This window comes from Microcebus murinus, chromosome X (assembly GCF_040939455.1).
Source record: "Microcebus murinus isolate Inina chromosome X, M.murinus_Inina_mat1.0, whole genome shotgun sequence".
In the NCBI taxonomy this organism is placed as follows: Eukaryota; Metazoa; Chordata; class Mammalia; order Primates; family Cheirogaleidae; genus Microcebus; species Microcebus murinus.
In genome coordinates, this window is record NC_134136.1 from 57,236,697 (window position 1) to 57,308,589 (window position 71,893).

Below are 71,893 nucleotides of genomic sequence, written 5' to 3' on the forward strand. Positions count from 1 at the left end.
GCTTATATGAACTGTTTGCAATGTAGCAGCAAGAAAGAATTACCAAAAAAGGTGGAAATGCTGACATATATATGTGCATTTTTGATTTCTAGTGCTTGGCACTGCATCATGATAGATAGAGGGCTTATTTTGGCTAGAGGAGGATTTTGATGCTCTTCACACTACAACAGGAGCCTGTTTATCATTATACCTGTGACCATGGCTTAGTAATGGAGGACTATATTAGCTTCCTAGGGCTGTTGTAACAAATGACTGCAAACTTTGTGGCTTAACACAATATAAATTTATTACCTCACAGTCTGGAGGCTAGAAGTCCAATATCAGTTTCACTGGGCCAAAATCAAGGTGCTGGCAGGGCTGAGCTCCCTCCAGAAGCTCTAGGGTAGAATATGTTCTTTGCCTCTTCCAGCTTCTGGTGGCTGCTGGGCTGCTGGCATTCCTTGGCTGGTGGCCACATCACTCCAATCTCTGCCTCTGTGGTCACATGGCCTTCCTCTCTTCTTTTCTTTTTCCCTCTGACTCACTTATAAGGACACTTATCGAATTTAGGTCCCAGCTGGATAATCCAAGATAATCTTTCTATATCAAGATTCTTAATTTAATCACATCTGTAAAGTCTCATAGCCGGTAATATTCACAGGTTCTGGGAATTAGAGCGTGGATATTTTTGGGGGACATTATTAAGCCTATCACAGGGACTAATATCAAATATCTAATGCCTTCCCCTGCCATGCTCTGCTCAGCCCCTTGGTTTAAGTATGAAGATACCTGAAATAGAGAAAAAGCTAAGTCCTGGAGAAGATGCCTGTGCTCTCCTCTTCTGGCCCTAGGAGATGGATATGTCTAGTTGCAAATTTGTTCATGTACCTGCTCAGGTTCTGACCTGCTGGGAAATAGTACATTATAATCCACTCCTGAAATTCACCTTTGCCAGTTTTCACTCATTTGGGTGGATTTCGACCTCCATAACATAATTGCTGATGCACGTTGAAACTTTAACAGGGGGAAAGATTGATTGGCTCACCAATAACATTTGTCTCTTGGGCTGGCAGTGAGCACAGAGCAGCCATTTATGCAATCTAATTATTACGTCAATTGGGGGATGGAGTAATGTTTCCCAGATGCCATTTGGCACCTGGAGAGCTGCAAATCAGCACTATCATATAAGAAACATTAATATAGACCATTGATTGGATTCATTGATCCTCACCTCTCCCTTCCCCCCTTTGGCTTGTTATTTTTGTTTGGAGTGAAATGTAAAAGCTTTCCTTTGCCTCCTTTAGCTGCCACGTTCAGACAGGGGATCGGATTGATTAGGTGTCTTCTATAATGAAGTATACTTAAGGAATGATGTGCATTTTTGAATCATTGTCCCTTTTCCTGACCTTGCATCATTCAAAATATTCATGGCCAGTAGGACCCAGATCCAGGCTCCAAAAGAACCCAAAATGGGCAGGAGGGAAGAGCAATGAACAAAGATGCTATTAAAATCCCTGTATCCTGAGCCTGTGTGATATGTGCTCAGAACTTTTCATGCTCATTGTTGCAACAGTTTCTTGGTGTTAGAGCATTGTAATCCTCCAAAAGGGCTTATTTTTTAATGATTCGTTTTTATCAGGAACTAAGTAATCTGTAAGGATTAGCCTCAATGGAATGCAGGGTCCTATAGCCCGAGAAAAGAGGATGTTAGGATATTGGAGAGGTTTATTATAACTCCTTTCCTAGTCATTTCCCTTCCACAAATGCTTCTCCCCCTTGTAGGCAGATCCCTGCAATTTCTTACTAAATGACAAAGTCTTTCATTCTACAATTGGACACAAAGCTTAAAATGTAGCTAAATCCAGAAACAACATAGCTATTTAAATTTATACTAAGGAGTAAATGACTGCTACTACAGATTCATAGATGGTCTATTAGATTTGGAAAGGAATTCACAGCCCTGAGTGCAGAGCCTTTATTTTAAGGAGAAGGGAACTAAGAATTGACTTGCCCAAGGTCCTACAGCAATTTTGTAAAAAAATTCTATTCTGAAAGAAAGTTTTAACAGTGGAGCACCTTAAAGGCATCGAAGACAGATGTTTGTGACTAGTTTTGCAAGGGCCAGTTATGGAGCATTGCAAAGCCAACTATAACAGCAAGACAACCATTAAAGGAATTAAGGTAGTCTATTACCAATTCTCAAAACACCCCTTTGCTCTGCTCTGGTGGTATCCACCAAAACTTATGTGTCTTATTCCTTTTTGTCCCCTTAGCATCTAGCAGAGTGCCTGCCTCATAAAAGGTACTCAGTAGGTATTTGATGGAAGATGTTTGAATATCTACAAAAGTAGAGATGGGCTTTTTGTGGAACCCTTCATACTCACTCTCTCATTCTTCCTCCTGTGTACACGTTGCTTAAAAAGCTGCTCAGGTTAGGGGTTTTGTCTTTTGGTGGGACTAATAATTGTGTCAGTGGTCAGAGAACAAAGTGAAGTCTGCCCAGTTTATGCAGGTTTGAATCCACAATCCTAGACTTCCTTGAAGCATATGAAGAACTGGTTAGGCTATAATCTGATACGTTAGAAGAAAAAAATTGTGGAATCCACGTGTCTTTGGAGTGCAGAGTCTATCTCTGGGTATTGTGGGCATCCTAAGACAGGTAATGCAGCTCCCAATTGGGAGCTACCACACTTTATCCAACAACCTTCTCTCACTCTCTGGGAGGAACCTTTCTTTGGCTGTGGTTGGGGCTATAGGGTAAGAGCAGAGAGGGAACCATAAGGTTTTGAACAAGCCACTTAGATATTCTTTTCTTTCTTTTTTTTTTTCTCCAAGTCAGAAAATTTTGAGAGAGCCACTTAGATACTCATGGCTTGTGGGAAGGAAGTAATAAGAGTTTGACCTGTCAGGATATGCCCTTAGCTTCAATCTCAAAGTCCCCACTCCCACCAGTTCTATCTCCTTGTTCTCTCCCTTTGCTGATTCACTTGCAGTCACCTGCAGGGGCCAGGCCCAGGCATGGCCCCTGGCCCCCAGCATGCCTACCTCTCTTTGGGCAGCATTCATTAGGTCCTGCTGCTCATGCCCTCTGTCTTCATGTCAAAATTTTTCAGTCAAGGATGATGACGGAGAGACAGGGAAGCCCTTGAGGCAGGGCTACCCATCAGCCCCAGAGGAAAACAAGATCCAGGAGCCAAGCCCACTCCTGTTGGCTGATGGCTCAGCATTGGCTGAGAGTCGAGAAAGCCTTCAGTTGGTCTGAACCAATGAAAAGGAGCCAAAGATACAGTCTCTCTGGCCATTAAAGAAACATTTCCACCTATGATTGGCCCCAGGGTACTTCACCTCAGGGTTCTCCTATTGGCCTGGAATAGCATGCTGGCAGCCAGGGCACTCTGTGGTGAGCAGGCACCTACGCAGGCATGCAGTCAGGCACAGCCTGCTGCTGGGCAGTCAGGGGACAGGCAGATAGAGAAGGAGGTATCAAGATCCTCCCTCTGCTTAACTGGTGACATCTTTGGGGCCCACCCACTTCTTTCTGTGCCTCTCCCCTCAGGCTGGGCCTGCTCGCTTTCCTGGTCCCATTCCCCAAAGGACTTCGATTCCCAGGTATGGTGGTGACTGGCAACACAGGGTAAGATGTAGCCTTTTCTCAGGGTTATTTGCATTGTTGTAGGGGATTCCTGAAATCTGAAAGGATGTGGTGGTCCAAAGAAATCGTAGGTTCATAGAATTTTGGTGCCAAAGGGAACTTTGAAATAGTTCCCATTTTACAGATGAGGAAGAAAACTGAGGTGAAATTCAAGAGGTAATGGAATTTGGTCAAAAGCATACAGCTAGTTAATGGCAAGTCTCCTGACCATAAGCAAGGCATTTCTGATGCATCATAAACGAATCTTGAACAGTTGTATTTCATGTGCCTTTCTATTGTTCTTCAAACCACAGGTTCTCTGTCCTTGGGAAACTCCTAGTCCCACTGGGGAGATCTTCAGACCACAGATATAGCTTAATTAACTTTTCCAACAAGTTTTTAGTTATGTCTTCAGTGAATGAAGAAAAAGGCTTGCACCATGGGCTTTCTCTCGTTGTTTACTTTCTTCTTGTGATTACCAATCCCACAGTAGTGAATTGACTGTCACAAGGGCTCTGGAGTCATATAACCAGCTATCTACCTAGGAAGTTGTCCAATTGGGGACTCTGGTCACTAGCACCATGACAGTTGAGCCATCAATGTTCAAGATGCAGCAAAGAAACAAGTCAATTACTAAATGGAAAAAGATCTGAGCCCAAGCTACTGCAACATTACTATGAGTGCTTCATTTGTCATGCATTTATCCTCCAAATCCCCTTTAGGTTAGAGACCTGGGTTTATTTGTTCATAGGTAAGATGAGCCCCTGAAGAGTACTGAAATCCTGGCCATAAGTAGCTCTGTATCATCAACAACAACAATAAGGATAAAGGGATTTTGATTGCTCAATCCAGCTTTCCCCCATTGCTTCTGTATCCTTGAGGCTTTTGCTTTCCTAATTCTCCTCTTCTTATCCTTTAAAGGCCAATTTAAGTCCTGCCTTCCTCATGAGTCTTCCCTCATCTAGTGCTGCCCACATTAATTTCTCCTTCCTTTGGATTCTTACAGTCCTTCCAGACTAAACCCCCAAATGATATTCAATTATATTCCATTTTGTATTTCTCACTATTGGTTTCATGTATATTACTCTCATCTTCTTAACCTGATTTGTAAATTCCATAGGGCAGAGTACACATTTTATACTTGTTAAGTGTGCCCCACAATGTCTGGAGGATGTTCAAATTAAGCTAGCATCAGCTTTTGAAATGACATGGAAAATGCTCACGATGTACTTAAGTGTCTAACCAAAAATACAAGACTCCATAACCACAGTTTTATAAAGAGACAGAAAACAATCACAAGTGAGCAAAAAGGAAATACAATCAAATGTGCAAGAAGTGAGATGATAGGTGAGCTTAAGCTTTCATTTATTTACCTGATTTTCCAAATTTTCCACAAGGAGCATGCACTACCCTTGTGAGAAACAATTATTTAAAAGGGAATCACAGATTCAAAGGTTCCGAAAGGTAGAACAGTAAGAGACTGTAGAATTTGTAAGTCTTGTCCTATTGCTTTGAGGTTGAAAAGGCTGGAACCCTGCTGTGGGAGATACAGAGCTGGAACCTCACAGTCTCCACTCTCTAGCAGCAAACAGCCAAGTGTTCTGGAGCTCGGAGGCTGAGGCCCCTACCCTCTCCTCAAATCCACCTTTCCCTCTTGGGTTCCCCTCCAGACATTGGTCCTGGAAGTGACTGTGTGGTTTTTTCCTGCCGAGTTTTCCCATGATTCCTTGATGTCTCCTGGGTGGGGAAGCCTGAAGGTTTGCCTTTGACTCACTCTCTAGTCCTTTGCCAGCTTCTCCTGTATGTAACTCCCTGCTCTGCCTCTGGAGCATTCCAGCACAATGGGATATAGTATCCCCACCCCCAGGTGGTTGGAAGTGGAAAACACCTAGCACACCCTTTACTAGCAACATAAATCCACTGCAGTCTGAGTCCTTGCTGGAAAGGGTGATCTTGAACTCATTGCCACTGGACATCTTTGCAAAGCCTGGCTAAGAGAAATACTATTTAAGGAGGGCCACCTCAAAGGGATATATGCAGCCCATCCATTTCTTTCACACTGGACCCAATAAACTAGACCTAGGTATCTGCCAAGCCCATAACTTTCCCTTCTCTAGTTAGGCCCACTTCATCCCCAGCCAAGAAAAAGGCTGGCTGTTCTATGCACAGGAGTGGCCATTGATGGGTCCAGGTGTGGCCACCTGATGCAAGGCAAGCCATGTATAATCTGGTAGCAGATCTAGGTGGTGGAGTTTTCTAATAGTGTTCCTTTTGCCAGCAGTGGAATATAATGTGACTACAATTGGGCACTCTTGGGGTTAAGGCTAAGAAGACTCTTGTTAAATCTACATTTGCCACTTATTTTGGAGGATAAACACATATAATGCATTGTATCCATCCATGCTTCCATGGTTCCATCCATCTACCAAAAAAGCATTGGGTTCCTACTACAGATCATTTATTCTTATTTGCATTTCCCAATCCACAAAACTCTGAAAACCAGAAAATTTCACATAAGTTTGAGGCTCAAACTCATTTTAACTTATATTAAGATATTGATAGTCATTCTTTATGCCACTTAGTATGAATATTCACATATTTCATGACAAAAATATTAATGCATTTAATTATGGGGGCCTATGCTACCTGCTAGCATAATACCTGCTAGAGGTATTATGTGATATGGGCAAATGCACACGAGTACCTTGATAAAATTCCCCAAATTCTGAAACATATCTGGCCCCAAGGATTTTGGACAAAGCACTTTAGCCCTGTAAGATCTGGGGGGAGGGATAGCAGTGGATACCCTACCTGAGTTGGCCAGGAGCAGAGGAAATCACACAGCGAAGGTAGTAGGCATCCAAGTTTTTAGAGAGGGAGGGCTTACCGAAGTTCCAACCAAGGAAACTCAGTTGGGTCACTCAGCCATTGTTCAAAGGGTCAAGGCTGCAAAGGGAAGACAGAATAAAGACTCAGGAGAAAGACAGAACTCAAATGGAACAAGAATAGTTGAAGGATAACAGAAAGGATAAGGGGTCTAGATTACAGCAGGGACTCCAGCCAATTGGCTGACAGATGTAAGGAAGAAGTTTGGGTCAGGCTGGCTTTAAAGATGGAGAATTGTGGCAGACAGATACAGAGAGGGATGAGACACAATCTCTGCCTTCTCTTAGTCTAAAGTGTAAAATTCCATTACCTGGGAGCAGGGTCCTGAGAGGATGGATAGAAATTGAGGTCACATTAGTCTGAGACAAAAAATTGTCCTTGGCTGTTTCCTATCCCTGTATTTTTAAAGCTATCTTTTTAAATTGTGAAATATACCACATATAAAGAAAAGTGCACAAATCATAAATGTACAGCTTGTTCAATGAAACACCTGTGTTAATAGTTAACAAAGTTAAGAAATAAAGTATCAGTAGCACCCCAGTGCCCAATTTGTGCCCTTTCCCTAATCACAGCTCCTTTCTCCCTCCTAAAAGGGAAAAGTCCCATTCTGATTTTTCATAATTCACTTTCTTGCTTTTATTTATACTTCTATATCTTAGCATGCATCCCTAAACATTATAGTTTTGCCAACAAGTGTGTATTCTTTTGTTTCTGGCTTCTTTCATTCAACATTATGTTTACAAGACTTATCCATGTTGTTGCATGAAGTTTCTATTGTTCTTTCTCATGGCTGTATAGTATTCCCTTTTGTGAATATGATACGATTGATTTATCCATTCTACCAATTCTACCATCAATAGGTATCTGGACCATTTCCAGTTTGGGGCTATAATGACTAACACTTACTATGGTTATTTTTGTTTGGCTTTTGGTACATGCGTGCTTGCATTTCTGTTGTAGTGGAGTCACTGAATCATGGAGTCTGCACATGTTCCACTTGGTTAGATGCTGTCGGTTTTCCAAAGTATGCACTAATTTACACTCTCCCATTGTGCCAAATCATTATCAACACTAAGTATTGTCAGATTTTTAAATTTTAATCATTCTGGTGGGTGTGCAGTGGTATGTCACTGTGGTTTAATTTGCAGTTCTCTGGTGACTAATGAGGTTGAATATCTTTTCATATGTTCATTGGCCTTTTGGATATACTCTTGTACAATTCCTATTTAAGTCTTTTGTCCATTTTTTTCCTATTAGATTGCCCTTTTCATATTCATTATAGGAATTCTTTATACATTCAAGATGCAAGTTCTTTGTTACATGTGTTATAAATAAATTCTCCAGTACTGTAGCTTCCCATTTAATACTTTCTCAGTCTAATTTTCTTCCCCTAATTTCCATCATGCTTCCCAGACTCAAATGAGCCCAATTTTGCCAAGGTCTTAACAAGCTCACCTGGACCCTGAGGGACACCTCACTAAAGTTGCAAGGCTGTTCCCTCCACCTTCCCTTCCTTTTTCCCTCTCTTCTCTCAAACCTTGCCCATTCTTGGGGAATTGCTTATTATTCACAGGATGGATAGAAACAACCCTCTTTCAGCCATGGTGCCAAGACTGTCAGATTTGCCATGTGCTACTAATGAATCAGAAAGCTTTCACTCTGGAAAGCACTTGGAGATCATGCAGTTCTCTCTTTAATGGTGAGCAATTTGAAGCTCAGAGATACCAAGTGACTTGCCCAAGGTCATACTTCAAGTCAGTGGCCAAGCTAAGACTAGAACACAGGTCTCTTGCATGCACATCCAGCTTTTTCTACTTCATTATGCTAAGAAAGATCAGGGCACACAGCTGCACATTGACTGGAACATTTTTTTTTCTTCTGAAAATAAGTGCTGTCTGTGTCTGTGTAACAACGTAATCGGTAGAGACTATGGCTCATGTCTGTCTGGACCCAGGTTGAGAGATCACATCACCTCTGCTACTTTCCCATCTCCCGACTGTCAAAGCCTGAAGGACAACAAATGGCTTGAGTAATGAGATGAGTTAAGATAGTGTCTCCCACGCTGAATTATGTGCCAGTTCCAGGACTACAGGATTCTGCTACAATCCATTTACACAAGAAATTAAATTGAGGATCGCAATGTAATATTCATATATTAAATCCTGGCGGACAATCAAAGTAATTAAGGCCAAATGCTCTGAATCATCCTGTGGCATCACGAACATTCTATTGCTGGGTTTTTAGAAGGACTTATTTCTACAACCAATTATCTTAGAAATCATTAAAGCTCCTTTGGAATGTGAATAATTTGAAAGCTACCATCATACCCAGTACTACTCAAACCGTTTTTCCCCCATGAAAAAAGAATTCTGCTAGATAGGGGTGCTAGGTGGGCAAGAAAAGTCTGGTTTCAAGAAGCTGGGTCAGGGGATAGAAACCAGACTCTGAGTACCCCTCTCTTCCCATTATGTTCTCGTAAAGAGTGGCTATATTTCATCCTATATCAAAGCAGTTAAACTGATGCAGGCTACTGGGCTAATCCTAGCCACAGACAGACCTGCTTGTTGTGTACCTTTGTGGCTCTTACAAATACATTCTACTAATTAAAAGAAAAAGAGTTTGGGGAATGAGGATGGCTTTGTATAGCCCCACAGTGATGAGTAGGACCAACCTTCAGACCTCCTCCACCATGCCCCATCATGGATCACCTATTCTTTTAAAGCTTTCCTACCTACCCTCACATCTCTTAGTCCCTGTTCTTTTTGGCTTCCCTTTGTTCATACCTCTGTTACAGCACTCATCATAAGATCCTCGAGTTATTTGTTGGTTCCCCTTATGGAGCATAAGCTTTCAAGGGCAGGGGCTATGTCTCAATATGTCCAGTGTCCCCGTACCTGGCTCAGTGCATTCGTCAGACAAGGTACTTAGTGTATGGTTGGTGGATGTATGAAAGACTAAATAAGCATAAGAATGAATGATCAAGAGAACAAACTCACAAACTTATACAAGTGTGTCTGTTTGGGAGTTACAGGATTAGTGTCACAGCAGCATCAAAGAGAGGAATTAATCTTCTCTTCTCTTCCAGTAATGCCTTAATTCTCTCCAAAAAAACAATGCTCTCAAACCATCACCAACAAATGAAACCCTGTCACCAAGAATGTGTAACTAGAAGATAAATAAAACAAGGATGTGTCACTAAAAGATAAACAAAAAGTATTAAGTTAACTTGTACTTTTTAGAATTGTACTTAGGAATCAATCAAGTTATTTTACCTGAACTAATTACAAGACTTATATGGATCTTGAATATTGCATACAAAAAAGCTCTCTGATTCATCAGTTTTGCCAGTGGTAATAATTAAAAGTGTGCATATACAGTAATAATCCTACCAAATTATTTTTCTCATAAATATTTATCCATAGCCTAAGTTTGTTAATGCTGAGCAGCATCAATATTTCTTGGATTTGGCTCATATATTGCCCCCCTGACTGTATCACATTCTGATTCTTAGATGAGATACTTCAGAGATATTGACTGTATCTTGTTTGGGTCTGTTTCCCTAGCTCTAGCACAGAGCTTGGCACAGAAAAAGCACTCGCTGTAGAATGAATTAATGAATGACTATTAAGTGAGGCAGATGCTCTTAGGAATGTTTCTTATCATCAAAGTTTAGTTGCACAAGGCAAGCCCTGTTCACTGAGGTTCTCTTTGTGATCAGTTGGCTACAGCATCCCTGAGCTTTTAGGCCAAATGGATCCACCTACCCAAACAGTATGCCCCTTTCAAAGGCAGTTGTCTCACCCCTCCATGTGCCCAGCACTAGCCAGAGGGGGTGGTGCAGTCTGTGTGTCAGCCCAAGCCAGATGGACACACCAACAACCATCTGTGGCTTTCCTCAGAGGGCATTTTGAGCCTGCATGTTTCATATCATCATGGGTATACCAGTTAGTGTTGGAAACTAAGCCAAGAAATATTGATTCTGCAAAAATCAATAAACTGGGGCCAAAGCTAAATATTTATTGGGGCAGACAGTGATGCCATGTTTGCTTGGAAAATTCAATCAAGTTCTGTCCAATTATTGTGGGTTTAGGTTTGAACGAATTAGCTCTTAGTCATAGAATCCCAGAATGTCAGAGCTGGAAGGACCCTTAGAACTTGTCTGGCCCTGTATAACCCTGAGGTTTTCAAACTTTTCTTTTGCAATAAACACTTTGTAGCCAGGGGATTCTTACGACAGTCCTCTCATTCAGCAGAAGAGTAAAAGAAAGTCCAGTGAAGTTAAGAAAGATCATGGCAGACTGGGGAAATAGAGTCCTAGTCTTGGAGTAAGAGTCAAGACAGACTCCAACTCTGTACTAGCCACAGGGCCTGATATTATACCATTTAACTCATGCCTGAAGGGGCCTTTTGGATATGATCATTTAAACTGGTAAGGGACATCAGTTCCTTGGGGAGGGTGACATAGTAACTAACAGATTCATTAGCAGGAGTGAGTTTATTTAAATAAAACATATTGCTACCAGTTGTCACAAAGCCCAGAGGAAAATCCTGAGGGCAGGAGACCGAGGGAGGTAAATGTCCTTTATTAGGGTACTTCATGAAGGCAAAGAGAAGAGAGAAGGAACAGAGCTAGGCCAAACATCCTCTTCCCACCCTGGCTGTTATCTGCTTATGTGCCTATCTTTTCATAGGTGCATCTTTTGCAGTGCCTCTGTGTCATCCTCTGCAGCAGTGTACCTATCCTTGTCAGTGTCTGCTCGTGTGCATCCTTGTGTGCAGGTTGGCTCTGTTGATATCTCTCTGCTGTGGCTCCGTCTCTGCCTGTCTCAAGTCTTTCCAGGTGTGCCCGTTTGCCTCAGAATGTGTGTCTGTGTCTGGCTGACTTTGCTGGGTTGTGTATGTGCACATGCCTGTGTGTGCATGTGTTCTTCTATGTGCTCAGAACTCTATCTGTGGCCTTTATTTCTTGTAAGTGATTGTTTCTACCTTTCTGTTTTTGCCTTCAGTACTTTACCCCACGAGAATGACCAATAGTGAAAGTGGGAGAGAGGGAGGGAAGGGAAAAATATTTCTGGTCCCCCTATAGACCTGTCTCTTCCATATTTCTCAACTTTCTTCATCTATATACTTCCAGTCATCCTCCATCCCCCATCCCTTTTTTTTCACTGTATCTCTTTGTCTCTGGTTGTCATATTTTTCCCCAAAAAATCTTTTATTTCTTATTTAAAGAGTCAATTATAGCATACAACTTGAACTGCTTAAATTTTATTTTTTTCATTAAAAAGCATTTCAAGAGCAAAAAACTCATTTCTTCAAGCTCACTGTTTATGCTGTGGCATTTTCTAGTAAAAGTTTTCAAAAATTTCTGTATATCCTTTTCTTATTTTTCTATTTTATTTATTTCTCCCCCTTTCTCTTCCTCTGTTTCTGTTTGTTTTCTCTCTAGATTTGTCTTTTCCCATATATTTTCATTTTTTCTTATTTTTCTTTCTTTCTCTATGTATCTTTTTCCTTTTTGGAGGGATACTTTCTGAACCTATTTTTCTTTTTCTTTCTCCTTTTGTTCTTAGCTCCTCTTTCTGGGTTTTTCTTTTTATTCTTTTCCTCTTATTCTATGTGTCTCTTTTCTCTCATACTTTATTTATTCATTTTCTCTCCTTCTTTCCCTGTCTGTATTTTTATCCCTTTCTTTCTCCATTTCTTTCTTTCCATTTCTCTTTCTGTGGCCCATTCTTCTCATCTCTCTGTCAGTAGCTGCTTGTGTATCAATCTGTCAGCTTCTTTTGTGCTTTGTTCTCTGCAAAGATGCTTCAAGCATCAGAAAGGAGCAGGGGTTACTTTCTGCCCTGAGCTGGGCTGTGCGTGGACGGGGTTCATCATCTGTTTTCTCAGTCAACATTGGGTGGGATTGTTGCTGCTCCCTGGAACCTAACCAGCACATCCTTGTTCCCTGCCCCCAGGACCCCGTCTGCAGAGTCACACTGTGACTCCAGCTGCTGTGCTGCTTGCATTCCCTGCACGTCCCGTGCAGAGTGATGAGCCCCCAGGTGCAGTGGGAGAATTCATCAGCCACCCGACAGGGCTAACGATTTACTCCTGAGAAATAATCCATATCCAGATAATGGATCACCCCTGACTCCCTGAGACCATTTGTCTTGGCGGTTAAATGGCACCAGAATCTGGGGGCAGAGCTGGGACTCTATCCCAAGTTCATTGGTAGATGAATAGGCTGGAATAATAATGTTAAGGATTATGGTAAGAACACTTTGCATTTGCATGGTGTTTTTAAACTCTATAGATTTGGAGGAGATTAACCTTCCTTGGCTCGCTCACCTCTTTTGAATCTCACACACTGTGGACCCTGTTTACCGATTCAGAAAAAGGGGATTTTAAGTGACTCACCCAGAGTCATCTAGCCTGTTACTGGCAGAAATGGGAGGACACCTATTTTCTGACTTCCTGATACTCTTTCCTCTGAATGCCATATGGCCTTCCAATCTCTGGGTCTCACCATTTGTATCTGGGAAATGGAAGACAAATATAAGAGGCAGAATACTGAAGGGGCTCATAGGCAGACCTGGATTTGAATCCTGTCTCTGTATTAACTAGCTGTGTGGCCTTGGGAGGGTTGGTTACTCACTCGGAACCTCAACTTAAAATGAGGATCCTAATAAACCTTCCTCATAGAGCTATCGTGAGGATGAAGAGAAATTATACATGTAAAGTGCTTATTATAGTGCCTGGCTCATAGTAAAACTGCATGAATGTTAGCTATGATTATTACTACTGCCTGTCTCTTTGCAGGATGCTAAGATAACTCATACAAATGCATGAGAAAATTGGTCTGGAGGAGGGGAAGAGATAATTGATGAGCTTGCTTCAACAGAAGTGTCCCTGAGGCCACTGATGGAAGAAGGGACAAGGAAGGGTGAATTCTGATTGCTGTGGGAGGAACTAAAGATTCTGCTCGGCCTGGGAGATCCTGCCAGCTCTGAGAACAGGCAAAGAGAATAAAGGAGGTTGGGGATCTGTGTTGAGGCTCCAAACATGTTTCATGGCTCAGCAGGACCCATTGCTGGCCTTTAATTCCAGCCAGTCAAGTAAGGTTCCGCTTCTCAGGGTCTCAGCTGTCTCTGTTTCCCTAGGGTGGCTCCCACTCCCAAAAGCTGGACATAGGACTGTTTCTTTGGGGAATATTGAAGCCCAAAAGATATTTCAGAAGGCCAACACAGACTAAAAATAATGAAATGTTGTGCAGGAACCTTTTGCGTAAGTGAAAGCTCACTGTACAAATGAAAGAACTATTATTAATATTCCCAACAATAACAGTAGCAATCAATCTTTAGACCTGGTTCTATAGAGTGTGGCTGCGAGAGGTTGACACATCATCTCAGATGGTGACGAACATCCAGGGCCCATCTGCATGCAGGAGCACAGCCCGCATTCTTCTTCCCCTTTACAGAGACCTCACCCTCCCAGAGTCACACACATAATTTAGCCTTCGGTGAAATGATTCTGACGCTATTGAGGCTCCCTGGAGAATGGATGCTGTGCGGAGGCGGGCAGTGTGGGCTCCTGACTTCAAGCTGCGGGAACGCGAGTAATTGATACATCTCCTAAGCACCAAGGGCTCAACTCCTTTGGAGATGAGAAGGGCTTTGTCTAAGCCTGATGGTTTATTAATAATTCTCTCCACTGAAGAGAGCCCCATGCTTATCAATTGACAAGTATTTAGTGAGAACCCTCTGTGGGGGATCTAAAGAGGTTTGGCAGAGCTGACAATGTGGTTGAGGAGACAGACCACAGATATATAAGCATTATTGACAATACAAAACAGACCCCTCGACAAAGAGATGCTTGCAGCTGGAGCAAAGTGAAAAAAAATATATAGAGTCAGGAGACTTGACGTCACAATCTCTCTGAGCCTTGATTTCCCAATTGTCTTGGAAAGGCAGTCTAGTATCATTGAAATAATATTAGCTTTGGAGTCAGACCAACCTGACTTCAAATTTCAATTACCTCACAGACTAACTAGGTGTCCTTGAACACGTTACTTAACTCCTATGAGGCACAATTATTTTATGTATAATAACAGCCCCTACCTCCTAGGGTTGTGGTGAGGATTAAATGAAAGCACACACGTAAAAAGTTAAACTTAGTGCCTGGCACATGGTAAGCACACAATAATAAGTTCCTTTTATTAATATTATAATATGCAGGGGGAAAGGTAGAAATGTTTAGAAATAGAAGGGTTTTATTTTCCTCTTCAGCTCTTTATATTCTTGACATTAAATTTAATAGAAACACAAACCAAAAAAAAACTTGTATATAAACAATAATTATAATATCACTCTGTGATACCTTTTGTATGCCTCCCAGTATTGCTCACTAAATTTGGTATGATCAAATTTACAGAACAATGAAATAGCAGAGGAAGTAAATTATATACTCCTTGTGATCTTGGACTCCTCTCTGAGCTTTAGTTTTTCTATCTGTAGAATGTGGCTGGGAACACTTACTTCACAGTGCTGTTGTGAAAATTAAATTAAAATGTGTATAAAGCACTTGGCATAGAATTGGCAGACAACAAATGTTAGCTCCATTCCCTTTCTCTCATCTATAAAAATGGGAATAAGAAAGTATCAACCTCACAGGGTTACTGTGAAGATGAAGTTAGGTAAATATACAAGAAATGTTTGTAAACTGTAAAACCCCAATAATAGTCTTTACAGGACATTTGTTATGTGCCGGGCACTGTGCAATTAACAAATGTTAATCAATTAGGTAAACATTAAGTGTCTATTATATGCAGGACACTGTTTTGGGTGGTGCAAGTGATCCAGAGAGATAAGGGCCATCAGAGTGGATGAACCCCCTGCCCACAAGAATGGGGCATATGGGGCATTAAGGACAGGACCTTGAGGGATATGTCCATTCAGAGCACTAGAACAGAATGCAGAGCCATGGGAAGAAATGAGAGGTAAGTATACTAGTATAGCACAGTGTCCTCAGAGCCAAGGGAGCAGAGAGTTTTGATAAATAGAGAGAGATTCACAATGTGACATTCTGCAGAAAATGCAAATCAGATTAGGACAGAGATGTGCCCTTTGGGTTAGGCCTCCAAAAGTACATTAGTAACTGCATTGAGAAGGGCCAAGGATGTGTGTATGTGCATGTGTGGAGGGGACAGAAGCCATCTAGCTATGGACAGAGGAAAAAGTGGAAGGTGGGAAAAGTGAGGAGAGCACATCTAGAATACTCTTTCAAGGTGTTAAAGACTAAAGCTGAGAAAGGAAGGCCACATGATAGCTAGAAGGGGATTCAGGGTCAGGGGAGGGTTGTTTCCATATAAGAGCGTTTCAATGTCCTTGTGGGCTACGGGGAAGAAGAAGACACGATGAATAAGCAGATGAGAGAGAGAATTTTTGAACAGGCAGAAGAAGAACTCTGAGAGCTAACACCTGGGAGCTTTGGCTAAGAAAAGAGGGACTTGCAATCAATAAGAAGAAGGGATGGCAGGGTGGCAAATGCTGCCAAGTGGCCAAGAGAACTGAGAACCAACAAGGGGCCACTGCATGTAGAATTAGGAAGCTATGAAGGCTTTCCAGAGCAGGAATAGGTAAAATATTGAGTGGATGGCACCTTCCTGCCTTGCCCCTTAGTTTTAGTCTGACAAATTTCTTGGGATCTGGAGGGTGAAACAGCAGGACAGTTATAAACTCTGGGTGCTTGAAATTAGGGGAAGGTGCTGGGCCACACACATTTGAGAAATTTCAAAGACCCAGGAGCAGGTAGAACAGGCTGAAGGAAATATGCTTTATGGGGAAGGCTAAGATGAGCATAGGCAGAGAGAAGGAGTCAATGGAAGTGGAGAGGCTGAAGGTACAAGAGGGTAAGAAATTCCTTGGTGGCTGAGATGGCAGCAGAAGGAGGGGCTGAGCTTCAGAATGCCAGTGAGGGGGGTCCCAGAGAGGGTCCCTTCTTCCTTTGATGTGGAAAGGAAACAAAAAAACCAGAGGGGTCAAGGTTCTGTATTCAGTCCCTGAACCTGGCCTTGAGCACTAATATCACCACTCCTGACCCTATACCTTTCAGGGCATCTCACTATCACTGAGTAAATTTGAAGAACAGCCTCTGATGACAGCAAGATAAGGCAATATATTTGGAGGATATTTTGGAGGCTCTTTCCCTAGGGAGGTGAGAGAGAGCTTTAGCCTCAGTCCCAGGATACAGGCCCCAGACCCTGACCTACTGAGGAGGGCCTACAGTCCATGACCTGTACCCACGCTACACAGTCTCTTGCTTCCCTGTTGCTGACATTGGCACTCCAGAACCTCTCTTGAAAACAAAGTCAGGGTCCAGTCTCTCAGAGACTTGTTTTCCTCTTATTTGCTAAGGCACTGGGGGCCTAGAGTCCTGTGATCTGACCAAATGCTTCCCCCATTGAGGGCAAGGAAAAGGACTTTCTGAATATAACCTGATCTTCAGTTCTTTGACATGTGTACAGAGCCTGCTGAATGCATCAGATGGCCTTCCTGGCACTTGATCTGGCCCCAGCTACAGCCCCTCTTCCCTAGCATGGCTGCTTTCTGGTCCTAGGCAGATGCATCTCTGATGGCGCCTTCCTGCCTTGCCCCTTAGTTTTAGTCTCTGACAAATTTCTTGGGATCTGGAGGGTGAAACAGCATGACAGTTATAAACTCTGGGTGCTTGAAAGTAGGGGAAGGTGCTGGGCCCCAGAAGGCAGGAGAGGGGGGCCTTGGGTGAATGCCAGATCCAAAGCAACCCAGAAGATAGTGAGTCATCAGCATTTTTTGTCCCAGGGCCAGTTCTGGTGTTCACATTGCAGTCTCTATGGTGCCTGGGATGGAGGAACAAAGGGAGGGAAGGGCAAACAACCCCCTAGCTAAGGGAAACTGGGGCTCTGAAGCTAGCCCTGCATCTCTGTTTAAGATTGGGTTGTCCCAGGGTTGAGTTATAGTGGAGGAGAAAGACTTATTTGCATTGACAAATGGCAATTAACGGGAGGGGTTTATTAAAAGTGAGAGAAACTACAGGCTCAAAAATGTCAGCAGTTAGTGCACAAGAAAATTCCTTCACTGCACTTTCCTCTCCCTCTTCTCCTTCTCCTTTTATTCCCTCCCCTTTTTGCTCTTCTCCCTTCTTCTCTGCCCTCCTCCTGCTTGCTCCATCCACCCCCACTCACAGCTACCGATGTGATTTCTCACGTTCTACAGTCAAATGCCATTAATCCCAACAAGCTCACGAGGGTCCAGCTAAGCTGTCCCATGAACCAATCCTGTAAGCAGACAGACCAGGGGAAGTGGCAGGCAGACAGCCCCCCACCCCGCCCCCTCATGGTGATGGCAGCTAAACCAATAAACCAGAGTGGCTGCCCCCAAAATAATCAATAAATCACTTGTGGTCCAAGAGAGGTGGAAAACTTTCCGGCAAGCAGTTCTCAGGACATTTTCCATGACCTTCTCTGCCTTGAATGTCCATGGCGCACCAGCCACAAGAGCCAAGACTGACTCTGCTCTCAAGGTGCCGCTCCCAGATTCCGCCTGGCCTGTCTCAGTTTCAGAGGGAGGTCATTCATTCCAATGGGATGTGACAGGTGCCATCTTCAGGCCCCTGGCTCTGCTCCCAGCAGCTGGGACTGTCGATGACTGCAAATCCCCCAAGTGCCATGCTGGTCTTAAGAGAGCAAGCCCTGGAGTGGGCAGATGACCTTTCGAGAACCCACCAACCCAAGGTGGGATGGCAGTGTGATGTAATGGACCGAGCCCTGGACTAAGATGCTGGACACCTCACTTTTAGTGCCTTTTCAGCCACTAACTTGCTAGGCGGTGTTGGGTAAGTCACTTTCCCTTTCTGGATTTCAGTGTTTCTCCCCCCACACACACACACACCGTGATGTGAGGAGGTTGGACTAGATTATCACTAATGACACTTTCAGTCCTGGTAAGCAAATTTTGAAATTTTCAAGATCAATTATCTTTGGAAAATGTCTAACTCTGATTTAAATATGTTTGGGGATTCCTTCTCTAGGGCTCCAATTTAGCTGTTTTGTCACCAAATCCTTCACTCTAAACTCCCACTCCGTACATGCAGCCATTTCCAAGCACCTAAGCTCCAGCTACAAAATTGAGACCACTCATAGGATGCAGTGAGCTAGGCTGATGCCACGGCACTCACTCTAGCCCAGGCAACAAAGGGAGACTGTGTCTCAAAAAAACAAAAACAAAAAATACTGAGCTAGCCTTCCCCTCTTGCTGAGCTAGTTCTGTACTTGGGGCTGGGACATGATGATGGAGTCCTCAGGTGGAGCCCTGTGGGAGGGGATGCACCACTGACTCCCAGATTTTAGTAGCTTCTGCCTAAGAGGAGATTCCTCTAATTTTGTATTTCAAACTTCTTAATATACAGTAAAGTTGAAAGAATAGCACAATAAATACTTGTACATACTCTTGTAAACAATTTGCCACATTTGTGTGCTTTCTCTTGTTCTCTCCCATTCTCTCTTGTTATCTCTCTCTCTCTCTTTCTCTGGTGATCTCTCTCGCACGTGCGATCTCTCTCTCTCTCTCTCTCTTGATCGCTCTCTCTCTCTCTCTCCATTTGAAAATATGTTGCGGATATTGTGACACTTCGTCTCTAAATACTTCAGAATGCATCTTCTAAGAATAAGGATGTTCTTAGTTGGGATGATTCTCAGACTTTCTAAGGGCTTTGGAATTCTCAGCAAGGGGAAAGTCTATAGTCTCTGGAGTTCAAAGGGGGTCAGGAGATATAAAGGTCTAAAGACCAGATTTTAGTCTGGATGTGGGTAATATAAGAGGGAGCTGAGCACAAGAGAAGGAGGCACAGACAGTGGTTCAAGTACAGGTTACAAACATAAAAAAGCAATGACTTTGGGCAAGTCACTTCCCTTCCTTGAACTTCAGTGGCTTCATCTATAAAATGGAGGTGTGCTAATCTCTGTCCTATCAACCTCCCAAAATATATGACAGTCAAGTGTGAAAATAGATATGAAAGCACACTGGGAGCTGCTACACTTAAACATATGTGGGCAAGTGATATGCGGAGATCACCTTCAGAGCTAGTAAAGCTCAAGAGCAATGCTTCTTTGGCCACAAGTCTGGAAATCTCTTATAACACATGAAAGTGGATGGTCCCCTGCCCAGCCCCCAGACTCATGTTACTGGAAGGCACAGAATTTTCATCTAGAATGGAAATCTCAGTGGCTTAAATTTCTAGTAGTTTTCCAAAAGCATAAGCACACACCTCAGTTATTTCTAGTTCTTTTTTCAGATAACTCCATTTTCTCTTATTGATTATAGCACAAAACTAAAAGATCACTCCCCACTTTTTCTTCTTTCTGACATTTTTTTCTCTGACTCCTTAATTCCTACTATTCCTCCCACCCCACCCTGTCGAGACTCCTGGAGTTGAAAAATTCTCTCATCCTGCCTACCCCTAGCTCAAAGAGCAAAATGCTTTACAAAATTAAGTGAGCATTTGGGATTTTTAACTTGATTTTTATCTTTTCATTCAACCAGAGGGGTACGTGTGTGGGAGCTGCACTTGTCAACTAAAAGCAATTTCTCTGCCTCCTTGGGGACTGAAGTGTAATCGTAGCTCTGTCTTTCTGGTGTCAGGATGAAACTTGCATTTTCCGGAGTGGTGTCAGCACAGTGACAGACAGCTCCTGAGATCTAGCAAAGAGTACTGGAAAAGAATGGGCAAGGGGAGAGAGATGTGGAAGCTGGTCTCAGCTCATCTCTCCTCCCCTGGGTGACGTTGGGCTAGTCACTTATTTTGCCTCACTTTTCTAACTTTAAAAAGGTGGGAATAATTTTTTCCCATTTCTATCTCACAAAGATGGTGCCAGGACTTTGTCAGGCTTTGGTGATATGAAAATGTTTGGAAGTAATGGAGCTACAGAAGAAAAAGTAACTGCTATGGAAGCAGTATATCCTAAGAATGCTGTTAAGTAGCTAGAAAGGAATTCAAGTTTTCTTTGTACAACCCCATTTGAGAAATGAGGGAACACTTCTGAGGTTCAAAGAAGTCTCACAAAGGTCCCCCATGATTTCAATGATATGTTCACCATGAGCCCAGCTAAATCTTTCCCAAACCGAGAAGCAGGGAGGCAGTGTCTTGAGGTCCTGGAGCCTGGAGTTCCCTTTAGAGAGTACACATGGTCCCTGTGTACTCCATGTGGACCTTTTGATAGTATTTCTCAAAAGAAGGTGTTGGAAGGCAGGGTTGCTACCTAGCCAATTCCCTCCATGGTCCCCTGGTGGGGTACTTTGTTATCTCACTGCTGAAAATGCAGAGACTTCCATAACAACCTGCAGAGGGAAGTGGGCAGAAGGACTGAGCTTTCCCATTTTATAGAGGAGGAGCCTAAGGCACAGGTTGGGAAGCAGACATACTTAGATTCACCCAGCCAGTCAGCCTGTGAGTCCAGCCTTGCTCCTGATATTTTAACTGCTCTTTCCACTGTGTTTCAGCTGTCTCTTGCCTGACACAAAGAACCCAACAAGTAGGAAGTTCAAATGAAATAATCTGACTGGGAAGTACTATGTAGACATATACATAAGGATTCTTAGAAAATCCAAATGGTTGACCTATATGGAGTATGCTCATTTTGAACACACCTAGACCCTGTCAGGAGTCAAGTTTTAAGGTTTGATCAATTTCCCATGCTATGTATTTCCCCATGCACCCAAAGGAAGTAGAGTGGGATTAAAGTGATTCATTTCCCCAGATGGTTGCCTCAGTGTTCCTTGTAGCTGGCGTGCAACAGGAAGAGATGTTGTGGAGGGTTTGCTGGCATGGACTTCTTTCCTTTATATTAAAGTATCTCCAACTTTAGTGGGCATAAAGGCCCTTATGGAGAGTCTGTTAAAAATGCTATTTTCTGGTCCCCATAACCAGAAATTTTTGTTCAATAAGACTGGAGTGAGAGGAGGGAATCTGTGTTGTTACACGACATTCCAAGTAATTTTGATACATCTGGTTCAATGGACCATACTTTGGGAAACACTGATCCATGACAAAGTTTAAAAGCTTCTGATTCCTAGAGTCCCATTTAATTAGCAATCCTTTGCCTGGGTGCCAAGCACTTTGGGGCTTTAGGAAAAAAGATAAGAAGGTTTGAAGCCTACCTTTTCAAGGCCAACAAGCCCCCAGATTGACTTCATCATTATGGCCAAAGACCTCTAGGCAGATAATGACCTAAGTTACAAGCAGCGTGCTTGGTTCTTAATTGAAATTACAATGGGAGACCTTTAAGATGCAAAAAGCTGTCTAGCTCTAGGCTTTGGACTGTCAGGGTGAGGATAAAGATGCCCAAAGTACGCTTTGTGATCACATACCTCAGGATGAGAGGATGTAGTTGCAGGCTCCTGGTTGTAATTGCAGCAGCTTCCTGGCTGCTTGATGGGGGCACTAAGGATCCCTGCATCCTTGGGAAGGGGGAGCCATAAATGGTTATATGCCCCTGCACAGGAAGCAAGTTCTGCATTTTACTCACAGACCAACTTCCTCAACTTTTTCTGGGTCAGCAAAGCCAGCCCAAGTGCCCTGTGCCACTAGCACAACCCCAACCTAAAAGCCCCAGTCATTCCCCTGTCTAGCTTAGTCCTTTATTCAGCCGGGACAAAGTCATAGATTTTTTTCTATGAGTAGTGTTCTTTTTCTAAATCAAATCCAGAAAATAATATATGTTTATTAAAAAAAATGGGAAAATGCTAAAATATGAAAATAATAAAATAGTTAAAAATTACCCATAATTGCATTGCCTAAATACAATCACAATTAAGATTCTGGTGTGTTTCTTTTTAGCCTTTATTTCCTATGTATAGGCTTATTATTTGTTTGCAGTGTTTATATTACAGTGTGCACACATTTTGCATTCTGCTTTTTATCATTTAAAAGTATCATAAATGTATTATCGGATTATCATATAAGCTTCCAAATCATACACTTAAAAATAATTGCACAATAATTCATTGAGCGAATCAACATTATTTGCATAACTCAATATCTGGCACCTAGAGGACATTTGATAAATATTTGTTGAATGAATTAAGGGATTGATGGATGAATGCATTCTCCTATTATGTGACATTTAGTTAAGGATAAACATTTTCAAAGGGAATTTAACACTGAGTGATTAAGTGGCAGAGTAAGCAGGTCAAAGAAAAAGTAGAGGGGAGAACTGCTAACCTGATTACTAAATAACTTTGTTTTAGAATTCCGATCTGTATATTTCCCTTTTTCTTTTCTTTTCCAAAAAAGTAGATATTAAATACTTTGGTCTGCCTGGAACTTATTCATAACTATTAATATCCTCATTTTACAGATGAGGAAACCAAGCCTAAAAGAGATTAATAACCCTCCCAAGATTACAAGCTACTACATAGTAGAATTCAGCTTCCAATCTAGTTTTGAATGTCCTTAGCTTTGTTTATTTCACATTACATCTCTTGAGAAAAAGGCAACAAAGGATAGCTGTCATGAGTTTGTCCCTCAGGCAGAGCTGCTCTAGAAGCAGGGACACTTCAGTTACTGAGGACCCTCGGAGTATTGGCCCAGGCAGCCTTTGTGCCATGAGGGAGCCGGAAAAAAAAAAAGAAGAAGAAGAAGTAGCTCATTCAGTTGGGAAAAAAAGGAACCCATTGAGGCTATTTCAAAAGCTGGTGCTGGATAAGCTCCTGGGACGAAGTTAGGCTGAGATTTCAATATCTATAGGCTGAAACTGGGCATTTCTAGATGTCAGACTTGTTTGGCTTGGACGACTCAGTATTTGTAAAGCAGAAATTGGTAAAAAAAAAAAAAAAAAAAAAAAAGCAGGTCTGATGAATGTTTGTTATCTTTGATTGCTTTTAGAAAACAGAGAAAACTCGAAATGATTTAGAAATTAGTGCAAAGGCAGAGAGGTACCATGTTTCCCAGAAAGGAAGGAAAATGAGTGGAAGGCCTTTAAACTCTGACTACAGCTCTGCTTTTCTAAGAATTGCATGGCAAAGTATAGGCAATTTTTCCATTTTATGTGCCCCTTTTGCAGCATTAATGCTAATATCAGTGGTTAGCAAAGCAAATGTAATAACTGCTCTCCCCAAAGGGCTCGTGATTGCTGACAATCGAGCTGTTGAAAGAGAATTTTCCATATTTCTTTCTACCTCCTCACTAGCATTTTGATCGACAGAGCCCCATTCTCCCAATGGAGGAAAACAAGGCATGGAGTCACATCTGTACAGCTACCAATGGAGAATCAGGAGAGAAATTAATTTGGGCCCCTGGGCTTGAAGAGAAAAGAAAATTTTGTTTAGAAGCCCTTCCTGCCCAATATGGTCCACCTATGGGGCTGTTTCTACCCCAGGATTTGGGGGGCAGGGCTAGTTTACCACCACCCAAGGTCCAAAACACTGAACCAGCTGTGGCATATGCCCCAATATTTGTTTAAAATTAAAAAATACAAAGCCATAAAAGAAGTGCAAGAAAATCCAACACAGTACCACCTACCATTGAAATATCAAATTCTTTCTAAAAATAAATGTTGATCCCCCTCCTATACCAGTGCCCCAACAGAAGTATAGGCAGTGGAATCTGTAAGACAGCAGCAACTGGGGGGCACCCAGCATTTAAGCCCACTTGACACTGCATTCTTTTATCTCAGTAGGTGATCAACCCTCTCAAAACAAAGGTCCCCAGGAAGGAAAGCATCTCCCTCTTCCCTACAGGCTTCCCAGGGCAGGGGCAGTAAAATTACTCTCAGATTCTGAGCTCCTTGGGGTGGAAGTAGGGGGCAAAAATCATTTCTCCTACTCACATTCTTGGTCTACTAGAATAGAGCAGTGACTTAAAATCAGACTTGGAGCTACCCAGGGCTGAGGTGATGCCTCCCCTTCGGATTCAAGGTTCCAGGGACAGACACCGCTTCTTGCTTAGTGTGGGCCTCCTGAGGGCTGAGATAACATCTCCGCTAAACTGTAGACTTTTCTAGAGCTGCTATACAGTCTCACGCTCAGATCTGAGGTTCCCTGGGACAGGTGTGCCAGCTCGCCTTCAAATTCCAGCTTCTGGGGACAGGCTTATTTCATGTGCCCGATTAAGGACGCCTGGCACGGGGCGGGGGCCAGAGACCTTCCCTCCCTCTGAGATTCGGGGCTCACCAGGGCTGAGATGGCATCTCCCCTTACCCTCTGGGCTCCCTGGGGTAGGGGCAGGGTCCTGCCCTCAGAGTCAGACCTTCCCGGGACAGGAGCTGTGTCTTGGCCTCCCTCCGCGTGGGGCAAGGGGCTGTTGGACAAGCGGCCTCTCCTCCAGCGGGAGGGGGGGCTCCCCTGAGGCCCTGCCCCCTTTGTGACATGCTCGAGGTGTCCGGTGACTCTTAGCTGGGTGCAGGGTGCGGCCCAGGGCGTGGTCACCAGGGGCTACTTAGGGCGGCCCGTGCGGGGGACGACGCGGAGGTCAGCTGCGAGCTGCCGGCACTCGGCGCGGGTCATGGCGTGGATACTGGACTGCCTTTTCGCGTCGGCCTTTGAGCCCCGCCCCCGCCGTGGTGAGTGGGGCCCACCGAGTCGGGGGGCTAGGGTGCTCCGCCCGGGGGTAGGGGCGGCCAGAGGCTGCAGCCCCGGCTGGGCTCCCTGGGCTTGGCTCACCGACCCCTCGCCTCCCTTCCCGCTGGCTTTTAGCTAATTGTTCCTGGCTCAAGGGAATGCCCCGTCGAGGCCCCGCATAAATCACCAGCTTTGCCGGGAACCGCCAGCAATCGCGCTAATGGCTCTGCGCGGGGCAAGCTCAGGGGCGGAGTCCCTGGCTCAGTCGCCTACAGGGACAGCCAGAGCCTTGGGGCCAGACACTTAGGAGTGCTGTTCTGCAACCCAAGGGCCCTAAAGGCCTAAGGATGAACGTCCCTGGCAGAAGTAGCCAGGCTCCTGGGACCCCGAAGAAGGAGGTGGGGGTTTCTTTTGCTTTGAAGCTTGTCGCCCTGTTCCAATGTCAACCACAGAATATCAGCACCCCTTAGAGTCATCGAATTCAGCTCCTTCATTTAAGAGATGGTGACATTGAAGCCCAAAGATGGGAAAGGCCTGCCCAAGGTCACCCAGAAAGTTGGCAGCACATCTGGGTCTGCCAACTGCCCACTGACCCAAACTGCCCAATGGCAGAGGCCTGGAGTCTTTAGTCTGGGTCTTAGCTTGAGTACTTGAGATCAACGCTTGGTTCCCCTATTCCTATGGAATTGAGAGCATAAGCATTCAAAGATCACAGCACGGATGTAAGTATGTGGGTCACATTTCACCCCTTTCCTGGAACTGGTTCTACAAAGTACATTTTAGAAACTTATAATTTTTTCCTCCTTAAAGTTTCAGGAGACTGATATTTTCTTTTTGAGATTCCCTAGGACCCCCACCTACACTGTCCTTCACTCCCCCTTGATAAGCCCCACCCCCTGCAGCCTGCCACCTGCCCCCACAGCCACCTGTTTTTCCATAGTCTCCACCTCCAAAATCTATATTGGTTAGAGTGCGTCATTGGTCACCAGCCATAGACCAAACCTGGAGTTGTCTCCTCTTTCCTCTGCCCCCTCACGGGCAGGGGAGGGGAGGTAGGGAGAGGAGGGGCCTCAGCAACCTAATTCAGCAGAGATCTGTTTTTAGTCCTTGCCAGCCCCAACACCCTGCTGAGAACCATCCTAGGATTTTGACCTCCTGCTTAGAGACTACAGCATGCTCTACCAGTTCAAGCACAGTCTCTGACCAGCCTCAAGGTCTCTGAGAAGGAAAGATATGTGCATACACACAGATAATTTAATATTTTCTTTTGTACATTTTTTAAGTTTATGCGATCCTCTGAGTCAAAAAATAAGGGAGTTCGATAAAATACGTCTTAAGGCCTTACTGCTCTAACATCCTACTTTTGAAAAGAGGGTGGGGGAACCATTTTATTCCTGCCTGAACTAAAAGGTTGTTCTGTGACTCCAATGAGATCAAGGATATGAAGGCTCCTTTATGAATAATTGCATGGGACGTAGTCTGCATTAGACAAGGAAGCCCACTCCCATCTATAAGCAACAATGTCTATAAGAGTTAGAATGCTTTTCCTTAACCTGAATCCAAATCTATGTCCTGGGAGTGTCCACCTTCTGGCCCTGGTGCTGACCTTCACGATCCTCCTTCCTAGGGCACAGTGCCAGCCGTCCTCATTCTCCCATCCCCCACTCAAGCCTGTTCTTATCCGGGCCAATCTTTCCCATTCCTTCATCTGTTTAACATGCCACATGGTTGCAAGGCCCCTACCCAGTCTAGCTGCTCTTCTTTGAACATGCTCCAAGTTACAAATGCCCGATGACATGGCCAAAAAAGGATTTCCAGCTATGCCCCTATAAATATCGTCCTGGATGGCTGACTTTCCCTCTTTTGGAAGCCCACGCCACACCCAAGGTACACACATACATAGTCATGAACACACCCATACATACACATTACCACACCCATGCATGCGCACATGCAAAGCCACAGACACACACACTTTACATGCATCACATACTTTCCACACACAGCACAATATATTCCCATCACATATGCCTGTACCACTCACAAATCCCATGCACGCGCCACACAGTTCACACAAAGACTTTATTGACATTGGAATTACTTTCAACTAAAGCTACCCTTTTATTAAAAAAAAAAGAAGAAGAAAAAGTAAACCCAAGTTCTTTTCGGAACGCCCATTGTGTATTTAGTTGGTTTTTGAACTCGAGTGCAGAGCCTTATATCTGCCCCTGCGTTTCCAGTCTGGTGAGACCTGTCTCCCAACATACCCCTGCAGCACACCACTGCCCACACCAGCTCTATTACTTATACAATAGCAGCTAATTTATGTGAAGTACGTTCCAGATGCTGGGCCCTTAGGCTCAGTTCTTTACATGTATGATCTTACTTAAGTCACACATCACTTTGAAATAAATAGTTAATCTTTGGGTATAATTTTTTGACCAGATAAGAGCCCACTTCATTGCACTCCCCCTGAGAAATAACTGTACAATGTGAAGGGTGGGACTTTTTGGGTAACTATTGATATTCTGTGGGGCTATAGTTGCCCTTGGTGCCCCCCCTTCAAATGCCTTTCAGAAATCCTCGGGTGTCAGAGGTGGGTGGGGGTAGGGGGAAAGCAGCTGGCTGCTGAGTTTGCAAAATGCAGGAGGTATCCTAAATGTTCCTTCACCCTTGTCCCCCTTGCCCAAGAGATAGTATGTCAGAGCAATTTTTGAGAGTGACAGTGGGCAGTGGGCAACTATATGAAGGCATTTGGGAGAGACGTCATTGAGGTCTGGAGGAATGGGGCCCCCAAAAGGCTTGTTTTCCCAGGGAAAGAGCACGATTGACCCACTTGAAATTCTCTCCCCAGTTCACTCTTGGCATTGGCTTTGGCCTCAAACAATCAGGCTTCTGTAAAGCAGCCAAAACTAAAGTTGAAGGGACCCTGGGGCCCACTTTACATACAAATTTGATCTTTTCTTGGAGATGGGACCCAATCGATTTGCTGAGGCCAATTCTGGTTGTGCTGCAGCAGAATCATTTTCCAGAACTGGGGAGAGATTGCCAATGAGACACCCCACTCCTCTGGCCAGGGTGTCAGACAAACACCTCCATTCACCAATGGCAGGACATCCCAAAGTTCCTTTGTGAATTACTTGTTGGCACCTCAAAGGACATTTCTACCTCGCAAAATAATGCTCTAGAGCTTAAGTTCCCAGGTTAGCCCACATTTTACCACCCTGAGGATGAAATGCAGAATCTGGGTGATGAAAGCCGGCAGAAAATACTACTCTTGCAAATGTACCTCCAGCAGTAGAGCAGACATTCATCAGGCTTAAATATCAAATGACTGAAAGCATATTGAGCATTGATAGAGCAGGAAACCTGAGGGTTCCTGAGGGTGATTATGGCAATCGTAAAAGCAACATCATTCCTGTTTTTCACACTTATCTACTAGGACAACCTAAATGTTCAACAATAGTGGAATGTAAATAAACTTTGTGACATATCCACTTGTTAGGTAGTATACAACCATAAAAATGGTGTTTATGAAGAATATGTAACAGCATGGAAAATGGTATTATCATAGCTGTGTCTAATATGTTTTTCTAAAAAACTGGAAGACAATTCAGCAATATGATAAAGTTAGAGATTCCAGTAAGGTAGTGGGATAATAGTTATTTTTTTCTCTGTTTTCCAAAGTTTGTATAAAATTTGTTCTTAAATACTCTTATAATTTAAAAAGGTTTTAAAAAGGAAAATTAAGGACCTAAGATACACAAACAACCTACACAGTGATCTAGATTCCCACTCTACATAGTTTAATCCAAGGACTTTTTTTTCTTCAAATTTTAGTTTAAATATAATGACTAGGTCAGGCCAGCCAAACATGATCTTCCCAGTGATTGCGAAATACCCACTAATACTGGGTGGGAAGAGACACAACTGGTTTGAATCCTAGGCCTGCTCTTAGAGTGTTGCTGTGAGAAAGTTACTTGATTTCTCTTAAAAGGATACATTTTATGCCTACAGTTTTGGGTTATAAATAAGGATGTCATTATATTAAATGTCTTCTATGGCTCAGGTATCAAAAGATGTGTTTTATTTTTTATTCACATGTTTGCCATTTGCAAATGCCAGTCACCCAACATAAACTATCTCATTTAACCATAACAGCTCTCTGGGGTATTATTATCTCTATTTTAAAGACAAAAGCTCAGAGAAGTTTAGTAACTTGTTCACTGTTACACAGTGGATAAGCAAGGATTGCAACCCCTTATGGTCTGACTTCAAAGCTTGAACAAGATTAAAAGAGATAAACATTTGCAAAGCTCCTAGCACTATGCTGACATACAGCAGACATTTCCTAGGTGGTCACTATGATGTTGTGAGTGATCCCTTGCCCAGGGTCCAGACTCTGGTCTTTGATCTATTTGATTACCTATAGATTCCCTTCTGTGAAAAGGTGCACATTTCAACTGGAAGATGCAATGCAAACACCACCTGTGTCCTAATAGCTGGGGCTCTGAGTCACTGGGAAAGGATTTCTGCTTCCTTCTGGCAGTATCATTTGTTCTCACATGTATCAGCAGAAGTAGGTAGATGGCATATTTGATGAGTCTTGGCAGCTACTGTCACTTCTCAGATACACTTCTTGAGAAATCACACGGCTTCCTCCGGATGGGCACCCAGTAAATACCCAGCAGCCGATAGGTGCCTGCTTAGTAAGGAAACTTAAGGGGTATGAGCCTATCCTGAACCCCTGCTCCACCTATTCTGTGTGTGATGTGGTTGACCTTTAATTGTTACCCCTCCTGTTGCCCTTCCCAAATCGGGGGCTCCAGGACCTACTCGGAAGCAGACGGGGGTAGGAGCTGGAGAAGTGTTTCTAAATTCCTAAATCCTCAGTGGGACTCACTAATAGATTATTTGCAAGGAGCAGTCTAGGGTCAGTGAGGATAGCATGCAGGATGAATAGGAGGGGTGAGGAAGAAGGAGGAGTTGAGGGCATCTTCCAGGGACTGGGAACATCTGAAGGCCAGTCTCTCACAGTTTTTTCTGCCATGAATCTCAATACTTCTCTATTCTGTAGTCTCTTTATCCTTCCCTGGGATTATATCCACCACCCCACCCCCAGCTTCTTAACCTTCCCTTACCACTTCCTACTTAAATGCAGCTTTAGCTTGTAGTAACTTGTTTCTGTCTCTAGAGGGAGACAACAGCATCAGGGAGGAAGGGGCACAGATTGGGGTCTTCAGCAGTTTTAGCAAAAGATAGATTTTATTTTCCTTTAACTGAGAAAAACAAATAAGAACTAACTGGAGATGCATTTTAGGTGCTGCATAGCATAACTCAGAAAACTTTCATTTCTCTCCCCATCATTCTATCTAGGTGGCTACTAGAAATTGGGTGGCCTTAGGAACTTTTCTTAATTTCTAGAGTAGAGGTGAGGGGAAACAACCCAAAAGTCATAAGGTAATCTTAGCTAGGAAATAGTCATTCTTTCCTTTTCTTGAGCACAAAGGCACATATTTAGGAGACAGAGTTGGGGCTGGGGCTGCAGTTGAAGTGGAGGGAGGTTTGGACACTGAGCCAAAAGTCTGAAACTTTCCTGTGTGGAGTATTACATCTGAAACCTTGCTCTCATTAACACTGCAAGAAGAAACTGCAGAGTGACAATTGGACTTAAGGTCCAGTTCTTTCGGGGCTGCATTAGGCTGATCAAAACATCATCCTAAAAGAAGAGGAACTATTTCAAGAGTGTCAGACAAACCAGTAATGAGGAAAATTGGCAGCTTAGTCAGTCGGCTCCACTTCCTGAACACCCTGGTTGAAACATTGGGCCACATGTGAAGGAAAAACAAAAATTCGTAAGGGAATTAACTAACCTTTTCTTAAACAATTACTACATGTGTTAGGCACTTGGCTGGCATTTTCCATGTTTACCTCCTTCAGTTATCTAAGCAATTTTAAGACAGGTATTAACATCTCCATTTTACAGCTGAAGAAACAGAGGCTCAGAGAGGTGAAGTAACCTTCCCAAGATCACACAGCAAGTAAGTGATCAAGCTGGGATACCAACTGAAACTTGTCTTACTCCAAAGCCTGTACTTTTTCTTTTCTCTCATGGAAAAGATAAAATACCTGATCCTCAGGAGTTTTACACTCATGGGGAAACCAAGATCTCTCCTCAATAAAATTCACATTTTGGTGCCCTGCCCCTACAAATTCTTGTTTTTAGGGTGAAAACAAGCAAATCTCTGTTTATACTGGACAGTAATGGGGTTTATTAAAGCATCTTACACCTTTACAATTCTTCATATTATTTTCATATTATGGGGACACATTCCCTGAACTCCATGCTGGAGGGAAAGGCAGAGAGACACAGAGAGAGAGACAGAGACAGAGACAGACTGACTTATGGTGGTGATTTTAAGCTCCAAAGAAAGTGTGTGTGTGTGTGTTTGTGTGTGTTCATCCCATGGTGGTAGCAGTAGCAGTGCTGACAGGGGGTAGCCCCTCCTATCCCATCATTTATATGGGTGGTGGGGGTCGGAGGAGTAAGAGGAGCTTTCCATTATGCTAACTGCCTCTGGCCCAGGGCTGTATCTTTGGAGCCATAGCCTGGAGCTTTTGGCTTCTTTAAAGTTGGAAGCTTTTCCCCCATTTCACAGGCACTGAGCTGTGCACTGAGCATTGAGGTGGAGTGAACTAGTCTTCACAAATCCAAGTGGAAATTACACAACCGGATTTAGACAGGTTGTCTAGAGGGTGTGTGTGTGTGTGTGTGTGTATGTGTGTGTGTGTGTGTGTGTGTGTGTTTTGGGGAGGAGAGGCAGGTAGAAAACCTTCCAGGATGAGGGAGAAGGCTCAGATGAGGGGCTGAGAGGAAGTGGAAGTGAAGCTGGTATATTCAGAGGAGAGTGAGGAGGTGTCAGACCAGCCCCACAGCAGCAGAAAAGCTGAGTGCCCGAGACCAGATGCTGGGAGATACCAAAGTTTGCATGAACTCCTTGTAGGGACTTAAGTGCGATGAAACCAAGGGGCTTCAGGTGGTCTGTGCCCTGCATGACTTAGACTGGCCTCTTTAGCCCCCACCATTTCCTCTGAAAAAGACTTTCTGGCTACATAATACCTTAGGCAATGCTTTTCCTGCCCACCAGGGATGAGGTGCTGACCCAGGCCCAGCTGGGGGGAAGCTTTATGAATGTTCCAGCTGCTTTTCATCCATGCACCAGGCTCATTTGTGCCAGCTGAAAGGGCACAATAATAACAGTGGCAATTTAAATCGTGCTTCTCACTTTCCCCCCTGAAAAGTGGTGAAGTGACTCACCACTGTTGAATTGTCCCTCTCTGTGCACCCCCCTGACCTTTTTGCAGCAGTCTAGGCTGGCTCCCTGAGGGCTGAGCTGGGAGCCAGTGCTTCCAAAGGCCCTTTAGCTATGACTGGGCTGACACCATGCTCCCCCATAAATGTGTTCCCCAAAATGCAATGTATTGTTTTAATTTGGATTTCTCAGATGAGGCTTCTTGGAAGGCATTAGAGCAGCATGAGCCCCATTAGACAAGCACAGTGCTCCCCACACTCATGAATAATATGAAATGGGGCCCATACGGTAGTCTTTTCTGAGGGGAGCTCTGCATGTTTTTCTACATGCAGTTTGATATGGAGATGACTGGTCTGCTTGAAATTCACTGAATACCAACTTCTGGTACTGATGCTGCAAAAACAAGTGTAGTGGGAGCTGTGAAATCATTCCCTTACTCCATCCTGACCCCATTCCCCTCCAAACCCAATTCCCCTCCAAACCCAATTAATTCCCCTCCAAACCCAATTCCCCTAACCCTATGGCTAGAAAATGCTTATTTTCAGCTTTCTTTCAGCACCAGCCTAAGGAGAGCTCCCAAAACTGGAGCTGGTGAGGCGCTCCTGTGCCTAGAGTAATTAAAGAGTTTGAGGCGTCAACAAAGCAGGTAATTGGGTGGAGAAAGTATCAGTTGTCTGGGAGACAAAGAAAGTAATCATGCTGAGTACTCTTGGTGCTGTCAGTAAACTCAAAAGAAAGATTTGTCACGAAATGATACTCTTTTACAGAGACTTCAGCATCTAGCAGGAATTGGGGAGGGACACTTAGTGACACTATGTAGCATAGAAGAAAGGTTTAGGGAATATGACAGAGCCGAGTTCAAATACCAACTCTGAATCCTATGATCTGTGTGACCTTGGGAAAATTACTTAACTACACTGAGCCTGATGTGTGAAGTGTAAAATAGTGACAATCGACAGTTCTATCTACCCCACAGGAGCATTGTGATGACTGGAGGAGATAATGCAAGTAAAAGCACTTAGCACAGTGCCTGGTACACAGCAAGTACTTAATAAATGGCAACACTATGATGATTACAACTATTATTTGCACTATATACTATGCATTCTCTACAGCAGCTCAGAGTTTAAAAAGAGAGACAAATAATTGCAGTTATGTATGATCATATCATGAGAAGTATGAAGAGTGTAATTGTGGTGGCTCAAAGGAGGGAGCCCTCAGTTGGGAAGAAAAGGTACAAAATAGCAGAGAAAGTTTTGTGATTCTTAAGTTAAGTCTTAAAAAAATAAGTAGGAGTTTGTTACAAGGCCCAAGGAGAAAGGGCTTCAAGGCAACTGGATCTGCCCACACAAAGCCAAAAAAGGTGTGAAACAGCAGGCCCTGAGCAAATAGTTGGGCTCAGCTGGGCACCAAGTGGTAATCTCCTGGGGGATGGGGATTGTCAAATCAGTGAACAATAATTCCACCTTACTCCCACCAGCCCCTACACCGCGCCCTAGGCACCCTACCTGGCCAATCATGTCCGGTGCCCTCTTCTTCTTTCCTCTAAGCAGCAGGTACGTTCACCCCCTGCCCCAGCAGGTCTTGCAGGCACTGAGGTGGGCAGGCAGACAGACCCCCTACGGGGGCAATCAGATCAGCAGGCATTGCTGCTGGGGGGTCTCAGACCCCTGTTTCCTTCCTTTTTCCAGTACTGACCCAATGTCCCTTCCCCCAAAATCCTAACCACGCACACAGGCTCAGGTCACCCGGGTTCTTTTAACAACCCTGTACTCTCACACAAAGCACCCATATACTCCGCAGCAATACCCTTCAAGACACACACCATCTCTACCCCTCCATCGAGCACACACCCTGGCCACATGCGTCCACACCACACACAGGAACACTTTACACAAAAAGACACGCTGCACCTTCACATGCATAAACCTTTGAACATGCACACCTCAAACAGACTTACTTATAGACACACTTTGCTAATGAACAAGCACACTATACACCTCAACAAACACCACCTGTAAACCCACATTGACACCCTGCATCTAAAGATAAACACACACCAGACACACATATGCACCCCAGCTGCAATGGGAGCACACACATACACACACTGCACACTTACCACATATATACACTCACCACAGCACGACCACAGACCCCGGCAAAGACATCAAACATACCCACCTCCAGACCGCACCCACATAGTCACACTATAATCCGGCAGAAACATACAACCTGCAAGCATGCACACACAAACACATGCTCCATGTCAAAGCAAACCAGATACACACCACACCAAGCACTCGGCTAAAACGTGACCCTCACACATCCCCTCACACACCCGGTCACACACCGAATGCACACACAAACGTGCCGCACTCGCGCTGCGCGCGCACACACGAGTACATTCATACATACATACACACACCGCTCGCCCCCGCCTTCTCTCTAGGCGGAAGAGAGGGGGGCGAGGAGAGGAGGGGGAATAAGGGAGGGGGGATGGGCGGACAAGGCGGGGCTGCCACAGATGCTCTTTTCCTTTGACCAGGGCTGTTGCCCCCGGGTTCCCCATTCCCAAGCAAGGGGTGTGAATGAGTTGGGTGCAGGCAGAATCTAGTAGGAACCCGGGAAAGGGAGAAGGTCAGCGAGTCAGCGGGTGGGCAAGAGGGCTCTGCGGGAACCCTGACTCCGAGTGCAGTCGACCCCGCGGGAGGCTCCTCCTCACCGCACCCTCTCTCTGGCCCCTTGCCCCTTCACCGCCTAGACCTCTGCCCCCTCCCCCCTCCCCCCTCCCACTTTCTTCTTCCTTCTCTGCGGGAGGGAGCGGGTGACTTTTAGGACTGGAGAGCTTCATTGATTTCAAGAAGTAAGGAGTTGAGATCAGCAGACAAGCTTTTTGCGAAACCGGTTCTAATCTAGGTTGAAGATATTTCTTAATGGAGAGCTCACTATTTTGCAAAGCAATACATTTTCTATATAAAAGGCAAGGACTATTAGAAATCACTGACCCCTAGCTGGACACATAGTAGGACGCTAGAAATGATCTTCCTTCCTACTTGTCACCAAATCTGGCGAGGCTATCTACAGACTAGTACCGGCCCAAGACAGCTCTTGGGCAGTTGGCGAGTTTTTATCTTAGCACAGAAACCCTCCTAAGAATAGCGACCTCGGACAGGGCGTCGCTGGCGGCAGGGGGCGTTAGAGTTGCCAAAGGTGCTTCGCATAGCCCCGCCCCATGCAGAAAAATCTGAGGTCCCCTCCCACGATAGGTGGGCTACAGGGGCCACTCCAGGATGGCCCGCGGCCAGATGACCGTCTGGTTCTTGTCCTCCGCTTGCCTCCCTTCTGGAGGATCTGGACTTGGACAGCAGGGGAAAGGGAGGCGGAGGAAAAGGAGCCCTTCCCCCTTCCACTACCCGGTGGCGGTGGCGCATTGTTTAAAGTGCTAGGCAAAGTACACAGACTTCGGAGTTGCTATAGGTTCGAATCCCAGCTCTGCCACTTAGTAATTGTTTACCTTGGCTTAGGTCGTGGGATAGTTATGAGGTTTAGAGGAGGTAATACATATGAAGTATTTATCACAGTTAAGATACCGAAGATGCCCATTCCTTCCCTCTTTCCCCCACCCTCATTAAAAAGATAAAGATATGGGAGTTTGGGGTAAAGGGAATCAGAGGCTGAGAGGGGGTAAGCCAGAAAGACAGAGGATGGGCAGGGATTTAGTTAAGTTGTAATGTATCGTGCTTAAGGGAACCAATGATTTAGTGATGCCACTTACTGGCAATTAGAAAGTCCAGGTCACAACACCAAGCCTTGGAATTGGGATGAAGCCCTCCTGCCCATCTCCTTCCCTCCTCACAGGGATTTCCTAACTCACCTCTTTGCATTCATTCACCCCCTTACCAAGGTACCACGTTAAGATTTTTAAACTTCTAGTGAGCACTCATTGGATGCTAGAGATGTATCCTGTTACCCTATTCCCTGCCAGTGCCTAGCACAGTGCCAGACACACAACACAGGCTTTATACATACAGCAAAGAGATGTCTGGGGTGAAATCCCTTGAAAACACTGAGACTCGGATGTACATGAGGAATTATCATAAGGAACCCAGACAAAGGACTCCAATAGTAGCACCCCAGGCACCTTGGGCATGGAGGCCAGTAGCTTTGGATAAGGGGCTATTGCATTCTTCCGCAAAGCCCTCCATCTCTAAGCCTGTCTGGAAGATTGTTGTTTCACTGCGGCTGAGGCTTCTGCAGTCAATTAAGAAAAAAGCCTCTTTCCTGGAGGGCAGAGGCCCTGGACAGCTGGATGGTGAGTCACTGCATCAGAGTTGGGCAGCAGAGATGGTGCTAAAGTGGCAATGGATCAGTCCAAGATGAGATGGGGGAAGTACCTGAGTGATGAGGAGAAGGGGTATGAGACAGGAACCTGAGCCCCTGAGGTGGTACTAAGGGATAGAGTGTCTGTATTCATATGCATAGAGTCAGCTCCTAACCCACCTCCCAACTTCCACCCCCACCAAGCCCCCAAGGATAGCACTGGCAGAGGAGGAAGTAAAGTGGAAAGCGCCCCTCCTGCAGAAGGGGTGTTTGGGAGAGCTGGGTTCTAATCCTGACTCTGCTACTTACTCTATGACCTTGAGCAAGCTCTTTTCCTTCTCTGAGCTTCAGTAGCAAGGTAAATGCTAAGTACTCTACCTATGTTAATTTCACATGCTCTTCTCCACAGTGCTATGAGGCAAGCATTTATTCCTCTATTTTTTAGTGGAGAAAACCGAGGCTAAGTGATATTTACATTCTCTATATATATCATGAGGTCTTTGTGTATTTACGTTACCAAGGCAATTGCTGTAATCCAAGCCAATAACCTGCCAGTCCTCTGCCTAAATTGGATCCCTATGCACTCATGTTCAAGTCATGTCTCCCAGCTGCCCCCAACACCAACCCATGTTGCTGGCTACCTGGACTGATTTTTCTTTTATCTCCTATGAAGCATCTCACCCCAAACACAAGTCTTTCCCTGGCATATCAGTCTAAAATCCCATATTAAAAAGCAAGCATCACCAGAAAGATATACCCCAATATCACAAGGTGGGAGGGACTGGGTGCAGGATGCTGCAGTGAAGATGGGGAACAGAGCTGCTGGGGCCAGAAGGAGGGGCTGCAGAAAAATCCAATGGGGGGAGGGAAGGGGAGAGAGAAAAATAGGAGAAAGAATATGAATATGAATATGAGTGCCTGGGACAAATTGGACCAGCCTCAAATTGTTTCTCCCTCCTTTTCTCCCCCTGTCCTGATCTGGTGCTCTAGAATGTATAAAGTGGCAGCACCCAGCCCATTTCCAACAGGAGGTGAGGGGAAGATCCTCTCTCCCTCAGTGGAAAAAGAAATTGTCCTGAGCTTTCAAATTACATTCTTGTGTTGGGTAAGATTTATTTAATTCCAGGAGGGAGGAAGGCAAGGGCATTGTGGTGATAGTGATGATAGCGAGGTGGCACTTAAATTGAAAAGAGCATCACCAAAGCTGTGGCTAGAGCCAGAAGCTCTCTCTGTCTTTACTAGGAGATAAGAAAAACCTGTCATTGGGATTATAGATCTCATTTCTAATCCAGGACCCCAAGAGCCACATCTCTGAACCTTTGGGGAATAAGTCCAGATCTTTCTGGGCGTCCACAGTAGCTATGCTTGGAGCCAGCAGCTGAACTCTATCCTTCTCCCTCCCTTTCTTCCTTCTCCCCAAGCCTAAATCTTTTTCTCCTTCTTACCTCTTGGTGGGCTAGCCCTTAGTTTCTGATGTTCTTGACTCTTCTCTCCTCTTTTTTCTCCATTTCTGTCCCTCTTTGTCAACAACACTCTCCCTTTGTCCATTTACTTGGCCCAAGAGAGGAGAGAATTCAGTTGGGGGGAGTATAATTATGTACTTAAAATTTCTCTCTCTTGATATCTTGCATTTATAACCCTATATTACCCTCATTGCATCAGATAAAAACACTTAGCTTTTGTAAATAATATATTTTTGCTTGGTTGAATGGTGATTTTTATATATGATTAGTGGGCTGCAGATTAGAAGAGGATATTTTTGGAAGAAGTATTAAAAGATAAGATGGTTTGGGCAGGTGTGGATGGCCTTATTTCCCTAGGTGCCTAGATATGCAAAGAAGACAGAACATAAAAAATGAAGACTGTAGTGTGTGTGTGTGTGTGTGTGTGTGTGTGTTGGTGGGGAGGGAAGGGGAGAAGTTACTAAAACCATTGCCATCCAGGTGGGTGGAGAACTTTAAGTCAGCTTCTGTTGGCTCTTGCTGCTCATTGAACTTTGAACAAAATGACCTTTTTGTCTCTTAGTTTGGAAGAGCAAAGGAGGCACTAGACAAGACTGGGAAACAAGGAGCAGAAAGAGTGAGGCAAGGAGGGAAAGGGGTTGTTCCTTGTGCAGTCCTTGTGTACAAAGCATGTTCCTTGCCCTGGAATGCTACATAAGTCAGGGCAGAAGGGAAGCAATATGGTGTAGCAAAAAGTGTAATCAGCTGGGATCTAGGAATTCTGGGCCTTTATCTTGGCTCTGCCACTAATTAGCTGTGTCCTTGGGTAAGTTTCTTAGCCATCTGAATCTCCACTTCTGCTTTTTCTTCACCTGTACCGTGAGATTGTGTGGTATGGCCAGGGAAGGGGAAATTCAGTGCACTCAGAGGAAAGGGACCCTCGGGCTGAATCCTGAAGAAGAGATCAGCTTTGAATAAGGGGATAGAAGATCATGGGGTACAGTGAGACACAGTGGGAGTGGCCCAGGGAATTCAGCAAACAGATATGCATAAGGCACTGAGCTGCCTGCTGTGTAGAAAATTGCTTTGAATCAGCCCCCTCCCCACCGCGGGAAGCTTTGCAGAGAGCGCGGGGGCTGGGGCGGGGGGAGTCTGAGTGACAGAGCCAAATGCTGGCAGTGTCTGTAGCTCTTCTCCGGGGTCATTCAGCCTCTTATTCCCTGGCCACGTCAGGAGGGGTGCCCAGAGGTAGCGCAGGGGTGGGGCACCAGGAGCCTGAGCACCTCCCCCTGCGGGGCGAGAAAGGGAGGTGAGGGCACTCCAAGTGGAGACCCCGACGGGAGGCAGGGAGGGGAGGTCTGAGAGTGCAGAACATGTTGCCTAAGCTTTTGCATTCAATGGCTGAAACATAGAGCGCATAAGAAAGATTTAATTTTTCCAATTCGCAGCGGGGCAGGCAGCGGAGAGTGGTTTTTGCGCGCCGCTGGGGGCTGGTTTAACTTTGCAGGTACTGCGTTCCCTTGAACTACATCAAGGGCAGGACGCACGTGTGCGGCGCCACCCAACGCAGCGTGAAGGCCGAGCTCTGCAGCAGGGTGGCAGCCAGAGGCAGAGGACAAGCCCACGTGCCCACGCGGTGGAGGGCGCAGAGTCTGAACCTCCCCCCACTCCCTAGCTCAGGGCCAAAGGCGTGCGGTGGCAAGGACTCACGTAGGGAGGAGGAGGGCGATCAGCTCAGACCCCCACACTCTGGCACCCAGAGGCTTGCAGAAAGGCTGGGGGACTCTCTCCAACTATGGATAAGTAGCCGCTTGGCTCTGAGTCCTGGAGTTGGCTAAGTCCGGAAGAATCGAGAGGACCCTGTAGATGAGAGGGCTCTTAAATAAATAGGATAATAATAAATTATGCCAGTTGTGTTTCAGGCTTGGAGATGTACTGTGACTTGCCCAAGGCCACCCCAGCTCCTTAGTAACTGAGCAGGCCTCCTGACTCCTGATCTAGGACTTTTTTTTTTTCTTTTTCATCACATAGCCAAGACAGTGGTTTACTTTTGAAGGGGGATAGATAGACAGACAATAATATTTTAAAAATATGGTTATTTTAGTATCATTTTAAAATACCATTCCTAGCATGAAAATTACAGGGAAAAACATTTCTCACAGTCCCAATTCCCTATGACAGCCACTCAGACAGGATTTTGAAAAAGAAACCTGGCAGAAAATTGAATGCTTGTTGGGGAAGATACAATCAAGGGAGAAGAGAAGCTGGTGGCGGTGGGGGGGAAAGGTGAAGGAGAAGGAGCTCTCAGCACCAATTCTGAGCACTTCTTTATTCTGAAGGTTTCCTTGACATGACCTCTGTTCAGATGGTTTGGGGGAGTGTTCCCATTGGTCTGTCTTTCTTATGCCCACTTTGTAGAAGCCACAGATGTGGTCTGGAGAGGCAAATGTTGATGGCCTTGCCTTTAATTCAGAGTCTCATTTCCCCCTTTCCCTCTCTTGTAGTGAGCACAGTGGAGGGGGGATTCTGTGTGTGTGCGAAAATTCATATGTGAGAGAGCACGAGGATGCATTTGTATAGATGGATGTCTGTGAGTGGGAGTGTGTACGTGTGTGTCTGAAAGGGAATGTGTCTCAAAGAGGGAGGCTTTGTGGGGGGGGGGACAGGGGAGTTGAGAAGATGGCAAGAATGAATCAGAATTTACTAAAAACCTACAGCTGAGTAAGTATCTTACCAATGCTGATGGGCCTGGGGAAATAGTCAATTCTTTTTTTTTTCTTCCTTCTATTTCATCATATTATGGGGGTACAAATATTGCCCCTGCCCCCCTCCCTCCCCCCGGTGTGCCAGAGAGTCAATTCTTAATATTCCTTAAAGGAACAAAAAAGAGGAAATATATTTATATTAATGCAGGGAAGCATGATGTTAAACCCACGGGCCTTTCTTGATAGTTTTTCAGACACTTGACATTTATGTGACTTTCAATTAGGCTTCAAGATCCCAAGGGCAGAAACTGGGGCTTTCCATTCCAGATGGCTTTCCCCTTCCCGCCACCATCCCCAGCATGGATAGCTTGCTTACTGTGCTGAGGAAGCCAAAGGTAGGGACTAAATCCCTTTTGCGAGCCGGTTAGCTTGTTTCTGTATTTCACAGACTAGATTAATCCCTTCATACCCCACAGTTAGCTGCCTTGCATCTGTCATCATGAAAGACCCAGTGAAGAAACAGTTCATCTTATCCCATCTGAAAAGTGTGTTTGCTGCTGACAGTGAATGAGTACCCATTTTCCTCTTCAAAGGATGGTGCAGGGGCACTCTTCAGCATGGTGTAGTATCTGTCTTGTTCTGGATAGTAGCATTCCTGCTCGATCTTCCTCTCAAATTTGACTCCCAGGTACTTTGGGGCTACAATCCCTCACCTTGGTACAGCACTGTACACCCTGGAGGATTCTTGCATTCCACCCTGTCTCTTCTTTAATCTTCACCACAGCCATACCTAGTAGGTATCATGATTTTTCTTTTGGAAGGACATGGATCTGAGGCTCAGAGAAGTGAGACAAGTTGGTTCCAATCACATAGTTAGTGAGTGTGTGAACTTATTTGTAGTGAGGCTGAGATTTGAACCCAAGTTCCAGTCCATACCTCAGGAGCTTTCCAGGATACCATGATGTCAGGTTGGGGGTGGGCTGGGCTTAGAGAAGTGAAGGGATGAATACATAGGCCCTTGGGTGTCTTTATCCTTCTATCCAGCTCCCTCTTCTACCTTACCTATCATAATCGTCTCTTTTGAAGTTGTATACATACATACTTATGTATCTCTATCTATCTTCATTCCCATTTCCTCAAATCCAGCCACTTCCTTAGGAAAGAAGGTAGTTTTGATTTGGACTTTCCCAGTTTCAGAAAGCAGATCTTGGTGAGGAATACCAATGGTTTAGCGGAAAGGGCAAGTCCTGGCCCAGGGAATAGGAAGGGATAGCTGGTTTCCAGATCAAATTCCTCCATGGCATTTTTGTGCAATTTTAGGTAATTCACAATCTCTCCTGAGCCCTAGTTTGTTGTTGTCTTTAAAATGGGGGGAAATAATTTCCAACCTACCTCCTTCCCAGGGATTGTCGTGAGAGTAAAATAGCATGATTCATTTATTCGTGAATCATGAGTAGCTGTTTTAATTACAAGAGCTTTATGTTCTCTCAAATGCTTCGTGTTTTTAATCCTATGATTCACCTAACAAACACTATTGAACACCTACTGTGTGCTAGCGTCTGCAGATAATGGACATATGGAAAGCTTTTAAGAAAATGAAAAACACAAGACAAATTAGGCATTAAAACATTTTACCTCCTATTGATAGAATATCTTATTTTTTCCTTCTTCCACCACAATTTAGTAGAAGCAGCAATCAAAAGGAAAAAAGATATATATGTGCCACAGCTTGTGATGCCAGCACTATTATACATCCTGACACATGCTGCAGATAATAGTGACAATATCTATATCTTGTTGTATTTGATGTCATCACTGTGTTTACACTGTGTTCTGGGATGTTTATAGCATAAAAATTGCCTTTCACCATCCTGAGCTTGAGTTGTTTCTTTAGTCAATAAAATTTAAAAAAAGCATTCCACATTCGATGGAGTGACGACTGTACTTATTTTACAAAGATATTGTCATTTGTGGTGGCTGCCTTCCTTCGGATGTGACCTCCCCTGGCTTATGGAATCAAGCTTTGATTATGTTTGCATTCTTTTGATTTCATTATTTAGTGTTGCAGAATCTTGCAGCTACTGAGGGCAAAAGTGGATGGGGCAATGGAAAGAGCCCTGAGACTGAGGAGAACTGGGTTCTTGTGCAGGCTCTGCTGTCAAATTGCATATGGCCTTGTAGAAACCCCTGTCCCTCTCTCAGCTTCAGTTTTCTGAACTGTAGAACAGAGTTTGGGGACTAGGTGATGGCTAAGGTCTGTTTTATTTCTCAACCATTCTAATATTCCAAGTAGTTCCCAAAACATTCTTTTCGTGTGTGTGAAGCCAAGGCTTTTCTGAATATAATTTAACGGTACTAACTCCAGCTTATGAGCTTCTGCTATGACATGATGGACTGGCTCCATGTATTGGTGAACACTGTCCCCAGATTTAATTATCTTGGGATATCACCGCCCACCACATTGCATAAAATGAGCCATTCTGTCCACAGCCTCTGTAGCCTTTGCTGAAATGGAGGTTATGGGCTAACAACTTTAAGGCTAACTCTTTAATGCTCAGGGATGAATGAGGTAATGTGTCACCAGACCAAATTGGTGCCCAAATATTTTCGTATAGAGACTCATATCTCTTTCCCATGTTGCAATATATTAATGGGTATGTCTTAATCCATTGTCACTGCTTGTAGACATTTGAATAATGTAGATGCAAAACATTTTGGGCACCCAGCCCTATTTATTATGAATTGCCTAAACTCTGAGGAACTCTCAGAGGTTTAGAGCAAAATTCTTATTGTGCTATAAAGTGCCATAATTTAGAAAGATTCAAGCCACAGCACCGGTGCAGTCCTTGTCTTTGTCTCATTGGTAAACATTGCAACATTCCTAATGTTTTGATGAGGCAATGGAGTAAATTAGTCCTCCAAATTGTGAAGACTGTGGATTTATGCCTAGCTGAAAGCATTTCCTTCCTTGCAGTGTCAAAGTGGGTGACCTTTCTGACCTTAATTTGCTTCTCCATTTGTGCCATGCATTTCAGGAAGACCTGAAGTACAAGCTTGATGCCACCCAAGTGTGTTTCCTTGTTTTGTATTTCTAGGGACTTGATTTGGGTGTCTGTCTGCTCTTTGTTCAAATCCTCCCTCTTGGGATCTGCTAATATTCTAGCCCCTTTACAGTTCCAAATGATTAGTAGTGACAATGTAAAATTGGATGGTTTGAAAGAGAAATAAATTTTGGGACATACAGGCATTTTACTAATTTGAATGATAATGTTTGAAATATTGACCTATGCAGTTAGTTGTTTCCAAATTTTATAAGATGAATTTTAATACTTGATCCTGATGAAATTGGAGAGTGAAGAAAAATCTATTTCCAATAGTTTTCTAAAATCTCTTTACTCTGTATTAATACTGTGTTAATACTCTGTATTAATTTAATTCAAATTTAGTAGAGATTGAACAGAGTAGGTTAGTCAATGCAAAGACCTGGTAAACTCCAGTCCTGTGCAAAGGACCTTCAATGTTAATATGTTTATTAAAAACCAGTGCTGAATATCACATATACATCATTCATTCAATTCTCACACACCCACTGAAATGAGTACTATGTCATTTCCCCATTTTATAGAGGAAACCACTGAATCTCAGAGAATTCAACTAACTTTCCTAAAGCCACACAGCTGAAATATTATAAAGCCTGGCTTCAAAGTCAGTTCTATTTGCCTCTAACTCCAGTGCCCAGTACAGATATTTGTCTAAAGATAGTGTTTTTGCAAATGTCTTGAATTCTAGACTGAAACTGAGCCAGGTTGCTTTCACCTTCCTTTCTGAGTATCTTTTTTTATCTCATGGCCACTTTAGGCTAGTGCCATGGCATGCTGAAGGAGAAAGGGGAAGACACTTTGCAGCAAGAGAGGTCCCTTGGCACCTCATTCTCTGTGGGAAGCCTCCTTTAGTGTTCAGATGCAAAGTCAGGCCCAAGGATGAATATTCAAATTGGAGAACCTGTTATGTGCCTCCCATAGAGCCAAAGCCAGCCTATTCATCTCCCCTCCAACCCCCAACTGCTTCTCCTCTGGGCACACTGGTCTTCCTAACTCTGCTTCTGTCTTGTATACTACTGGTGCCTTGGAGAGGGTTGAAGGCAAGTAAGACAGTGACAGTTTTGCTGGTATAACTGCTCTTAAGTTTAGCCTTGTATGTTGGATCAGGGAGGCGATGACAAACGGTTGGTTTATTCTAAGGCCTTTGATTTCCTTTCGAATTGTAAGCTTCTAGGCTGACTCATCTCTCAAAGGTTTTTCTCTCTGTCACTCTCTCTCTTTTTTGGGCTGTTGTTGATTTGAGAGTTATACTGTTCGTTCTTACCTTATTTTGGGTAGAGAGAAGGGATTGATTTTCATCCTGATTTTGGATGAAAGAACCAGCTGTGCTCTTTGGATGGCCAGCTCTGGGGAGCCTAGATACCTAGGTACCAAGACTGGTACCAAAAAATGTCTGGATTAGGGAGAGGGGAGAGATGTTAGAAAAATTAAGCCAGAACAAGACTGTAATGGATGAGACCTTCAACTAACAGACTCGGGACCTGCTATCTCAAATGGGACATTGCTAGAGGTTTAGTCTGGGACTGTGGTTAGATGCATGTACCTTTAGTTAAAAGGATCACTTTGTGGTTGGAGTTTGGTGCTTGGGCTTAGGTGTTCACTTTGGGTCCAGAAGATGATGCTTTGCAGATGAAGGAGCTTTAAAATACAGTAGGGGTTTTCCTCTTAGCTTAGTTCAAAATCCATAGAAAGATGCCTCATCTTTTCTTATACTGCACTTAATTTCTGACATCTGTTACTTTGGCCATCAAGGAAAGTGAGCATAAAACATAAAAGAATTTTGGGGAAAAAAATACAAGGTGTGAGTTTGTTTTTTTTTTAACAGAAGATAGCTCATTTATTTAGATGATCATGTTATAAAACCTTACCTAGCTTTTCTCTGCTCCCCATAATTAGCCTCCCCTATAATATATAGAATATTATCATAAAATTTCATGGGAAAAGGAAGCTCAGAAAAGTGGCATATAACTACTTTCCTTTTTGTCAAAAAGTTTAATTCCCCATATCCAGAAGTATCTTCTCTATCAGGAACCTGCATATACACACTCACCCAAAACATAAACTTGGAGGTATCCTATATATATTTTCTTTCCATTATAATTAAACCATTTCCCTAAGTCCTGTCAATTCCATCTGTAAAATGCATCCCCTACTCCAGCCCCAGTGACACTGACTTGTGTCAGCATCCCTTGCCTCCTGGCTGATACCCACTTCAGGGTATCTCTACCTAAACAGGGCTTTTTCAGTGCTGTCCGTGATTTTTCCAAGGTGCTACTCTGACTCTTGTCACTCCCTGCCTAAAACCCTGCAGTAGCTCTCTATTGCCTTTAGGAGAAAGTCCAACTCCTTAACGTGGCTTACAGGGCCACTCATGATCTCATCCCTGCCTATCCAGATTTATCTCCTTCCAATCCCTTTATACAGCTTCAAGAATATGACCTGTCTCCCATCTCTTTGCCTTTGCACAAGCTGTTCTCTCTCTCTCTGGACACTCCCCCCTCCCTGTCTCCAGGCAGACTTAGATGTTTCCTCCTTTCTGCTCTCACAGTACTTTGTTTATATCTTGGCAGACTGACTTACCACAAGGTTTTGTAAATTGTTGCTAACCTGTATATCTCCTTCACTGCACTGTTAAATCTTTATGAAAGGAATAGAATTATCTTGCTCATCCTTTGAATCTATAGCACTGGGCACAAAGTGGGCAATTGATACAGGTTGTTTTTTTCTTCTAATAAATGAATGAAAGAACAAATAAGCAATAAAGAATGTTCAGGAAAAGATTCTATGTGAGGTGCAAGGAGATGCCCAGTGGGAGATGCTATGAAGTCTGGAAGCAGCATGGGATAGTGGGCATCATGGAGAAGGCTTACCATATGAAACAGGTTTATCATTACACTAAGACAAACTCCACTTTTACCACTGATTCTGTATAAGGAGTCTCACTGGAAATGGTCTGGAAATGATGTTTGTTTTGGTACAAATCAATATTTTTTTCATGAAAAAGTAGTATAACAAAGTCGTACAGTTTTTGGTAAATAGAGAAGAGGCAAAAGGCAAACAAAATCTCCTCACTTAATATGATACTGTTTAGCATTTGGGTGCATTTCCTTCAGTCTTTTATTTTTATGCATGTTTTTCTTCACATAGTTGTAATCATAATTAATGCAAATTCTGTATTTTGTATTTATTGTTTAAAAGCTCTTTGTAAATATCACTTTAATGGTTGCATAATTTTCCATATTGTGGTCATTACATAATTTACATAACTAGCCTCATTGCTGTGCTAGCTTTTCTTTCTTTCTATTTATTTATTTATTTTACTATTATGGTTCATGTGAATATGGTTTCTCCTGTCTGGAGGAAGATTTCTTTGGGATAGATTCCTAAAAGGGGAACTGCTGGGTCGATGGGCCTGGATACAATTTTTGGCTCCATATCCACGTGTCCAGTTTGTTTTCTGGAAGAGTTGTATACATTTGCAGTGCTCCAAACCTAGATGAAAGTCTCCTTCTTAGTCAACATGGACAGCATCAAGTAGCATCATGAAAAAATAAAAATAAGCTCTATCAAAGTTCTAATTAATGAATGAAAAGTGCTATATTTCTCTTGTCTTAAAGTGTCTTTTTAAAGAAATTTGTTTTCTTTTCTTTTTCTTTTTTTTTTTCTACTTTTTTTGTTAATTATGTCTTCTTTTTTTTTTCGGCTATCTGTTCAGGGCTGATTTTTTTTTTTTTAAAGTTGAATTTTTTAAAAATAAGCAACCAGAGGCTGCTCTGCTTGAGGGTGAGGTCGCCTACCAGTTTGCCCTCCCCCTCCACTTTCCCTTATAGTGCCCTCCATCAGGTCCAGTGACAATTGGATGATGCAGGCTTGATAATGATCCGATTCCAGAATGGGTGGCCGCATTTCTTTTTGGAAGATAGCAAGGACACTATGCCCCAGAATCATGCCCCTTTTGCTGTTGCTGTCCGTTTTCATTTTTTTAGTGAATGTCCTGGGAGGAGCCCCAGGACACAACCCGGACAGCAGGATTAAGATGGTATCTATACACAGCCTCTCTGAGTTGGAGCGTCTGAAGCTGCAAGAGACTGCTTACCAGGAACTCCTGGCCAGACATTTCCTCTCTGAATTCAAACCTGACAGAGGTAAGCTGTACCCCCCACCCCCCGGAGCGTGGCATCCTCACCTTCCGGTGAGTGGACCCTCTGGGCAGGACAGGAGGGATCAGGGGTCCAGGAGAGTGGGAGGGGCTCGCGCCTGGTCTTGGATCTGGTCCATTCTCCTGGCGCCTGGGGAACCCAGAAAGTAGGAGTTGAAGACTGTTGAGTTGTACAAGAGGTAAAGATTGGTTGAGTTAGGTCGACGTTTGAGGGTTGAGAGGCAGTAAAACAGACAGGCAGATGTCAGGGACAGGCAGGTGGATAGAGGACAGGTGAAGAGACAGAAGCACCATATGTGGTGCGAGAATCAGTCAGGGCAAGGCAGAGGAGCAAAGGGACACTCTGAGAGAGGACTGGGACAGAGACAACGCGGTTGAGAGATGGAGAGTAGAGGGAGATAGGAAGATGGTAAGAGAGAGAGAGGGAAACATGCGCCAAGCCATGAGATGAGAGGGAGGGCGGTGCGGGCGCGGGGGCGGGAGGCGGGGTGGCGGCGGGAGGTGCGACGTGAGCGCTGCCCACCTCAGTTGGCGGCGCGGGAGCGAGCGGGACACTGCGCAGGATCGGGTTCGAGAGCACAAGGGATCTCAAGGGTATGGGCTCGGATCTGGAGGGGGGAGCCAAAGGGAGGAGAGAAGGGGTAGCACGGGCCGAGGGGCGTCCTAGCAAGATTGGAAAGTGCAAGAGGCGGCAGGTTCGTTAGGCGCATGCAACGGGCACAGCTTGAACTGGGTAAAGAGAAGGGAGAGGAGACCCCGCGGGCAGCCACCGCTGCCGGGTTTGGCCAGGTGTCGCCACTTTTTATGCCGCCGCAGCGCGGAGAGCCGACGGCAACCAGGGTTCCAGCGTGCCTGCAGTAACTTGGCGACCCCTACCCGCAGAGCCCCTCCCCTCTCCTGTTGCATGATCCCGGTGCCGCAGAGCTCTCGAATTTATGTATTAAGTGTTGTGACGAGCGACTACTGGTGCGTAGCAAGATGCGCGGTGCGCGCGTGGAGCCTTAGATTGTCTGGTTTGGTTAAATTCTTGGAGTCTCATATGTGTCAGATAGGATTGGTTCTGTTGTCAGGCGGGGAAACTGAGGCTGAGAGAAAGCAAAACAAATTTTGCCGGCTGTGCTGAGCTCCCTCCTACCCCAGCTCCCCTCCCTCTTCTGCAGATCAATGCACTGCTATGTTTTAGTCAGTTATCAAGTCCTATTTGTGTGTGCGTGTCTTTTTTTCTCTTCCCATAGCTCTACGTAATGACCGTCCAAACACTCTGGAGAAGTGGTTCCTGATTCTGAGAAGGCAACAGAAGGGTAAGGGCCTCTTGTGTTTTCTTTGGGAAAAAAATAGAATGGTGCACCCCCTCTGTAGTGTGACCCTGGCTACTGGAGACTGGGCAGTGGCCACTGCTCCAAATGGCACTACCCCTCCCCCCCACAAAAACCCATAGGGGGTGATATCAGGAAATTGCGCAATAGCTGCAGGTACATGGGTGGTCCTCCCAGACCTTCCAGAGCCTTCCTGGTGGACCCAACCCAGCCAGATCAACTTGAAGAAATCTTTGCTTTAAGGTGGTCACCCCCTGGTAGAACTTAAGGCAGGGACTTTGAGCCCCTTCTGCGTTGTTGAGTGGAGCTGAGTCCTTTTGCCAAATCACTGCAGGGTCTTTTTGGCTCTCTCCTCTGGGAGGGGCGCTGCGGATCTGAAGGGGTGGGGTTGACTGTGGGTGGTTGCTTAGAGGAGTGCAACAGCCTCTGCAGTTCCTCCTCATTTAGGCGCTGCGGGGCTTTGACGTTTCTCATTCTTCCTCTCCCTGATTCCCCAGTTGCATCACTCAAGACATTTGGCATTCGCCTGGAAGAGGTGATTGCAAATGAGCTTACCCGCCGCAAGCATCTTGAACTGACCGCCGCGATGCAGATTGAAGAAGCCACCAGTCAGGCTTCTGGCCGCCGCCGCCGTCGTCGGGGAAACGTGGTGCAGAGGATGTGCGGCCGCCTCAGGCGCTTTTTCAGTCGCAGACGGGAAGAGCCCACCTTGCCCCGGGAGTTCACTCGCCGTGGGCGTCGGGTAAGTTAAATCCTCCAGGTTTCAGGCGGGGACCTTTCTTGAGGTGTGCAGGAATGTAGGGCCAGAGAGTTAAGGCATGTGTCCTCACGGGGAGGGGGAGCTTAACACAACATTTTGAAGTGATGTGTTTGGCTTGCCACAGAGAGAATGCCTCCCTTTCTGAATGTCAGGCAGTGCTCAGGAAGGTTGGATTTGGCCCTCCTTCTCCCCCATTTTAAGATGGTCTGGTTTTCTCCACAGGGTGCCATATCAGTGGATTCCCTGGCTGAACTGGAGGACGGGGCACTTCTGCTGCAGACTCTGCAACTTTCAAAAGTTTCCTTCGGGGTGGGCAGGAGGCTTCTGGGATCTAAAAGGAAGATGAGTCTCAGTCCGATTGCTAAGCAGATCCCACAGGTGGTTGAGGTTTGCTGTGATTTCATTGAGGAGCATGGTAAGGAAGCTAGCTGCAAATGGTTAAATCAAAGAAGGAGGCAATTAAAGGGGAAAATGGGGTGTTCTAGAAATGGACTTGGGTTCTAGAAAAGGGCTTGGATAACATTCCTTTGATGCCAGTGGAGGTTGGGGTGTAGTGGGGGAGGAAAAGAGAAATGCCATGGGCAGGGGTGGGGGGTGTGGAGATGTGGGGGGGGGGGAGGGAAGGGGGTCAGAGATGCTTAGTATCCCCTGGTCTTTTCTTTCAGGCTTACACACAGTGGGGCTCTTCAGTCTTGAACACTCTGTGCAGAGAGTGCGTAAGGTAAATTGACTATGTTTACATGTTTGTTCCTTGGGTGAGAAAAAGCAGGAGGAGCTGGGGGTCACCCATACACTTGAGAGGAGTGTTATACCTGGTGGGGGGGGATCTTCTTTCTCAGGCACACCATATTGCCAGCTACCTCCACTGAAGCCTAGAACTTATTGAAAGAATAACCAAGAGGGAGCCTGTCATGGGCCAGGCAGACAGTCCATGTCTTCTCTCCCTTTCTCTAGCTCCGTGAAGAATTTGATAAAGGTGTGGATGTAGTGCTGGATGAGAATCAGAATGTGCATGATGTGGCTGCACTCCTCAGGGAGTTCTTCTGTGACATGAAGGACTCTGTGCTGCCAGATGATCTGTACACGTCCTTCCTCCTGACAGCAAGTGAGTCTTCTGCCCTCCCTTGTTGGGCAAGGAAAGACAATAGTACAGGGGTCTAGGGGGGGAGGTCTAAGAACAGAGCTCAGGCTGCAAGACTTCAAGAAACTAGGGCAGAATTAACAGAAGAAGATAAAATAAAACACCTCTCCTGAATATATATAATTATTATTTGTCAATTACAAATAAAAATTTTAATAAAAAAATCTCCAGATTACTTTCCTTTGTATCTCTTAATGCTCCATTATAAGTCTCTTGCTTGGAAATTTCTCTAGAGCTTTTTGAAGCTGTGTGGGCCCTCTCAGGGCAAAGAAAAACCCAGGTTCTATAGAGGAGGTCTGATTTTGATGGGAGTACTTGCTTTCAGGGCTCCTGAGCTCAAGCTTTGGAAATGAGCAAAGGCAATTTGCCTGGATATTTGCTCTATAGCTGTCAGCAATTTTCAAGCAGAATCTCATTCCCCTTGGTATCAGGCTACTGTCAGGGATAGCCCCCTGACCCAGCCCTTGTTTTCCTTCCTCTAGGTCTGAAGCCTCAGGATCAGCTTTCTGCCCTGCAGTTGCTGGTCTACATGCTACCATCCTGCCACAGTGACACCCTGGAGCGTCTGCTCAGGGCCCTGCATAAAATCACTGAACACTGCGAGGACTCCATTGGCATTAATGGACAGTTGGTAAAAAGATCTGGGAAAGGGTAGTGAGGAATGTAGTAGGGGATATGTGTGGGAGCAAGGTGGGAGTGGCAGTGAGGAGAATGAGAGAAACATATCTATTTGTACAACTTCCAGTACTACCTCAGGGTCAATCACTTTCTGCTTTCCTTTACCTAGATTCCAGGCAACCGTATGACTTCCACAAATTTGGCCTTGATATTTGGATCTGCTCTTCTGAAGAAGGGACAGTGTGGCCAAAGGGAGACCAGGAAAACAAGCACGGGCATCGACCACTATGTTGCTTCTGTCAATGTGGTCCGTGCAATGATTGATAACTGGGATGTCCTCTTCCAGGTAGGTGAAAGTTTTGAATGCATTTATTGTACACATCCACCTCCTGTTCCCAAGGCAGGGGACAGTTGTACTTGCATCATTGAGGGTAGCCAAAACAGGCTGCCACAAAATCTCAGTCTAGAAATTCCTCTGGCATTAGCTGGTCGTGGTGCCTTCATGCCTGATTACCTGATAGAGATGAAATGAGTCTAAATGAAAAGGTGCTGTGTAATAAAGTATAATGTTACTAATTTTACCCTCAGGTGCCTCCCCATATTCAGAAGCAGGTTGCTAAGCGTGTGTGGACATCCAGCCCGGAAGCTCATGATTTTATCAGACGCAGGAATCTGAGGAAGATCCAGTGAGTTTTTTTTTTTTTTTGGGGGGGGGGGGCGGTTGTTTATGCTTAGCCTGAAACACATTCTGTTATGGGATCTTTCAACTCCAGATCATCTTTATGTTAATTAATGCAAGCCCACAAACTAACTGACATTTTCAAATTTATTCCCACTCAGGAGTGCACACATGAAGGTGGAAGAAGATTCTTTACTTTCTGATCCTGTGGATGTGGAAACTTCTGATGAAGTTGAGGCTGATATCTTTGCTCAAAGCGAGTCCTTTGATGAAGGTCAGTTCCCTGTTGGAGATCAGGCCCTTGTTGAAGGTCAGTCCCTTTCTGAAAGTCAGGCCCTTCCTGAAAGCCAGGTCCTTGCTAAAGATGAGCCCCTTGAGGAAGAAGAGTCCTCTGAGGAAGATGTGTCAGTCAATGAAGAGCTAGGAATTAAATATCTCATTCAAGGTGTAGTCTTTGGAGAAGTTCAAGGTCTTGAGATCCCAAATGACCTTGAGATTCAAGGCCCACATCTTGAAGGCATACATACCAGAGCTTGATGAGGAAGAAGATGATGATGATGATAACCTAAATTTTGATGATCTTCCTCCCCTTGAAGATATTCTAGAACCTGATGACAAAATTCCAGAACTCATTGAGATTCCAAACTTTGAAGAAGTACCATATTTTGATATGGTCCCAGATCCTGAAGTAGCTACAGATGTGCAAGAAATTCCAAACTCTGAAGAAAACCTGAACCCTGACCTTGAAGAAGGACAAGATGTTGAAGACCACCCAAATCTTGACCTTGCAGAAGTTCCCTATCTTGATGTAATCCCGAACAACGAAGAAGCCTCAGATACTGATTAAATCCCAGACCATGCAGAAGCCTCAGATAAAGAGGAAACTCAAGATTCTGAAGAAGACTCCAATCTTGAAGAGGGCCCAGGTGTTGATGAAGTCCCAAATGATGAAGCCTCAACTGCTGAAGAAATCCCAGGGCATGAAGAAGTCCCAGAGGTAAATGGAATTTCAGACTCTGAAGCAGACCTTGATTTTGAAGAAGTCCCAGCTCTCCATGTGGTCACAGGCCCTGAAGATGTCTCTGATTTTGATGAAATTCAAAACCAGGAAGAATCCTCAGATGTGAGTATAGTCCCAAACAACGAAGAAGCCTCAGATGATGAAGAAATTCCAGGCCATGAAGAAGCCTCTGATGTCGGTGGAAACCAAGACTCTGAAGAAATCCCAGTCTTGAAGACTCAGTCCCCAGTGTGGTCCCAGAGCCTGAGGATGCCCAAATTCGCAGTGAAATTCCAGATTTTCAGAGAGACCGAGACAATGAGTTTGAAGATGAGGTTACCACTGTGGCTCCAGAGACTGAAGATGTCTCTATTTTCAATATAATTCCAGACCCTCCATAAGACCTGGCTGTCAATCTTAAAGAAGTCTTGAATGTGGAAGAAGTCCCAGTGCCTAAAGATCTCAACCCTAAAGAAGTTTGGAATCTAAAGGCAATTCAGTTTCATAAAGAAGATGCAGATGTTGCATTTCCTGTAGATGACACTGTCCTTAAAAACAAGCCTCAGTCTAGCCTAGTCATAGACTACAAGTCCTCCCCAGGGTTATTACAGAATGACACTTTCTTTCTCCCTTCCATATAGTATTAAGCTTTCGGCTCCAGCTTTGTTACTTATTTGCTTGGTAAAAGTAGTCAGAGTACTTGTAGAGTGGTGGTGGTTATTAGGAGTTTGTCCTCTTCCTTGTCTCCCTGGTGGTGGTATTGTCCATATGCTCTGAGTACAGGGTATCTGTCTGGAAACACAAGGAATTAACATTGTTACTATTTTCCAGGTTCCTTCGAGGAGCCAGTTGAACCTCCCGGCACTGTCTGTTCCCGTGACTATGAGGAAGGAACGAGTCAACTCCCCATTCCAGAGCAGGACGGCCCATTGTTCCGTGTGCCCCGGGAGAAGGCGGCTAAAACTAGCATCAGCTACTTCTTTCCTTAGATGTTTTTCCTTCTATATGGTGCCGGACAGGGGGAAAGGGTGGGGGTAGACCTGGGATGTCACAGGAAACATTAAAGAGAGTCTTGAACGTAAAGGCGAGGAGTTCCACCTGATGCTCAGGTCAGGGGGGGAATTCCGAACACACTGCCAGTCCCTTCACTGGGTATGCTTGGTCCTTCAGCTGGGAAAAGCAGAGATGTTTCTGTGTCATGCCCAGGCTCCCTGGTGCTACCTTGCCTTTCTCTTTTACCCCTGATCTTGGCTTTCTCTCACTACAGCCCTTCAATCGATGTGACATTTGTGGTAAACATCTGTCCCAGAGAAGCTCACAAATCTCGAGGTGCTTTCCCTCCCCCAAAGGGGATTGCATGTTTTTCCTGACTTTCCTACCCTCCTCTCAAGAGCTCAATTGTAAAGGCCCTCAAGAGGCATGCTAGAACGTTAGGTCAGCCTACTGGCAGCTGACAATTAATGCTAAACCATGTCACATCAACTCATAGCCATGTCCCCTGCAGCAACTCCACCACCTCAGGATTTTTTCCCCCTAATTATTTAGACCAATGGCTTGTCAAACAGCCACTCCCAAAATTCTGTGCAGTTTTGCTCAGGTTGTGCCAACAGGGAAACCTCAAGTATAAGTCTAATTAGTTTTTCTGGGGTCAAAAGTTAGACGAAAAGTTAGATTTTAATACCTGGATCTGTTTTAAAGACAGCTGGTGTTCACACCCTGTTGCCAGCAGAATAGCTAGTTAGGTAAGGACACATAGTTCCAAGTAGTTAAAGTCACCTGATTACAAATGTTCTCCTCTATCGTCTCTGTAGTTCCCCTATGCAGGGTGGTACAAATTTGCGGGACATGCTTTGGTAACACAGATATGGGTTATGTATGACATCCAAAATTATAGCTGATATTGATGGGTAACAACTGCTAAGGTCTGTAGAATGAAGTATGTATTGTATTGAGGGATGGAAATTGATCATACAATGGGTAACAACCGCAGAGCTCCAAGATTTGTGATTGTTAAAACTTCTCTGGCATTTAATCATTAATAAACATCTGTATTGTGACAGCAGCACATTCATGGTTTACTGTGTGTGGTGTTTTGTTTTTTTTTTAATTTTGGGGGTGAGTTGGGAAGCTCTGATTGGAGAGCTAAAGAGGAAAAGGTGATGGGGAAGAGAAATAAACGGGAGGGGTGATGCAGAATAAGAGGAGGGGGTGACATATGGGATAAAGGGGAGGCAGTGACATGGAATGAGGGGGAGGGAGTGAGGTGGAATGAAGGGGAGGAGATGACAAAGATGAAAGGGACGGGGTGATAAAAAGGGACAGGCATGAGGTAGAATAAGGAAGGGGGTGTGATAAGGGATAAAGGGGAGGGATGGTATAGAATAAGGGGCAGGGTATGAGAGGGGAGGGATGATATGGAATAAAGGGAAAGAGGTGAGGTGGACTATAGGGAAAGAGATGATAAGGATTAAAGGGGAGGGGTGAGGTAGAATAAGGGGAAAGGATGAAAAGGATAAAAGGAGAGCAGGTTAAGTGAAATAAAGGGGAGGGGTGAGGGGGAATGTAAGGCAGAGGTGCAGTAGAACAAGGGAAGGAGTGATATGGAATAAAAGGGAAGGGTGCGGTGGAATAAAGGGGATGAAGTGAAGTGGAATAAAGGGAAATAAAATGGAATAAAGGAGAAGAGTTAAAGTAGAAGAAAAGTTTAAGGGGTTTGAAGGAGAAGTACAAGAAAGGAAGGAAGCTTAAGAGAAGGGCCTATAAGGGAGAAAGGAAGGGAATAACGAGGGAGACCACTAGGTATTCTCAACTGAGGAATTTCCCATGAATCGGTGAACAATGTAAACCTAAAAACATTTGAAGATATATGACTTCCAAGGGTAAAGAGAAAGAACGTACTGCTGTTTGATTGACGGGGCCTCCAACCTTTCTTGAAAGTTTACGGCTTCATAACATACCTGGAAATCTCCCATGTCAGTTACAGGGCCTCAGAACTTGGTATGGCATATGTTATTTATTTTTATACAGGTTGCTCTAGGATATTTCTTTTTGTAGAGATTTTTTGACAGCAGACATGTAGCATTGGGGCCCTCTTATAATAATAAATGTATTATTATAATAATTATAATGATAGTTAACACATTGAGTTCTTCCCAAGTGTCTGGCACTGTGTTAAAAAAAAAAAACTTTACATTCATCATTTAATTTAATATTCACAATAACTGTGTGAGATACATACTACTGTCATCCTAATTTTATTCTTGAGGGACACGAGATACAGAAAGGTTAGATAAGCCTCCCAAATTACACAGCTTGTTAGTGGAAAAACAGCCAGTTTCCAAAGCTGGATTGTTTTAATAATAAATTATACCAGCCTATTCATCTTAGGATTCTGTCTCCGACACAAAGATGCATTGTGATGTCTGCAGTAATTTTTTTGGGTTGGGATTGGCACTTTCAACAACCAAGCTTCAGGTTTCTTCTTATAGGCCTTTTCTCTCCAGATATAGGACAAGCTGTTAGGCATTAACTGTGATATCTCAGGAAGACCCTAGCAGTTGTATCTGGGGCTTACAGATACTAGAGCCAGTGGAAAATGTAGATCTCATCCATTCGAATCCTCTTGTTATATGAATGGTCAGGCTGGAAAAAATGTACCCGATGTCAGAGATCTGGGGGTAAGATTTATATAGGCTTCTCACTGCAATTCTAGGACTTCATGAGGTCAAAATAGTAAAATATGTCCCCCATATAGAGTTGATCTGCACTTTCTCCACTCAGTTTAAAAACAAACAAATAGCCAGGCGTGGTGGCTCACGCCTGTAATCCTAGCACTCTGGGAGGCCAAGGTGGGCTGATTGCTCGAGGTCAGGATTGCTCGAGATCAGGAGTTCGAAACCAGCCTGAGCAAGAGCGAGACCCCGTTTCTACTATAAAATAGAAAGAAATTAATTGGCCAACTAATATATAAAGAAAAAATTAGCCGGGCATGGTGGCGCATGCCTGTAGTCCCAGCTACTCAGGAGGCTGAAGCAGTAGGATCCCTTGAGCCCAGGAGTTTGAGGTTGCTGTGAGCTAGGCTGATGCCACGGCACTCACTCTAGCCTGGGCCACAAAGCAAGACTCTGTCTCAAAAAAAAAAAAAAACCCATAAAAAATAAAAACAAACAAATAAACCTAATAACAAACAGTAAAGTAGATTGTTTCAGAACAGTCCCTTCACTTTCTGGCCTTCCCTGAAACCAGGTTTTCTCCTGATTTGATATTCCTTCCCAGTACTGACTACTAACCAAAGGAATGAGACTGAGAATGTGCATAGATGTGGGCATTACCCTCACTCATCCTCTTACTCTAAGGACTAGCTCACAGGCTTCCTTGACACTCCAAGTCCTGTCTTCATCCTGGGAGCCCTCAACAATATGCATGTGGAAGAGCCACTCATACCCCCTGGTCTCACACTGCACTGACCTTTAACTTCCTGGCCAGTCACTTGGCATCACCGGGCACAGCTTCGTCTCAAAAAGGCTCAGTGCCAACATCCCACTGGGACAAAATCTAGGAAAGGCTAGGTCCCATGCCATCTGTTCTTTGGCCTCACTGAGGGATCCAGCCTCCCAAGCCCTTCCTTTTCTCTTCCCTTCTTCCCTTATCCAGTCAGGATCTTGGACATATTGATATAGTATTGACTGCATCCTCACCCCCCTGCCCTCCAAATACCACGTCCGCACTATTTAGCCCCAATTCTCCATCTCTCCAAGCAACTGATTTCTCAAATCCCATAATGGCCACCGTGGGAGAAAGGAGCAGCACCCGAAACTTGGGCGCCTCTAACAATCAGAATTTCCAACCTCAGCTGGGCCCTCAGGCTGCTCAGCAATCCTTTCATATGCCCTGGGTCATTTTTTTCCAATTTTCCTCCCACCTATACTCCAAGTCTCTTCATCATTCTCCTGAAATCACAGCCCTTTTCATGCTACACTCACCCCACCCCATACAATGGCTTCCACTCTCACTTCCTAAAGGAAATTGAGGCTAACTTCAACTCCTTGTTCCCACAGCTACAAAGTCTCTTTAGTTTCACTAGCTCTCACTTCATATTGCTACCACTCCTTCAGTCTCAGAAGTTTCTATTCTAGTTCCTCTACCCTGGTTCTGTTGCCCCTCCTCTTTTCTTTCCCTATTCCACCTCCCCTAACATTTTGCTTACACTGTTATCAGTTCTCTTGCCTGAGTCTTCAATCCCTCCCTCCCTACTATTTCTCTTACCTTAGGTTATTCACATGGTTTGGTATCTTGATCTTTAGAAACTATTCCTTCTCCTTCATCACCCTGTACCAATTGCCATCTCTTTCTTAGCTAAGCTCATTGAAAGAAGTCTATTCCGCATCTTCTTTCTTATCTCTCATTTATTCTTCAATTCATACCAATCACATTTCTGTTCCCACTACTCCAGTAAAATATTGGTGACAATAGTCACCACCAATGACCTGTTGATACACATTCAAGAATCTTTGGTGTTATTACTTACTCTCTTTTATTTCAGTGATACTATCATATCCTGATGTTTTATTTAAAACTTTTTAAAATCAAACATTTTATTTTGAGATAATAGATTCACATGCAGTTTTAAGAAGCAATGCGGAGAGGTCCCATGTACCCTCTACTCAGTTTCACCAATGGTCTCATCTTGCAAAACTATAGTACAATATCACAACTAAAATATTGAAATTAATACAGTCCAGATACAGTAAATATCCATCCCCATGAGAATTCCCCCTGTTGCCATTTTAGAGTAAAATGGACAAACCTACCTTTTATCCCCCACTACCCCCTCTTCTTAATAATCCCTGACAATGAATCTGTTCTCCAGTTCTATAATTTTGTTGCTTCAAAAATGTTATATAAATGGAATCATACATATGTGACTTTTTGGGATTGGCTTTTTTTACTTAGCATGATTAGAGATTCATCTTCATCTAGATTGTTGTGTGTAATAATATTTCACCTCTATCTATTGCTGAGTAGTATTTAATGGTATAGATGTACCACAGTTTGCTTAACCATTCATGTATTTAAGGACATTTTGGTTGTTTCCAGCCTTGGGCTAGAATATAAAAATATAAATATAATAGAATATAAAATATAAATATATTAGAATATAAAATATATAAGAATATAAAGATATTTATATAAGAATATAAAATATAATAGAATATAAAAATATAAAAATGAGACCGCCATGAACAATGAACATTCATGTACAGATTTTGAGTGGATATATGTTTTCATTTTTCTGAAATAAATGCCCAGCTGTGCAATTGTTGAGTCCTAGGTAATTGCATGTTGAATTTGTACAGGAAATTGACAAAGTGTTTCCCAGAGTAGTTATACAACTTTATGTTCACACAAGCAATGCATGAGTCAATAGTAGCTCCACATGCTTGCCAACATTTGGTATTGTCACTAGTTTTTATATTACCCATCATGCTAGTTGTGTAGTGATATCTCATTATCATTTAATTTGTATTTCCCTCATGCTTAATGAGGTCAAACATCTTTTTTATGTGTTTATCTGCTATCTGTATACTTTCCAGTGAAACGTCTATTCATATGGATGTCCAGTTGCCCCAGCATCATTTGTTGAAAAGACTATCCTTTCTCCATTGAATTGCCTTTGTGCCACCCCCTTCTTGCAGGATTTCTGGGCAGAAGTCTGCTGTAATTGGTATTCTTGTTCTTCTATAGGCAAAGTGTTTCCCCTCTGGCTTCTTTCATGGTTTTCTAATTACCTTTGGTTTTCTAAAGCAACTGGAATATGGTATACTTAAGTACGGTATTTTGATATTTACCCTGCATAGTATGACTTGAGCTTTCTGCATCTGTGGCTTAGCATCTATCCTTAATTTTAGAAATTTATCTGCCATTATTTCAAATATTTCTTCTGCTCCATTTTGTCTTTCTTCTTTTCTTGTAATCAATTTATACATGCTACCTCATGTAAATATGTCTCATAGTTCTTGGATGCTCTTCTCTTTTCTCATTCTTTTTTTCTCTTTGCATTTCAGTTGGAGAAGTTTCTATGACCTATCTTCAAGATTATTCATTCTTTCCTCAGCTGTGCCCAGTCTACTGATGGGCCCATTAAAAGCATTCTTCATTTTTGTGATAATTTTTTATTTCTGGTGTTTTAAAATTCTTACTTAGATTCCCTTCTCTCTGCCTACATTACTCATCTGTTCTTGCATATTGTCTACTTTTTTCATTAAAGCCCTTAACACACTAATCATGGTTATTTAAAAATTCCTGTCTGAGGATTCCAACATTGGTAATATTTCGGAGTTTTGTTCTTATGTTTCCATTGTCTCTCCAGACTTTGATTTTTCTTGTGTTTTGGTGTGCCTTGTATTTTTTGTTGAAAGTTGAATATACTGTATCTGATATTATGAATTAAGGTAAATAAGCCTCTAGTGTGAGGATTTATGTTAATCTGGCAAGAATTGGGTTTTGGTTTCAATGGTAGCATGTCATCATGAAGTATGGGTTTTGTTAATCCTTCTTCTAGTTATAGGTGCCTCAGGCTTAAAATTTTTCTAATGTTCTTATTTTTGTCTCCCCAGTTGACAATCATGCTTTCCTAAGTAATCCTCTGAGAGAGAGTCTGTGTCTTGCAGCTCTTTCAGCTGTAATCCACTATTGTTATACTAGAGTCCTGTTGGTGTGGTGTTAAGGTGTAGAGCAGGGATGCATTTGTTAACATCTTCTGATTAAATCTGTCTTTTAAATGGGCCTATGCCTTTGGGCTATGGCATTTACAAATGTTTCTCGGGGATAGAGCTTTTCCTCCATTGTTCCATGCTCCCTTTCTTGGCTGCAATGTTTCCAATCTATTTTATTCAAAGCATGACCTTTGTTGACTATTTTTCCCTTACAAGAGACAGGAAGGCTAGAGGGCACTGAAGGGCAGAGAAGAGTTCTCTTCTCTCAGTTGGGATAAAGTTTCAAAATTTTGCTATGGCAAAGGAGAAACCCAGAGAGTTAGTCTTTGTTATGGAGAAGAGCCTAGATGTATTTCAGAATGGTTACTCTTCTATTCTCCCTTCCAGAGCCATAAGGGGATTTTTCTTGGATCCTGTATCCTTATAGTGAGAACCGGAGATGGGGTTCCTGGAAGGAAACCAGATAAAAATGTGGAGACCCTCCTAAGACTTGAGTACTGTGAGTTTCTTCTAACTCTCACACTAGTCAGCCTCCAGCCTCTAGCAATTTTTCCAAATAACCATTTAAATATTTCTACTTGAACTTGGCTCCAGTGGTTTTTGTTCTACTTAAGCAGATTTAAGTTCCTGTATATTTTTAATAGGTAATATTTTATTTATTTATTTATTATTCATTTATTTCTTTCAATTTTATTTCAGAATATTATGGGGCTACAAATGTTTGGGTTACATAAATTGCTTTTGTACCATTTGAGTCAAAGTTATAAGTGTGCCTATCACCCAGATAATGTGCATTGTACCCATTCCTGTATATTTTTTAATGTGCCTGTCTCTTCAGCTTTAGGGGATGGTAGTTTTCCCTGTGACTCAGTTCTCTGATGGGTCCAAGAAAAGTTGCTAATTTTTAGTTTATCCAGTTTTTTCTTGTAGGACAGGAGTGACAACCTCCAAGCTCTTTACATGTTTGAGCTCAAACCAGATGTCTAGTATTGTATTTTTAATATAAGTTTTTGCACATTTGTTGTTAATATATAAAGATGAAATTGATTTTTGGGTGTTGATCTTGTATTCTGTGACCTTGATCACTTTCCTTATTAGTTCTAAGAGGGTATTTTTTTACTTGGGCTTTTCAACGTAGATAATCATGTCAACCGCAAATAGTGACAGCTTTATATCTTCCTTTCCAATTCATATGCATTTTATTTCTTTTCCTCTTTTAAATGCAGCAACTAGATTTTCCAATATTATGTTGGATACGAGTGACGAGAGAAGATATCCTTGCATTTTTCTTAATCTTTGAGGAAAAGCATGCAGTATTTCACCATTAATTATGATGCTAGGTGTACGTTTTTTGTAGATGCTTTTTTTAAGTTGAGGCTGTGTCCTTCTGTTCCTAACTTGCTGAGAGTATTTCGTTTTATCATGAATGAATGTGGAATTTTGTCAAATGTTTCTTCTGCATCTGTTGATGTGATCGTATGATTTTTATTTTAACCTGTTGATATTATGGATTAGATTGTTTGATTTATGAATATTGAGCCAGCTTACATATCTGAAATCAATTCTTCTTGGTCATGGTATTTAAGTTTTTTTTTTTTTTTTAATTCAAGGATTCACTATGGTAATTTTTGTTTTTGGCAACTATGCTAATGTTTTTTTGAGAATTTTTGTGCCTAGTCTGTAATTGATCTATAGTTTTCTTTTTTTGTTATGTTTTTATCTGGTTTTGGTTTCAAAATAATACTGGCCTCATAAAATGACTTGGGAATTGTTAACTCCTCCTATTTTCTGGAAGAGATTGTGTAGAGTTGGTGCTAGTTCTTCTTTAAATATTGTGTAGAATTCCCAGTGAAACCATCTGAAACTAGAGATTTCTTCTGGAGGAAATTTTTAAATTATGAATTTAATTTCTTTAGTGGATATAAAACTATTCAGATTATTTCATTTTGGTTAAGTTTTGATGTTTTCAAGGATTATGTTCATTTCTTCTAGATTGCAGAATTTGTGAGCACAAATTTGTTCTTAGTATTACCTTATTAGTCTTAGAATGTCTGCAGGGTCTATAGTGATATAATCTCTTTCATTCCCGATATTATTAATATGTATCTTTTCTCTTTTTCTGGTTATCAGTCTTGCTGCAGATTTTTCAATTTTATTCCTCTTTTTAAAGAACCAGCTTTTTGGTTAATTGATTTTTCTGTATTGTATATCTACTCTCAATTTCATTGATTTCTGCTGGTATCTTTATTATTGCCTCGTTTCTGTTTGCATGTGTTTTAGTTTTCTCTTTTTTTTCTAGTTTCTTTAGATAGAAACTTAGATTATTGATTGTCTCTTTTCTAATGTAAGTATTCAAGGCTATATATTTTCATTTTAGCACTACTTTAAAAGTATACCACAAGTTTTGATATATTGAATATTCCCTTTCATTCAGTTTGATGCATATTTTATTTCTCTTGAGATATTCTCATTGACCCATGGTTTATTTAGAAGTTTGGGTTAGTTTCCAAGTGTTTTAAGATTTTTCTATTATCTGTTAGGGATATACAGTGTCATCTGGTTCACCTGTTGTAGGTGTCACTTCTATTTGATCCTAAGGAAGAATGAGCCTAAGTGGGCCACCTTCTGTTGCTAAGCTGGTAGTGAGGAAATGGCAGTCCTGGGTCATATTTTATGTTGGATCAGAGGTCATAAGATGCTCTAACATTGTGTTGTTTTTGTAGTCCCAAGATCACACTTCAGGACACCTTCCACCTTTCAGAACTCTCCTTTGGTTGTTTCTTTAGTTATTTCCAGGTTTATATAATAGTGTGCAGGAAGTTGGAATGAAAGGTTTATGTGATCTTGTCCTGAGAAAAAGTATTATGGCTATTTAAAAAAAATATTTTGATATTATTTCCATGTACAATTTATCATTTAGAGCACACAATTTAATGTTTTTATTATACTCACAGAGTTGTGAAATCATTGCCATAATTTAAATTAATAATAGTTTCATCATCTCAAAAACAATGTACTAATTAACAGTCAGTCTCTATCCTCCCCATCCCCCAATCCTAGGAAACCACCAAACTATTTTCTATCTCTATTGATTTGCCTATTCTGGATTTTCATTATAAGTGGAATCATGCAATATATGATCTTTTGTGATTGGCTTCTTTCGTGTAGCATAATATTTTCAAGATTCGTTCTGATTCATGTTGTAGCATGTATCAGAACATCATTCCTTTTTAATGCTGAATAATATTTCATTGTATGGCTATCCCAGGTGTCATTTGCATTTAGCTAGTAAATGATCATGTAGGTAATTTTTTAATATTTTCCCCTATTCTTTGGTCACTTATCTGTCTAAATATTTGCCCATTTTTAACTTAGATTTTTGATTGAGTGATGACAATTCTTTATACAATCTGGACAATTTTTTTCCAGTTTGTGACTTGACTTTCATTCTCTTAATTGTGCCTTTTAAAGAGCAGAATTTTTTAATTTTAATGAAGTTCAGTTTATCATTTCAAATTTATGAATCTTGCTTTTGGTGTCATTTTTAAGAAATCTTTGTCAAACCCAAAATCACAAGCAGTCTCTCTCAGGTCAACATAAGAGTGTGAAGATGAGGGACCAAGAGCACAAAATTTAAGGAGGAATTCACTCTCAAGGTTGTGTAAGTCATTCACTTTGTGTATATTTTTACATTCTTTCTCTGTTCAAATGATCTATTTGTCTATTTTTATGTCAGTACCATATTGTCTTGATTACTATATATTTATAATACATCTTTAAATTGAGTAGTGCTAGGCACCAAATTTATTCTTATTTTCCAACATTGTTTAGGATATTTTTGGTTCTTTGAATTTCAATATGAATTTTAGAATTGGTTCCTCAATTTACACAAAAGAGCCTCGTAGAATTTTCAGTGTTATTGCATTGAATCTATAGATCAGTTTTGAATCTTTTGACCCACTATCAAGGGAAATCTCCACTAATTTAGATTTTCTTTATTTCCTATCAGCAGCATATTATAATTTTCAGTAGTCTTGAAGCTCTTCTGTCAGGTTTATCTATAAGTATTTCACATTTTTGACACCTTTGTAAATGGTATTTTTAAAAAGTTAACTTCTGATTATTCATTGTATTTAATAAGTAGAAATACAATTAATTTTTGTATGTTGAAGTTGCATATAATTAGTTGTAGTTTTGTTTTGTGAAATCTACTTGATTTTCTATATTGATGATTATGGTATCTGAAAATAAAGTATTCTTCATTCCTTTGAAGACTGGAATACAGAGTTACCTCTTATTTTTCTTGTCATTGCATTGTCTACAAACTCCAGGGAGGCAGCATTAAAAAACATACATTTATTATCTCCCAGTTTCTGTAGGTCAGGTGTCTGGGCATGGCTTAGTGAGATTCTCTGCTCTGGGTTTCAATGAGGCTGCAGTCAAGGTTTTGGTTGACTGTATTTTCACCTGGAGAATCAACTAGGGAATAATATGCTTCCAAGATCATTGAGTTTGTTGGCATAATTCATTTCCTTCCAACTGTATGGCTAAGGGCCTTTGTTTCTTAATGGTTGTCAACAGGAGGTGGCCCCCAGGTCTTAGAGGCCACCTGCAGTTTTTTGCTATGTGCATATCTCCATAGGCAGTTGGTAACATGTCTGTCTGCTTCTTTAAAGCTAGCAAGAGAATCTCACTTACCTGTCTGGTAAGACAGAGACTTTTACAGCACAATGTAATAATAGGAGTGGCAGCCTATCATCTTTGCAATATAACATGACCTGATCAAAGGAGTAATATCCCATTGCTCTTGCCATATTCTATTGGTTAGAAGAATATCACGTGTTCTATCCACACCCAAGGGCAGAGAAGTATAAAGTACATAAAAACAAGGAGTAGAGAACATGGGAACTGTATTAAAAATTTCCCTGCCACATAAAAATCCCAAAATAGTGTACTGCCATTTTCCCCTCTTGATCTTTTTGCAAATGTTATGTATTGTATTTTTTACATGGTATAAACCTCATGCTACATTGTCATTATTTTTGTTTAAGGAGTCTACTTTTAGAAATAATAAAGTAGTAAGAAATAAATATATAATATATGTACCCACACAGTTACTATTCCTAGTGCTTTTCATTCTTTAGTGCATATCCATATTTACAGACACACATATACACACACACACTTGAAGGACTTCCTGTAACATTTGTTTAGTGCAGGTCTGATGATGATTAATTCTTTCAGCTTTCCTGTGTCCCAAAATGTTATTTATCCTTCTTTTTTGAAACATATTTTGGTGGTTTGGTATAGAATTCTAGATTTACTTTGTTTTTCTTTCAATACCTTAAAGGTGTTACTTTACTGTCTGCTAGATTTCCTGGTTTCCGATCAGAAATTATTTATCATCCTTATCTGTCTTCCTCTACAATAATGTGTTTTTTCCCCTGTGGCTCGTTTTACGAGTTTCTTTTTATCATTCACTTTGATTGATTTTATTATGGCATGCCTTAGTGTGTTTTTTTCATGTTCCTTGTGCTAGGGTGTGTTGAGATTCTTGGATCTGTGGGTTTATAGTTTTCACCAATTCTGGAAAGTTTTCCACCATTATTTCTTCAGATATTTTGCTTTTTGTTTTTCCTCCTCTTCCAAAACACCAATTACATGTATATAGACTTCTTTTTTTTTTTTTTTTTTTTTTTTTGAGACAGAGTCTCACTTTTGTTGTCCAGGCTAGAGTGAGTGCCATGGCGTCAGCCTAGCTCACAGCAACCTCAAACTCCTGGGCTCGAGTGATCCTTCTGCCTCAGCCTCCCGAGTAGCTGGGACTACAGGCATGTGCCACCATGCCCGGCTAGTTTTTTTTTTTTTTTATATATATATCAGTTGGCCAATTAATTTCTTTCTATTTATAGTAGAGACGGGGTCTCGCTCTTGCTCAGGCTGGTTTTGAACTCCTGACCTTGAGCAATCCGCCCGCCTCGGCCTCCCAAGAGCTAGGATTACAGGCGTGAGCCACAGCGCCCGGCCGACTTCTTTAAATTATCTCACAACTCAATGGTATTTCTCATTTTATTTCCATTTCTTTCCCTCTGCTTTTCATTTTGGAAAGTTTTGATTTCTGTATTTTTGTGTTATCTTTTATTTTGAGATGTCTAATCTGTTGTTAGTCCCATGCACTCTATTTTTTAACACAAACATTATAGCTTACATTTATGGAATTTAGACTTGTGTCTTTTTTATATCTTCCATTTCTCTAGCTAACATGTTCAGTGTCTCCTTTATCTTCTTGAACATATGGAATACAAACAAATTGACTGTTTTAATGTTCTTATCTACTAATTTTACCATCTGTGTCAGTTTTGTATCTGTTCTGTTTGGCTGTGTTTTCTCCTTATTATGGGTAGTATTTTCCTGCTACATTTTTCTTCTCGTAATTTTTTGACTGGATGCCAAGTGTGAATTTTGACCTGTAGGTGCTGTATATTTTGCATTGCTATAAATATTCTTGAGCTTTGTTCTAGGATGCAGCTAAATTACTTGGAAAAAGAATGGTACTTACAGGTTTTGCTTTTAAACATTGTTAGGTGGACCAGAACAACATTTAGTCTAGGGTTCATTTTTTTCACTACTGAGGCAAGACCCTTCTGAATATTTCTCTCTATGTCCCATGAATTAGGAGGATTTCCACTCTGGTTGGTAGGTACAGGAATTATTTCTTATCCTGTGTGAATATCAGGTACTATTTTCTATAATCCCTTCAAGTCCTTATATGCACAAACCCATCAGGTCTGAGCTAAACAATGGACAAGGACTCTCTGTAGATTTCAGTTCTTTTTATCTGTAGAGCTGTCTTCTCAGGTACACTGCCTTGTGAACTTTACCTACCTAGGCTTCCCACGGCTTCCATCTCCATCCCCTCAACTCAGGGAGAATGCTTGGATTCTGGGAAATGCCTGAATTTCTCTCCCTTGCAGGTCACCCTAGTACCTTTTCTGGTCAGCAAGATGGAGCAATTGTTGGGGTCATCTCATATATTTTTCGACTTTCAGGGATCAGTATCCTTTGTTGCATGATATCTAACGTCTTGAGAACAATTGTTCCATATATTTTGATGGTTTTTTTAAGTTGTGTCAAGCAGGATGATAAATTTGGTCTCTATTACTCTTTCCTGTTCAAAAGGAAAATCAGAAGTATTTATTAATTTCACACTGTTTAGGGATTTTCTAGATATCTTTCAGTTATTTATTTCTAATTTAATTCTGCTTGGTCATAGAACATATTTTGTCTGATTTATCCAAATCTTAAATTTGTTGAAGTTTGACTTATCAACCAGAAATATGGTAGTATATCTTGATAGATGTTGCATGTGTACTTGAAAATGTTTATTCTACTGTTGTTGGGTGGTATATTCTCTATAAATCAATTAAGATAAGTTGGTTAATAGTATCACTCAAGTCATCTGTGTACTGTATGTATTTATTTCTCTGTACTTGTAGAAGGAGTATTGAAATCTCCAATTATAAATGCTGATTTGTTTATTTCATTTTAAGTTCTATATTTGCTTCATCTATTTTGAATCTCTGCTGTTAGGTACATACACATTCAAGATTTTTGTCTCCTTGGTGAAGTGACCTTTCATGATTATGTAATGGCTCTTTTCATCCTTATTAATATTGCTTGTTTTAAAATTTACATTCTCTGATATTAATATAGTCATTCCGGTTTTCTTTTTCCATTTTTGAAAATAACTTTATAAAGGTATGATTTACATACCACAAAATGTATCCATTCAAAGTGTACAATTCAATGGTTTAGTAAATTAATATAGTTGTGTAGCCTTCACCACTACTTAATTTTAGAATATTTACCTCCCTCTTAAAAGTCACACACCTTAGCAGTCATTGCCTATTCCTTCTTATCTGTAGCCCTAGGAAAACACTACTCTAAGTTTTGTCTCTATAAATTTTTCTATTGTGGCATTTCCTGTAAAAGGAGTCTTAATATATGTGGATTTTTGTGAATGAATTCTTTTACTAATATGTTTTCAAGATTCATCTATATTGTATGTATACGTACTGGGTTCACTTTTTATTGGCAATAAATATTTTATTTTATGGACATGTATTTTATTTATCCCATTATTAGTTGATTGGCATTTGGACTGTTTCCACTTTGGGTTGCTGTGAATAGTGCTACTATGAACATTTTTGTGCAAATTTTTGTGCAGGTGTATGTTTGAATTCTCTTGGGTAGATAACTAGCAGGGGAATTTCTGGGTCAAATAGAACTACATGGGTACTATTTGGAGAAATGTCACACTGCTTCCAAAGTAGTTGCACTATTTCCCCATTCCACTAGCCCTGTATAAGGGACTCAATTTCTTGATATTCTTGCCAATGTTCATTATTTTATGTCTTTTTGATTATAGCCATTCTGGTGAGTGTGAAGTGGTATCTCATTTATTCTTTAATGACTCATGGTATTGAGATCTTTTTATGTGTTTATTGGACATTTGTGTATCTTCTTTAGGGAAATGTCTATTTAGAGCCTTTGTTCATTTTTATATTACATTGATTTGTCTTTTTATTATTGAGGTATGTGTTCTTTATAAATATTGGATACAAGTCTTTGATCAGATATAGTTTTCAAATATTTTCTCCCTTTCTGTGTTTTGTCTTTTCACTTCCTCAATGATATCCTTCACAATACAAAGGATTTTTTAAAAATTTTGATGAAGTTCAATTTATCTTCTTTCTTTAGTCACTTGTACTTGGTTTTATATTAAAGAAGCCACTGGTTAATACCAAACATATGATTTACTCTTAAGTTTTCTTCTTAAAGTTTTATAGTTTTAACTCTTATGTTTATGTATATGATTCATTTTGACTTAATATTTGTGTATGGTATGAGGTAGAGGCCCAATTTCATTCTTTGTACCTTTGTACCCTTTGACTTTGTACGCTTGGTACAAAGTACCCTTTGAATGCTTTGACTAACATCTTTTCATCCCACCTTCTTCAGCTCCTGGCAATCACCATTCTACTCTGTGATTCCATGAATTTTACTATTTTTGAGTCCATGTATAAGTGAGATCATACTGAAATTCACATAATGTATGTGAATATTCAGTTGTCTGAGCACCATTTGTTGAAGAGACTATTCTATGACCATTACTTTGTCTTGACACTCTTGTTGAAATCAAATGACCATACATGTAGGGTTTATTCCTGGACTCTCAATTCTATTCAATTGATTCATATATTTATCCCCATACAAGAGCCAAACTCAGGGCCATAAATATATCCATCACTTCCTAAAGTTTCATTCTGCTTTTTCTATTATTACTTTTTTGTGGTGAAACACTTAATATTTAAAAGATCCACTATCCTTGAAAATTTTAAATATACAATATATTATTGTTAGCTATAGGCACTATGCTATGTACTAGATCCCCAAATATATTTATTTTGCATAATTGAAACTTCGTACCCTTTGACTAACATCTTTTCATCCCACCTCCTCCAGCCCCTGGCAATCACCATTCTACTTTGTGATTCTGTGAATTTTACTATTTTAGAGTCCATATATAAGTGAGATCATATAGTATAAGTCATTCTGTGTCTGGCTTATTTCACTTAACATAATGCCCTCTAAATCCACCTGTGTTTTTATAAGTGACAGGATTTCCTTCATTTTTAAGGCTGAATAGTATTCCATTGTAAGTGTATACCACAATTTCTTTATTCATTTATCCATTGTTGTACAATTAGATTTGGTTCAAAATCTTGGTTATTGTAAACAATGTTGCAATGATCATGGGAGTGCAAATGTCTCTTTGATATTCTGATTTCAATATCTTTGGATATATACCCAGAAGTGGGATTGTTGGATCCTATGATACTTCTATTTTTGACTATTTGAGGAACTTCCATGCTGTTTTCTTTAATGGATCTACAAATTTACATTCCTACCAATAGTGTATAGAGAGTTCCCTTTTTTCTACATTGTCACCAACACTTATTAACTTTTATTGTTTTTTTAATAATAGCCATTCTAACGGGTATGAGATGATATATCATTGTGATTTTAATTTGCACTTTCCTGATTATTAGATTTCCCTGATGATTAGAGATGTCAAACATCTTTTCATATACCTGTCGGTCATTTGTGTGTCTTCTTCTGAGAAATGTCTATTTAGGTACTTTGTCCATTTTAAAATCAGGTTATTATCATTTTTATAATTTGCCATTCAGTTGTACAGGTTTTTTGTATATTTTAAATATTAACCTCTTATCAGATATATGGTTTGCACATATTTTCTCCCATTTTGTAGGTTGCCTTTTCATTTTGTTGAGTTTATTTTTTATTGCTGTGCAGAGGTTTTTACTTTGATGTAATCCTGTTTGTTTATTTTTGCTTTTGTTGCCTGTGCTTTTGGTATCATATTCAAAAACTAATTGCCAAGACCAATGTTAAGGAGCTTTTTCCTCATATTTACTTTTAAGAATTTTATAGTTTCTGATCTTATGTTTAAGTCTTTAATCCATTTT

At 42.4% G+C, this 71,893-nt stretch overlaps 1 protein-coding gene and 1 long non-coding RNA gene across 3 annotated transcripts; one reads left to right on the plus strand and one right to left on the minus strand.

Moving 5' to 3' along the window:
* Positions 1-20,044: 20,044 nt before the first annotated feature.
* Positions 20,045-24,831, minus strand: LOC105871426 (uncharacterized). Its single transcript, XR_012915928.1, has 3 exons — positions 24,685-24,831; positions 21,883-22,007; positions 20,045-20,227 (listed from the first exon to the last, which is right to left on the minus strand). It is a non-coding gene; the product is annotated as an uncharacterized LOC105871426 (long non-coding RNA).
* Positions 24,832-24,957: 126 nt separating this feature from the next.
* ARHGAP36 (Rho GTPase activating protein 36) lies at positions 24,958-55,048 on the plus strand. 2 transcript variants are annotated; one of them, XM_012764740.2, is made up of 12 exons: positions 24,958-25,073; positions 47,942-48,100; positions 49,350-49,415; positions 49,928-50,172; positions 50,413-50,605; positions 50,856-50,911; positions 51,145-51,295; positions 51,814-51,962; positions 52,119-52,295; positions 52,538-52,635; positions 52,790-52,902; positions 54,460-55,048. In XM_012764740.2, exons 1-12 carry the CDS (start codon positions 25,016-25,018, stop codon positions 54,615-54,617), a joined length of 1,623 nt encoding a protein of 540 aa, XP_012620194.1. In that variant the 5' UTR covers positions 24,958-25,015; the 3' UTR covers positions 54,618-55,048. The 2 variants fall into 2 exon arrangements, with proteins under 2 accessions (XP_012620194.1, XP_012620193.1); XM_012764739.2 differs by lacking the exon at positions 24,958-25,073 and having other exon boundaries at positions 47,848-48,100.
* Positions 55,049-71,893: the final 16,845 nt, after the last annotated feature.

What these genes read in the sequence shown, in the direction of transcription:
- ARHGAP36 (XM_012764739.2), top strand. Translation starts at nt 47,848, where the DNA reads ATGGGTGGCCGCATTTCTTTTTGGAAGATAGCAAGGACACTATGCCCC. An exon ending in CTGTGCAGAGAGTGCGTAAG is followed by an intron (nt 50,912 to 51,144) that starts GTAAATTGACTA and finishes CCCTTTCTCTAG; the next exon opens with CTCCGTGAAGAATTTGATAA. An exon ending in TTGGCATTAATGGACAGTTG is followed by an intron (nt 51,963 to 52,118) that starts GTAAAAAGATCT and finishes TCCTTTACCTAG; the next exon opens with ATTCCAGGCAACCGTATGAC.